Source organism: Neodiprion lecontei, chromosome 1, assembly GCF_021901455.1.
Source record: "Neodiprion lecontei isolate iyNeoLeco1 chromosome 1, iyNeoLeco1.1, whole genome shotgun sequence".
Lineage (NCBI taxonomy): Eukaryota > Metazoa > Arthropoda > Insecta > Hymenoptera > Diprionidae > Neodiprion > Neodiprion lecontei.
In genome coordinates this window covers 13,369,828-13,429,346 of record NC_060260.1, presented here as the reverse complement: position 1 = coordinate 13,429,346, position 59,519 = coordinate 13,369,828, and the positions used below count along the sequence as shown (strand labels likewise).

Below are 59,519 nucleotides of genomic sequence, written 5' to 3'. Positions count from 1 at the left end.
CTTGAACAATTATTGATATGAAAATATAATCCATGTTGAAGTATCACCAGGGTTTGCAACAAACAAAATGCGTTTCGAATTACAGATGAGAGATATGTTGATTATAAGCTATTCAAAAAATGGAAAATAAAAGATACATAGGTGATTATTAATTAATGAATAAAATTACGGAGAACATTGCATTATATTGCTTCATATATTGTATTACTGAGGTTATAAACACTAACTGACGGTTCGTAAGTTCTTCTCGTTACTCCGTTCGATGGCTACAAGGCTTTCTAACCTTCAAGTGCCACACAGTTCTCATTTTAAACCCAACACAGTTGCAGGCTTACCAACTCGAAATAAATTTTTGTCATTGAAGGACTGTGTGTAGCTGAGTACACACCTTATCCCAAACAGACTTGAACATACTGACTTTAAGACCCCCAGTTAAAGTGTATGTGTAGACCAGGCATAAGCTGCAGTGTGCTGGAAGCCTAGCAGTGACTCCTAGTTGCCAACTTGGTAGTTTTGTCGCTAAATCTGGTGAATTTGAAAGATTGTTGGAGAGAATATTTAGCTGTTTAGCGGTTGGCGTGAAATTTGTCGATTTTTAAAGTAATTTGCCTTTTTTAGTGAGAAATTCGATGGTTTTCGCCAATTTTATATTCTTAACGGGAAATTTGATGGTTTGATTTGCTGTACCATTTTTTGTTCCTCCAAAAATTTAAATGAACAAAATGGAACAATCACAAATGTAAATACACTAAACCCACAGTCAAATATTATCTCAAATAAACAAACCCAACATCCAGATATAATCACAAATGATCAAACCACAAATAGGCCACATAAAAACTCGAATGCATAGAAAATTATTTCTGAATTTCATATTCAAATTTTCCAATTTAACATCAGATACAACATTTCTTGTCATAAAACAAAAACAGATAAAATTGGTTGCTATCATGTTCGGTATTGTTTTCGTTGGGTTTTCGAAGTTTGGTGTTTTTTAGCTTGTTATAAACGTCGCTAATTCGGTGATAATTTTTTGAGAAATAATGCGACGAGTCTCGCGGTTTTTGGCGGGATATTGGCGGAATCCGAATTGGCAACACTGTAAGGAGTCAGCCATCCAGTTAGTACAGAGATCAGTGGGGGAACAGGATGGAGTTTGATTTTGGCAACAGGCCGGAGCAACGACCGAATATCATCCGAATCATTAGGTGTATGAGACATTCGTGTCATGTCGGTCGGTCGGTCGGTTGTTTCCCGTTTCCCCTTTCCCTCTCCGTCGCGCTCTCACTTCGCAGCCTCTCTACGGCTTCTTCTTCTCTCGCTCACTCGGGACCGCGGCGAGTTTTATAGCCCAGAGAGGTGAAATCTCCCGATGCTTGGAAGAGGGTCACTGTGGCTCTGAGACCGGGAGGAAGGCTTGTGTTACATTTGAGAATGGACTTTGTGGATGTACTAGGGACGTTAGTTTTCAAATCAGAAAAGATTTTACGGTTGAATTTTTGACACACGTGATTTCTTTCCATTTCAATTCCATTTCATTCGATAAACAGAAACAGCATTTACAATTAAAGTAGAAATTTTTATCTCTATTTATTCGTGAATTACGGATCTTAATAAAATATAAAACCACTTGAAAACAAAATGAGGTATTGAAAAAAATTAGTACCCACATCTACTTTTTCGTCTTGAGCACAGTGGGTGCACAAAAAAAGTACAAAAATGTTGTTTTTTTTTCTTCCAAAATCACCAAATGTTCCAAATTCTGATAATTTATCGTTTTTTCATTACGCTGGTGACCGTTTGAAAATATCCTTAAGAATAATCGATGTTTAGGAAATTTTAACCAAGTGAACATTACTGATGGACAACTTCCTATATTTTTATTATTTATTTTGATATCAACTTCACCGAGTTTGTCTCAGATAAAAGTTCATATTCGTCAGATTGGAAATTCTTTTCAAGAAATTTACAAGCGGTTGAACGATACTTTATGAGGCGGGTTTTTTTCATCTCCAGGTAAATTTATTTATCCTCGTTAATAGAATGAAAACTTTGCCTTATAAAGTACAGCTCAATCGAGAAAAATTATCTGAAATTTCTCAGCTATCAAAAACTGAACTCTTTTTTATTAAGACGAAATCAAAAAAATTCACATTCAAGTAAATAAAAATACCTGCAATAAGTGATCAGCCTATGATAATACTTTGCTTCAGATTCATCAAAATAACCAATAAATCAGAGAATATTTTTTACAAGAAAACGAAACGATTCAAAAAAATTTTAAAAAACTGTCATTTTTTGAAACAAATGAATCATTTATTCTATTTTTCCATCTCGAGTTATATTCTGAATTTGATAAACTGAAACAGAATTTTTTATTTCTTTGATAATACATAACTCGGGAAGAAATCGAGAAAAAGTTTTAAAAGAATTACGAATGCTTCGTTATCACAGGCAGAATGAAATGTAAAACAATTTTCTACGTGAAAAATCGGATCTTCTAAAAGCTCACCCAATTTCAAAAATAACGAAAAAATAACACTCGGTACGACTTGGTGAGAGATCGCTGGACTCTTCTAACCCATCCCCATGCACCCTCATCTGTACCCGAGTGGCCTGCTCGTCTATTTGTCTCGCTATTTCGACTTTCGGGTCGTCTTGGTCACCGACCGCTTCGTAACCATTCGTAACCGTAACCGCATCTACTATTACGAAGTAAAAAAACTTTTTTCAAATTCTCAGTCTTTGAAGATTCCTAAATTACTCAGAGTACTTGACAATTTTCAAAATCATTTTTTATCGTACACGAGTATTGCGCTCTTTGAAAATTTTTACATTTTCTCTTGCTGTCTTTGCAAAGCAGTTCTAAGTATTTCATAATTTTCTCTAACACTCTGGCCAAGATTTAGGCAATTGAGTATTTGAATGAAATTTTTTTTTCCATTTTTAAGGGTGCATAATGCAGTGCAAGCCAAAATAATGAGGACGTATTTTTTGTTTATCGTTAAAAATGATAATTTTTCATGTTACAGGTGATTGAATTTCACTGATTTTAATATGTATAGATGTATCTTAACATGGGTGGTGTCGCAATGTTATAGTTTTCAATCTGTTATGTTAATGGCAATTTCGATTCAATCGAAAAAATAAAAAACACGTCCAAAATATTTTTTTCCAATCTACAAGAATATGAAATATAAAAATTTCATTCAAATACTCAATTTGTGTTTCCTGCGTTATTGTTTCTCTCTTGCTTAGAACAAACTTTGATTAGTTTAGAATTGTTTTTTCTTCTATTTATTCTGTATCGAAATATTTTTGTCTCTGCAAATATTTTACCTACTTGAAAATCTTAGTTTTCCCCTGCGTTGCACTTTCCACTTGTTTTTCATCGCAAGATTCGTATTTTTAGTGGGATTTACACAATATTTGGGCAAGCCCTCACGAAGCATTGAAACTCTACTTTTGATTGATTTCAACTGATATCTGCTAGCGAGTATTATTGATAACGATGATAATTAAATGAATATTCATAAGTAGGCAAGCAAGGGGAAAGTGATTCTGTCTTCTCCTCGAAATGATTTGATTAAAAAGAGGCACGTGAATCTCTTAAGAGCATTTTATGTTACACCAAGAATCGATTTGGAAACCGACATTCAGAGCTCTGTAGGTAAAGGTAAATAAACCACTCCGTATCACGGCGTGCAGATATTTTGAATATGTAAAAATTTGATACGTTTTTGTTAGGTCACTATGAAGTAATATTAATTTTAATCAGAATTTTTTAAATCTGAGGATTTATTTATCGACTGCTACGTGGTTTTAAGTGAAAGTAAACATCCGTAAGTAGCGATAAGATAAACATTCAATACGAGCTCTTGCGAGTACATGATTTCACAGTTCTGATTGAATATTTGTTTGATCATGTAGTCGAGATCTCTACGGATGCTTAATTAGGATTTTGATTAAATATACGGCTTGAAAAGTTTTTGAGATATCGTCAAAGGACAAATGTTTGGAGAATTTTCACCCCACCTTTATTTCAAATTTTTTTCATCAAAGGAAATAATCTCGCGAATGGTGCGCGAAGAATTCCACGTACTCCTATACATGTAATGGCATCATAGGGATCAATGGTTCTCATAGTGCATTTAATCGAAGCGTTGAAATATCTACGGAATGCAAACTGACTGCGCCATGGCATTGCTTTCAGGCCTCGAGTGTTTCTGGTTGATTAAACAGCTGTGGAAGAAACGCGTGGTGGTTTTGGCTGGGTGTGGTTAAGCTTCAACGGTTCAAGAGTATTTCAATATTCCAAACAGTCGATACGAGATAATTTAACTTTGCAAATCGATTCTCAGCAGCTCGGGAGTCTTCAACAACCCTCGACGTTTTTCCCCTCGTTTAAGCTGTGTCTGTGAAAATACACCCCACACCAAGATGCCGAGAGAAGGAATTTTCAGTCTCTTTTCAGCCATCACCCTCCGAGTCCGTTGTTGTAGCCTGAGATTGATCCTCGGAGACCCTTTGCCTGCTTTCTCGAATCCCTCGATCGAGCCCTAATCTCAGCCTTTGTTTCTGGAACCCAGAAGAAACCTCCGGGTACTGTCTCAATCACCTTCTCGCCTCCTTTCCATGTAAATAGCCAAAAGTATAGTATCAAATCCAGGTAAGGAAACGGAATCTTAGGATGGCAAGTTCAAAAGCGTTCCTTCTGATTCCACCATTCTGAGGAGTCGTGTATACTTTTTGACCAGACGATGAAAACGTATCGCAAATCAGATTCTACTCTCTTCAGGCCGATAACTGGAAATGAATGTTTATAAATTTGAAGAGATTGAATAGGCAAGCGCGTGTACATAGATATATCACGTCAGTGTCTATAGACACCGTTCGTGTTTGCAGGCGAGAAAAAGTGATTTCTCGTGAACCACAAAACACGCTTTCGCGTTGGCTTTCTCCGCGGAATTTTTCACTCAAACCAACAACCTCTTCCTTTTCCTCATAAATTATCCAACCATCGGCAAACTGTTTTTTCACAAGCCTTAGGATTCTCTCTCTCGCTGTCCGTTTGTCTATTCGAAGCCTGATTTATGCGCATACGACACCGGCCCTTGTACCTGTAATTTACATTGGCGAGCACACGTACTTCGTACATGAGAGTTTCGAAATCGCCCTTAATGTACTGACATAAATCATCAGCCCCTCGGGACGATCCGTTTTACCATCCCAGATAGATTTCCTTGATCTCCTACGTGGGGTGGGAATACGCCATTTCGGAAAATGGTAGCAATACTTTTTTTTTGCTAACCACTTAGGATTGGGTGAAAGACACGTATACAAGATCAACTCCGAGATATTCTGCACGTGACGGATACTTCGTTACGGCTACAGTGGTGGAGTTTAAAGGGGAATCCACTGTTGTGGTGAAGGGGCGCGTTAATCTGTCAGGATCACTTCAATTTCGCGATCCAGAATTACTTGGTTATTATGTTAAAATATGCTTACAGGTCGTGGTCTGTAGTTTTCATACTCGACGGACACGATAAAGTAATTTTCTTTTCTCTTAAGGACAAGGTGTACAGTATCTATAACGGATATCTCATATCGCAGACTTCGTATCGTTTAATGTCAATGCGATTCAATGCTGATTTTGCAACTAATCGACGAGCCTAACGTAGGGCGACACGGATTAGGCGAGTAAGACGAAATTACCGGCGTTAATTAATTCCTGCAAACCGACGATAAGACCGAACTTACAAAACCCTGAACTTCCATCGTCCTCAGTCTCAGGAGTTCGCGAGAGGCGTTTAGTTTCCCCGAGGATGGTATTTAAAGAAAATATACCGTGCTTGCGGCAGCATCGGGTGACCCTAGAGGAAAAAGGTAACCTAGGGATGGCGAAATGCCCTGCTCCGTACCAATCTCAATTCTTGCCACGGGACAAAGAGGAGAGATGTGTGAATAATACAGCGAGTTCAGATTAGACGCTGAGTGAAGTATAGTGACGGGGTAGGTATAAAGAAGTGAAGTTGTTTGCAAGACAAAGTGCGGAATGTGAAGGGTAGGTACCGCAGGAGGAGGGGCAGACGCCTAGACGTTGAGATAAAGATGTAGCAAACGTGAGACAGGGCTAAAGTGGGTGAAGCCGTGAAAAGATACTCTGTACAGGCATTATAACCAAGGATTATAACAGATTCGCAAGATACAGTTGCGAGGGCTCGGGCTCAGATTTTCATCGAACTTTGTATTAGTGTTGGGTGGCTGAAAACGTATGATGCATATTTTTCAGGTGGTGGAACAAGCCTTTGATGACATTCAGTGGTACTCCTGGTATTTTGATAACTGCCTAACCTATCTTTATGGAATTTGGTCTCCAAGCAACTTAATTGATCACTTTTGCGAGGGCCGTGGTCAAATTTGTGGTCCCCGAAATGGCACTTTCAAAAAGTGTGATTAGTCAATGACAAGTCACAAATATAATTTTAAATTGAAACGAAAATAAAGAAATACACATTTTTATTGTCTAATTAGGACAAAATCAAATATAAATTAGATTCTTATTTATATGTATACGTAATAAGTATACACGGTGGTCTTTTGTAATCGGCCCATGCGAATATCTCGGAAACCTGTAAGCGATACGAAAAGAAGTTTTATACCAAACTTGAAGAGGGGGAAGATAATTCTGATTTGCGTTGATTTAAGGATTGCGCTACGTTCCCGATTTTTCGAGTACTTCGTGATTTTATTTAGAGAAGACATACCGTGAGGGACAAAAGTATTCGTACATATAGTGTGCACGTAGTGTACGAATATTTTTGTCCCTCACTGTATATCGACTATGACTGCCTACAAGCGGGTTTCAAGACGAACAGATAACGTTAAAAAAAATCCAAATTTTCAGGCAAATTTCCAGATCTTTCGAAATTTTTATCAATTTTCAAAGAGCGAAATACTCGACCATTTTCCCTCGAAATGAAGCATCAATCACCATGGTTTATAAAAACTACAAATCGTGTTTTCGAGATGATCAAGCGTCTTCTACGGGAGTGCCTACCTAATACTGGTAACATTTCTTACGAAGTTGGTTGTGCCTGTAAACTAGACGAAATGCAATGTCGAGCCAGTCTTTGCCAGAGAACTTCTCGGTGTATACATCATATAGAGATGTAGATTAAATTAATTTCACTTCATTAATATTAACAACAAAAATTTTAAAATGCAACATTTAACATTTGATGAATATTTGTGTTGTAAATTTAATAAATTCCTACGTGAAATTTTAGTTATTTAAATTGGACATACAGGGTGGGCTAAAAAACCGGATCAACTTTGAACGTGAATAAAATCAGAACGCTTCGACCGAATTTGAAGAACTTTTTTGTTAAAAATTAAAAGAATAATCCTTTCGTTCCGCGTTCCAAAATCTGAAAAATCTTTATTCCTTGCCAAGAAATACGCTCTCGAAAAACGGGTTTTCAAAAATTCGCTGGGAGGATGAAAAAAATTAATATTAAAGGGTGTTCAACTCAATTTCCACCTTCAATTGTCAGTCGAAGTTTGATTCTGACATTTTTTAAATTCTCCTAGATTTTTTTTACATACGATGAAGCGTTTCTTGTAATATTAGAGCCAAAACACACGCTTCGAGTTTAAAACTCTGTTCACCGGATATTTTCAAGAAAATCTACCCATTTGTAATGATTAGATAGAGGGTTTTATATGGAACTGCGTCGATTGAACTTTATTTAGTGTAAAATACCGTTGGTCTGCTTTAAAGAAAGAAGTGTTCGAATCTGAAGTTGAAAACCAACTGAGTAAATATAACAGAAAATCTAAAATTATTGGGATGTATGGGCAAGAATTGTGGAGGAAACTTTATTTACGAATTACCAATGAGGATGAATGGGCGAGGTTGGTAAAATAGAAGGACGCGGGTTGTGATTTGGAAATTAGTCAAGAAAGTGTTGTTGCATCTGTAGGAAAATAGGAGGATAATATTCATATTTATCAAGGGATTTTCTATATCAATTGATGGCAGACGTTACGGGTCTTGAAACTTGAGTTTTATAATGATAAAGACTCGGTTCTGCAAAGGATTAAGAAATGAGTTGTTTAGAAGCATAAGTTCGGGAAGGTAATGAGTCGTCAACGGACAAGGATTAGAGCCTAGATTTCGAGCGAAATATTGAAATTGCACAGGATTTCATTAAAATATATTCTTACGGTACAGGTGCAGTATATTAGCTAAGGCATGGTGTTGGGAGTGAGATGTGCTCAATAGAGGACCAATTTTCGTATAAGTTCGCGCATCCCGCCACGGCAAGTCATAGTAAGCCTACAACGCATGCGCATGCGCACGTACAAATTACAACATAACCTCAACTATAACTTCGCCAAACGTATAAACAAATATCGTGGATCGTTTCACGAATTCAATAAAATGTTCAACTGTTCGGTTAAGGGATGTAAGAATCCGCTATGCCCGAACTGAAGTATTCGGTCAACGTTTCATGTGTACCATTCTAATGTAACTTGGAATCTTTTAACAGTTTTGAATTGACCGCCTGTTGTGACGTCTACTGGCGGAACTTTTCGATTGGTTCGTCCGAAAAGCTGCGCTGTAGCACAGTTAATTCCTTACACCATGAGCTAAGGTAACCTACAAATTTTTAGGCCCGTGAAGCGATTGTGTTCGAGCGTGGAGCGCATTACACCATTTTTCAAGAGTCACTCACACCTGCGTGGGAACTGTAATGACGGGGCGTAACAACCTGCCGCTGATATACGTTCGGTGACTTTTACCGCGAACCATTGTTACAGCATCTGCCGATTGTGTCACGTGTGCGTTTCACCAACCCAGAAACGCGTACAGAGCGAACAATGAATTCTACGCCCATGTCTATGCTGGCATTGGGAATATCCGCGGCATGGATACGGACAAGAAATGTTCGCGCATAAATTTCATCCATGGCACGAAAGTAGTCCTGAACATTAATTCCGTATAAATTAGCCTGAATTAATTAGGTGTACCCCCAAAACACTGCAAGACGCTGCGCGATGATCGTCGAGCGAAATTGTCGTACCTACACCGAGTGTACAAGCACTTGGACTAATTCCATATAGCCACTTTAATTAATGACGTTTAATAATAAATTAACCACCCTGCTGTAAAGAAATGGAATCCAGACCTTCTACAAGACGCGTTAATGATGAGTTGCCATATTTCGAGAAGTAGTCTCATCGCTTCCAAATCAGGGATGTGTATATCCGTTTGCTTCCAAAATTATTTTACATGTTATCCAAATATATTCGGGTAACCGCTCCAAAGATCTCAATGTCTGGGTATTCCATTCATAGTTCTCGATGTCCAGTGGAAGGTAGTCGTTCGTTCTGTAGTTTTCAATGTCGAAATTTTTCGCTTTTCAGTTTACGAAATCTAGATCGTTCGCTTCGTAGAGTTTCCAACGTCCAGACAATTTGCTGCGTATTTCATTCACCGTTTTGTTAGACTTTGTATGTGAAAACTTGTTTCTTGAGATTCAGTGTGCCAAAGTTGGATGCTTTGAGCTGAGAATTACGTTATTGGGTGAAAATGACGTCGAGTATGGAGCAAAACGATGAGATTCCACTCACGAGCGAAGAGAATGATTTCATTTTATCACTTCGTTCATTCGGGTAACAAAGTTTTTCGGTTATTAAAAATCTTGTGTATCGGTCGTAAGTCGATATGCTTATACAGAAGAAAACTGAAATACGCGACAACATTGCAAATGTAAAAAATTACCACCGACTTCAGAATTGAATATTAAAAACTTTCCTGGACGACCAAAAAAGTACGACATATATTACTGGATAACAAAGTACAAAAAGCTCTCAAAGCTATACAAAACCCGGTATCAAAGATATGGCACTAAGCACACCACACCATATCAAAAATATGATTTAATCGTTTGTACTTTGCTTTTGTAAGTAGTGGTACCGAAGATTCATTTCAAAATAATTTCCCAAGTTTTTTACTGTCTAAACCATGGCAGGAAATTGATGCTTCCTACTGTCGAGTAATGGGCAGTGCCAACAGTTTAAATTATTCACCGAACGATCAATGAAATCCCATGTGTTTAATATAACCCATGTATCAGCTCTCGATTAGCTTGATTGAACAAAACATAACTTTGAGAGGATACGGTTTGTTTGATTCCTGATTTCAGAGTTTTTTATATTTTGTTATCCAATGATATACGTTTGTCCTTTTTTGCCATCTAGGACATAGTTTTTACAGGCGCTCAAAGTCAGCCGTATACTCTGCACTCATCGTTAGAACCTTCCACAGCGAAATGCCACGCAATTATTTCGACGTGTCCTTCTATGCACAGGCCCAATCCTGGAAAAATACACTCAAAATCTCATTGTTACCGGTACGAGCGTAAAATTCATTGAAAAATGCAAAATCTCCCGGAGCTTCTGCGTATCCTGCGAGCCTTGTTAGAGGTTGAACATTATGTGCTCAGAGAAAAGGGAGGCAGAAGTCATATTATGAGGTGAACGTCGAGAGCGAGATAAAGGAAAATTTCTTGGGCAAGGCGGTTCTGAGGATAAGATGAAAAGAGACGAGTCTCTCTCTCTCTCTCTCTCTCTCTCTCGCGCTCTCTCGAAGTACCATTTCTTGCCACAATGAATTAGCAGCATAACGAGGGAGCAGCAATAGTCGGCGCAAGGAAGGATTTTCGGCCTGCTCATGGCTTAAGCTTGGAGAAATTTCGCAGACGAATTTCTGTCCTTACGAGATATGACGGTCGACCGTAAGATATCATACCGGGCTTATCGTAGTTAGTTTTTACGCATTCCCAAGCTTCTATTCCCATTTGGGAATTAACCGAGACGATCAAGCATCTCTGAAACTTTGGATACGTATTCGCTCCACCTCTCGGATGTCCGCTTAAGAATGAGAGTCGAGTCCGAATGAAAAGTCGGGAAAAGAAAAGGAACAAGCCGGAAAAATAGTATTTTCTCATGGTATTTTTCACCGCTATAAAAACCAATTGAAGCACTGGAAATACCATCAAGAATGATGGAAAACCTTTTGTCATTAAAATTTCCTTTTTTTTCATTAAATTCTCTTTTAATTTTTCGTGAAACTCTTTGTTATTGCATTATTTTATTTGTTTCACAGTAATTTCTGTACAATTTTCTTTAAACGTCTTGTAAACTGTGTCGAAGTCCGAGTCTTTTTCCAAGGAAACCAGGACTCGGCAATTTTTCATGCTCATCATTTGGATGTGAAATTGTGTCAATTTCCAAATTTTGCATCCAGCCGTTTTCGGGATAATCGTGAAAGTTTCTCGGCACAGACAGACCGACATTTTTCTAAAAACCTTTTTTTAGGATACTAGAGTTTTGAGAGCGTGAAGGTTCACTGAAATTAGATAAAGTCATTTTTGACCGAAACCAATACTTTTCCTATTCCAACGTACGTAATGAAAAGCAAAAACCGTTTAAAAAATCTTTTCCTGTTTTATTTTCACCAATTCAATAAGTTATCAAAAATTTGAGAAAATAATTTATGGTAAAAAAGTTCAAAACGCTTAAACTCCGGAGTCTTTTATCCCACTATAAATGTTTTCGGGTTTAATTTATTCACCATAGGAACCTCCCGAAAATAATTGTAAAACTTTACAAACAGTTATCTTTGTAGTAGACAAGAATGAATGTGCATCTGTAAATACGGTATTCGTCCGAGTGCATGAAAATAGGATGAAAAACACCCGATTGTTCATCATTGTGTGCAATCCAACTATAAAATCTTTTTTCGATTATTGCTAATATTTTTGCTGTGTTGATCGAATTTTCTCAGATTCATTTCTATCGCATATCGATAGTACGGATGTATTTTATTCGTTTTCACTGTATCATTGGTACAAATAACGTTGCTGAGGATGTTTCAAACTGTACCTTCTCCCTTCCCAACTTTTTATTCAGACTGTGCCTCCCGTAAGTTTCGACACTGTGGTACATCAAGCCCCTTCTCCCACGAGAGATATACACATGGCTGTACTGCGTATAAAGTATCAACATTTATTGACTCTCCAACCTAAAGTTCGTGACCGTCGTTCCGATCCTGGATAAGATCCCTTTATTCAAGACAAGCACAAGCGAGTGAAGGAAAAGTTAATTTTTTCTTCAATCAACTGACGGAAATTTGAGAATATCGTGCAATGGCCTGCAGTTGAAACAAACTAAAATACTTTTAATGCCCGTGAAAATACTCACCGATTTTTTGCCACAAAATACCGATCGTATGCATTTTCCTGTATTAAATAAGCGTGAGCTTATTTATTAAGGTTTTACAATTTTTTAATGCCATTCAATACTTGTAATGACTTAACGAGTACATTTTATGCTCTTTTCAATAGATGGCGTAAGTTAAATTGTAGCGCAGACAGTTTCGATTTATTTACAAATTTACGCAACGCAATGACCGTTGAAATACAATTTTCGCGACGATATCATCGGTATTATACACAGTACGCGAATTAATGAGCTACAAAAATTAAGTTCAACTTATCAATGGATTCTCCAATCGCGTCGCAGTTTAAATCACTTTTCTGTTATTGGGACATATTACCGTGAATTCAGAATTGCAGAATCAAGAATTATCTCACGGACTGTGGATATGCGCTTGAAATCCGATAATTTGTACCAACTTGACAAAGAAATTTACGACCCACACGAAAAGACGAATGTTGTAGATTTTACATCTCCCGTGGTGAATGTATGAACAACACTTTTTTTTTTTTTTTTTTTTAGTCAAATTTACATCAATTATGGCAAGATTTACAATTCCGATAATAACAGTTAGAAAGTCAATGGTAAAAATTGCAATATGCTTAGGTAGATCTATCACAATTGATGTAGATTCGACTCGAAAAAAGTTCTGTCCGTACATTCACCACACAGATGTAAAATTCACATCACTTTTATTTTCCGTGCAGTGCATCAAATTGTCATTGATCCAATTTACAAGCGGCTGTTACGACGCAAGGCCCGATTCTCGGTGACATTCCAATCTTGAAGGTATGTACACTGTAATCAAAATTGAGCTGCCACTCGGCAGGTTTCATTCATTTCAGTGTAACTCGTATTGGGAGTGTCTTTGTAAGAACAGAAATATTCGCTTCTGACGAATCATCGTCTGTCTCGGAGCCTTGAGTCACAACGAGGCTAACGGATGAATTCTCTCTCCTTTTATTTGTTTCGCTTTTTCATTTCCATCGTGCCGACCCTCTCGCGTTACTTTATCCGTACGTGAACTCCGCTGCCTTTCTTTTTTCCCCCTAACACAACCCCATCGAGATTCTCGCTTCTTCGAGAGCGTTGTTAATTAATCAATCTAATGTTAGCAATTTGGGGGACGTAGATCTCGTTTGCACTGTGAGCTGACCCAACACCGGAAGCTCTCTGCACAGACGTGTATTAGAGTGTTGAGGAAAAAAATAATTTGCAATTTTCCACCATGGCACCCCCTGAAAAGTTTGTTCAGATCGAAAGAAAGAGTCTGTGGGAAGATGAGAATTCTACGTTACGTGAAGTCGCGTTCGTTCGATTTTTCATTTTTTTTTTTCACATTTTTTCGAATTTGTGAAGAAACAGGTTGTAGCATTTCAGTTATTATTTCTTTCCTCACATTCATATTCAACTCAAAGATCACGATTTATAACACAAAGATATATCAACCGGGAATCACGAATTAATATTTTTTTACAACTTTTTACACTTGCATTTTCAAGGTTTATCGATATTGCAATCACGAAACAAACTAGATTTATACATCGGTGAAAAAAACGTCGTGACTAAGTGGTGAGAATTATTTTTATCAGTTTGTATTCCTGATACATGCCTTGCGCTAATGAATTTTGGCATTTACTTAACTTTTCACATCATCTCGAGATCTTAATTGTCAAATTTTATTATAGCAGGGAATTTTGTACGAAACCAGAGTTCCGCCAAAGCACTGATGGGAGATGTTTTAATTAGTTAATTACAAAATACAAGTCTAAGTTGTAATTGGTACGACAGCAAAGTAGAAATTACGGCTTCAATTTCGAATTGAACGTGATAAACATTCAAATTATATCTGTAATTCGTGATTGAAGGTGAATAAAATTAAAATCACATTTATACTTTCGAATTGAGGTGAAATAAATTATGAATTACATTTCTATTTTGTACACGGGATAAAATAAGATACAAAAGACGTATAATATATTTAGTAGTATGTATCATTATGAAACAAAACAAGGTGCGTCATTACTCAAGACCGATTTCAGTCTGCGCGTATCCAAGATGACGTCACAGAAATCACGTAATTAGGTTACTTGAGATTACTTAATTATTTCCGTATATTCTGTTTGCTGAAAATGCGAGTTTCCGCAGTCAAAAGTTGCAAAAATAATAACATAAACACCGAAGGACAAAATATCAAGCCTATATGACGTCACCTTGGATATGTTTTCTGATTGGTTCGACTAAAGCGTGCGCGCATTGTTTCACTTTGTTTCCTTACATCATGGTACGTATGCACGTCCGAGTAACTACACGTTCTTAATATGTCTACTTATATTTATAATTGAGATTGACGAAAGTAAAGATAGCTTAAATACCTTGCAAAATTGCAATATAAATTAATTACCGATTACACATTTAAATGGTATTTTATTTTAACCTAATTACAGAATATCATGCGATTCAATGTAGGTATACACTTCATTTCATCCTAATTGCGAAACAAAAATGTAATTTGTCATTCAATTTCTTTGAATTACAAAATATAAATATAATCTTCAACTTGTCCCGCATTAATTACGAACTGCACATGTAATTTGTCATTAAAACGTTCATATTGATAATTTATATAAATAGATTAAGAATTTATATGCAAAATCCTGAACGCTAACCGTGTGAAAATGAAAGTGAACCAGTTACGTGAACATTGGGAAGTTGGATTCGATGATTTTTTCGGTACTTGGCAGTTTGAACGCGCGTTTCTGCCTCGTGAAAATTATCCCCCAAGACGAATGAATTACGGTTGTCCGACTAATTGATTAATCGCAGCCTTCTATCGACTGACTGTGGAAAGAGTAACCGACTGATCGAAATAAACAGTTTATTGAAAGTAAATCGATGAATCGAGAAAAACACACAGTCCTAGGTTAAATTCAAAGATCTTTCGATAATTTAAAAAGAATCGCAATGTTACACCGTAGTCACCAATCACCCAGGTAATATGGCATTGCGGGACAAGACACAGTGGAAATTGGAAAGGATCGATAAAGTACACAGATCGCTCCTGAAATCTCATATTTTCCCTGAAATCTCGACAAACGAGTTTAAGACAAGCAAATAGGCAATCACGTCGTAATAGACTCCCGGATTTTCGGTAGCCGGGCATGTATAGCTCGGCAGTATTTTCAGTGCTCCTCAAGACGCGTGTAGAATAATTTTATGGAAAGTGAAAACCACGTTGAGCTCGATATACCTACTATGGTTCATAAAAGCTGAACAGGAGACTCGAGGGGCTGAGAATTTGCATAATCGCGGTTTTGCTCGTTCGGAGTAGACGTGAGTCCAGCCGAGTTAGCCACGCCAGATCTCGCATTACACTTTACGAAATTCCGCAACGTCTGATCGAAGTTTCTGCTTGGATCGTGATCGCAACTACGCGACTAGAGAAAAAAATCAACAAGACAACGCGAATATCCCAATTACTGACCTGATTTAAGGGACAACACCACTGAGACGGTTTCATAAATCGATTTTTTGAAAACCATTTAAAAATATCTAAAATACTCTTAAGATTAAAATGCCGTTGGACCCAGGTCGAAAAAATAATTATTTTCGTAGATATTGAATATTTTGTGGAGCGCTGCGACGGTCTCGCCGCAAAAGTTGAAACAATTTGGGCCGATGATTATCCCCAACGTCTCCAGAACTTTCATGAGGCTTCTCAGGCCATCATTGAACACCAATACCGCGATATCAGTTGCAATATCAACGATTTTTTTGCCTCCGGAGTGGGACAAATTAACAAACCTAAAACTTTGAACGCGTTTTTCTCGAATCCACTTTTTTGGGTGCGGCCCGCAGAAAACTCGAGCAATCTTTATCCGATCGACTTTAAATTTTTACTGAATCAATGAAAATAGATTATCTAATGTACTGCATAGGATTTTTTCGATATCTCAATAATAATAAAAGTTATAGTCTATTTTCGACGAGAAATTTTGCTCAAAAATCATTCTTTAATTTCAGAAGCGTGCCTATTTTTTAAAAATCAATTTTTTTCCAAATCCCTACGCACTACACTTCAAAATATCATATTATTAATGAAAACACTGCGTATTTTTTTTTAAGTCGACGTTGAAGCGATTTTTTCTGCCCGCCGCGAATCACTGCGGAGACAACAGCACCTGACGCGTGAACTTCCCCAGCGCCACCATGCGGCGTGAAAAATGTGTAAAAAATGTTTTTTGAAGAATTAATAAACAAGGAAAAAAACGAAAAAAATTTTTTTCGAATATCTCTTTTTTTTCCCACAAAAAAAAAAATGGTTGAAAAATGTATAAAAACAGGGGGTCACAGTGGTGTTGTCCCATAATATACCTACAATATTTTTATGATTATTCAAGCTGGTACCTCAAGAATGATCATTTTTTACTCCCCTTGAATCGTGCCAGCCGACTTGTTTCATTGATATCTTTCATAATTTTTTGTCTTAAAAAACGAATGTTTCATTAATTGAGGCTTGATCAATGCGTCAGTGGTTGAGATTTGTACTTTAGGTCTTATTTCACCTAGAAGTGTTTCAGGCTTAGGAAGAAGTTTTTCCAGTTCCGAACCGGACTTTTCTAATATTAAAAATAATGCCGGATATATGAATAAAATTAACGAGGCGGGGGAAAGTGTTTTTACCAATGCTCGTGTAATTACTGAAATTTAGAAGCTCTCGGAGTGAAATTTACCTACGATTGGATCGTTGACACGTTCTCCTTTAAGTGTAGCTTCTTTTCTTCTTTCCTCTGTAGATCTGTAGATATATTACGTATCAGATGTCAAAGATCATTATTTTCCAATACCAGATTTTTAAGATGTGAATATTTACTTTGAATTATAGGTAGTGCCGCAGATTTGGATTCAGATTCTCGATCTTACTCAGCCCACTTTTAAGTAGGATCATGACGTTTTCTCCGATCCATGCTATGGTACGAAATTACCATCTGTTTCGAATTTCGTGTCAATCAATACGAGTATTTCTATCGGTTTATGAAACGGATTTCTTGAAACAAATAGTTTTTTAGAAATCTATGCAGATAACCAGCTTCGGAAGTGGTAGAAACTTGCGAGTTCTTCGGTGTTTAAGCGTCTGTTGAAATTTCGGATCGCCGTTAAAGTTTGATACGTTCAATTCTGCGCTTTGAAACAGTGCTTTCATTTAGATACTTTAGAAAAAGTGATTTTCGGCAAATAGGGAGAGAAATAACGAAGCTTTTTAAAATATTAAGTGTAATTTAGCTAACAACTCCGCCATTTTGCGACTATTTGACGATAAAAAAAAAATTAAAATACACTCCAAATTTCAAGAAGCTTCCTTACTTCTCTCCCTGTTGAAAAAAAAAAATTGCCGAAAATCACTTTTTAAGGCCTATAAATTAGGACACTGCCTAAAGGTTTTTTGAAAAATAATAGCAAGTATTTTAGTTGAAAACATATGAAGATATCCAGAAACTTCGGCGCTGCCTTCGCGCTCGCCGAGCATCCGCAAATCACTCATTGTTTACCGTTAGAAACCGAATAAGTGGAACATGCGAATAAATTGCTCACAATCGGTAGTAAATCGCCAGGCAATACAATGATGCTTATAGGTATCATGATACCTAAACTGACGTAAGTTGTATCAGTGAATAGCTTGAGTGATCGTAAAATGCTAATTATGAGACGCAATCCCTGTTGATGTTAGTGCGATAATGCAGATTTTGGTATCCCGTCTGAAGACAAAGTCTCCGTCAATTTCTATCAGTGGAATATTTTTGAACAATTATTTCAGAGTCCCATCTCTTGTTGCAAACATAATAAACCAATGAGAAAGAGGCCTTAAAGACAGAATTAAGACACAGACGGATTTGACCTTCTGGACAATTGTTATTCTGTGGTCTTGTTCTCGAGAGCTCATGCCGCTAATTTATTGCAACTGACGCCGTCGGTGAAGCTAAAATAGAAGCTATGCTAATTGTCTGAAGTTCTGTTTCTTGTTATATCGCAATAAATATATTGTAACGGTTAAAGTGTGCCACGAAATAAAGCCTGTCCCGTAATAATCTTTGAAACATCTTTCACGGGAAAATTTGGCCTCCGTGCATGCGAAGATAAGGCGGACATTATCATCCCGGAATTCTGAGCGTGTTCATAGTCGCGAAGTTCTTTTTTTCTCTTATCCGAGCGCAAATCTCGAGAAAAATTCCCACTTGGATATACGGTGGATAAGCGGATTCTTAGGGAGAAAAAAAATTCAAGAAAATACGCGACCAAGACTATATATTTTTTCGAAAGGCGAAATAGAACCGTGCGAGAGGTTCAAGGTGCTCGAAAAACAAACAGTCAGCATTTGGTTATAATCCAGTCGGCTTATGAATTCGTTGACGCGGAACGGGACACGAGAATTGTAACACAAATAATTGTTCTGCTCATAGAAGGAAGAAGACGGTTGATTTTCGTTACGCTTGTCGATTCCGTTGTGATGGAGCGAGAAATTTCAGAGCAATTTCGAGCTCCTCTTGATACTGTTTCGCTGTGGAGGAAGAGACGAGAGGATAGAAAGTCGCTCGGCTGTGAAGAGACGATTGTTAAAAATTCGAGTTACCTCTTCTCTACATTGTATATAAAATTGAAAAGTCTTTTTGTCGTATGTTTGCTCGCAACTCCGGAACTAGTGAACCGATTTTGATTCTTTTTTTTTTCTGTAGATAGTTGCAACCGCTGACCAGGTTTTAGGCTATATTTATTTACAGTCAGATCGACAGTTTTGGAGATACGATGATATTTGTAAGCCAAGATAGAGACAAGTCGTGTTCAAGAGTCTTCCAGGTCTCAATCAGCGATAGTTTTGGCGTAAGAAGCATTTGAAAATATTACAGGTACATTTTTCAACCGAATATTTTGCCTGAATTTTTTTACTCCAAGGTTTTTGGGATCGCAGATCGCAAATCTGAAGTCGGAATTAGATCATTTCTAAATCAAAGATGGGGGATCCGATACAGCGGATGTAAAATCGAAAAACTGTCAAAGTTCGACGATTCTAGCCGAAACTTGATACTCGGGGGTTTTTGGGGTTATACGAAGTAACAAAGATTACTTAAAGTTGTAAATAAACTCTGATAACGCTAGGACATGGAAATTCTGGAAGTGGGTTGCTAAACATCCCATTGTGACTGGAAGGGTTCAACCGAAGGGTAGGCATCAAGGAGACAGAAGACAGGTACTCCAAAGCCGCAGTCAGATGGAAAAATTGAATTGCCAGAGGACTCGTTCGCCCCTAGTTTGACTTTCGATATCAAGCATTTACTCGCTTGGCTGATAACGTCGAAACTTTCTCCTTGACTGAGAAAATCGTCCAGATCGCTCCGAAATCTGCGCGAATATTGAATTCGAGGTGAACTCTCGGTTTTGAAACTGACAATATGTGTGACTAGAGTCTTCTACCATCATTTTGTCAGGCAGTTTCTCGCTTCACACAAAATTTTATGCTCGTCGACATTCGTTTACACTATTTTAATTTAGATTGAATGCGCTCACATCTTCTCTAATTAATCCAGTTATATGATCGAGTCAAGTCGATGCATCGTTAAAGAAACGGAATCTTGATACGCAGGATATTATATATTTGACGTGTGGAGCAATGAATTCTACACGGATTGAGACGTGCAAGGGTTCCGTATTACTTGAGATATGCGGAGGGTGAATATTTCTTGCAGTCTGCAAATCTGAGTATACCAGGTTTTCTGATTTTTCGTTCTGGACGATGTATAAGCTTCACACTTCATCCTCCATTTGGTTTTGATAGCGAAAACATCCAAATCCGAAAATCCATGGATAAAAGTTATCGTTCCGGCCACACGAGTCTAAAGTAAAAAGCAAAGAGATCGCATGATGTGTATAAGTACTAAACGATTTATAGGCCAATTTTTTAAGTCAAATATGTATAATGCATTAACGTCATGTTTAAAACACTCCATTTGACTTCAACTTTCGGTAACGAAAGCTAAAAAGCTGAAACGAAGAGTGTCAAAATTTAAGGTCAAAATACTCCGACCAAAAAAATTCAAAATATTCTGTACACGTCAACTTAGAAACAGTTTTACATAATGATGAGAACGGGAAAGGAGAATTACTGAAATTTTGAAAATTAATATATGCTCAGTGTGAAACTCTTCCTGCTGTATTTACACATGAATTTCACTAGCCGCAAATTACGCTTCCTTTCAAAACGATCGGAAATACCCAAGAAACTAGACAGCACGGCGTCAAACGCAGTTTCGATGTTGATCCAGGCCCCCGGGGTTTCATGTTCGATTTGCACCCAGCGAACAAGGTAAATTTACCTGGTTTTTTTTTGTACTTTCACTGGACAGTGTAATCTACAGAAAAAATACGCTTCCGAAATGTAAAAAAAGTCGTCAAATTTCATTCGGTTTATTTTTATCAATCTGTATTCGTTATTCGGCCATGTGATCAAGATGGTTGATAGTTTTAAGGAAAACTTCTAGCGAGATCCAATGTTAATATAATCCTTAAAGACCTTGAACGACTTTGCGTAAATAGTGACGTTGAATATCTGTAATTAAGGAAGTGCAGGAAAGAACTCAAGTTTGTTTCTCGTATACGCCCGGAAGTCTAATAAAGAAATACAAGCATCGTAAGTAGCTATATGTTTACATTGGAAAAAAAAATCATTTGTCACAGATACTATAGAAAATTATAGTGAAATCGTTATCTTTACAATGACGATCTAGATTTTGCTGGAATTACATTAAAATGTGGAACAAGTACAGTCTGGAACACAATAACGTACGGTGCATAATTCCTAGATGCAGCACCAGGTGAGAATAGGAATTTCGACATTGCAATGTCAACCTGATGCAATGAGATGCATTTGGCTTAGAATGCAGTTGAATTTTTTCACCACAAACGATGGTCGCCAGCCTTCTGGCACGCTTCTGGATAAGGTCTAGGCATGAATCTCTGCAAAATAAGACTCTCAGGTGTTGCAGAAAGATAGGAAGATAAACGCTGCAGAGCTAACGAACACCTTGGCGCAAAACTTTGACTTGTAGTAACGTAACGTCGATCCTAAGGCTGGTGTCAACTATGATATTAACGAGAGTTTTATAAATATAATATCGTTCCGATGCAAAATGAGGATAACGATAACCGTATCGATCGGTATTAATGTTAGTGGTTGTCCTCAATAATATTATTGAGAATTTCACGTAAGTTCAGCGCGTGTGCGTCACGTGTGGTTAATTAATTAAAAAGAATGTCTACACGCGCGTTGATATGTGCAACGGGCTTTCAGGCTTGCATTATACAAAGTTGAAAAATCCGGTGCGAGCTCAAATTTTTGTATGTTGCAACGTGCTCTGTAACGGGCTGAAGCTACTGTTGATACGCCTGAGTAGAAATACATGGTTTTTTCTTCAAAGATAGCACAGTCGCTGCATCTCAATCTATTGTGTGACCAGGAGCTCCATGCGGCGTTGGAGAGTCACGTGCGCCGCGGTCTTATCGGTAGCTCGATGGTGCGAGCACTCCGGCACGAAGTCTTTTCGTATTATATGTAGAGCTTGAAGAAAATACTGAGTTAAGAAAATTCACCGTATAGGAGAAACGCTGGGAAGCTCGAACGAAGATTTCTCTGATCAACCACACTGTAAATACAGACACTATATCCATTCGCCGTGTTTAAACGATGGGATCTGGCCAATGACGCCATGACGCCTGGTGACAGAAAACCGAACTAGTCGAGTGCGCACTAGTTGTGTATCAAATGTTCGATGTTCACAAAACTAAACGACAGTTTCGATAACGGATGACGCAATCATTCGTGAATATTTCCGCTAGCGCAACGGTATAGTACGATAACGAGTCGAATGGCTCAGTTTGTGACGAACACTTGTGGAGTAACCACGTACCAGTTACTGTTCTCCTGTATCACATTCATAATGGCTGATTCACTAGACCACCCGGAGGAGATCTCGCTACGCGAATATAGTCTCCGGCAAGATGACGACCGTCGTTCAGGAGAGGAGCAGCAACGAGGCCAGCAGCATTGACGTGCTCTGGAGCAGCATCGGCAAGCTGATGAGCATTGGCGATATGCGCTTCGCCGACAAGAAAAAGAAGTGAAGAAATATGCGGCCGGATGTCGCAGACAGAAAGAAAAAGCTGCGAAACAACGCGAAGCAGCCGAGCTACGTGCCATCGAAGCTCGAAGACAAGCACAGTGGGCTCAAGCAGGGGCGGTGGTAGCTGTTGTGGCTGCAACCGCGACAGCATTCTTCAGAAAATTAGTGATGGACGTTTTCCACAATCCCAATCTACACCTGATTCATTTTTAGTTATCTCTCGAATTTTATCTTATGGTGTATAAGAGTCTCATTGTACCTCACGATGAGGCAGCATCAGGTTTCGTTAGGTGCATCTAACGTATTGGTATACTCGCCTGCTAGTGTCAGTTTTAAAGATCAATACATGTATCAATGATGATCTCTGCTTTTTATTTACCCTTTCCCTTCCGATTGTTTGTGATTTTTCAATGGGTATCGAAACCCTAGCAGGCACCTCCGGTGATCCCAATTCCTGTGGGTTTGTATTAATTGCATCCAACATATGGTAAGCTGGTTAACTCATGAAAAGTAGATAGGAGATGCAATCGACATCATCTTCGTAGGCTTTGAACACTCTGACACTTCGCCTGGAGCCTCAAGCTGCATTTCGCAAGACCCTGCGGTATGCTGAAGATGCTGGTACTCAAGTAAAATCATACCCCCTTGCGAACCCCCCCCCCGGGCCGATGAGAATCTTACACGTGAGGGAAGGCTTGCACAATCTAGCCCAAAAATGCTTGTATCGAATTCCAAAAAATTGGACAATAAGGTAACATAACTGTCAACATTTTCTGAGAATTTGCGATTTTTTAGCTGATAATTACGGCGGCGGTAAAAAACGATTCAAAATCCCGAAAAACCAATGCTTTTCTAATGGGAAAAAGTAAGGCTTCCTAGGCGTGGGTAAATATGGAGGTAAAATTTTTTAAAAATTCGGAAATTTTTTTTAAATTATTTCGAACCAATTTGAGGGGTAAGACCATTAAAATTCGATTTTGCCCTTCTTAAGGACAGGTCTAATGTATTATATCTCATTAAAATTATCTCCAAACGCCTAACATCCAACAAAAAGTTAGACGAAATTCTCCCTCGGCAGGATAAGCTTTGCATCAAATGAATATCAAGATCGCGTTCACTTTTATTTTCAACATTTCATCTTCCACTCAATTCCAGCTGCAGCCCGACTCGCGCCTCTAACTCTAGGTATAACGAACACACTAAGATTGAGAAAATCAGCTCCGCGGATTCGGGTCGAATTCAACGAGCCATGTGCCCGGAAGGACATTGGGGCAGGGATACGGAGGGCATCGAAGATCTGGGGTCTTATTTACCTACGCTAAAACGTGTTCGGGCCCGGACAGGTTGTTACCACGGTATGCAGGACAGTAGGTCGCCACCGCATCTTCATCGGGCCCAATCCTCCGCGTATAACGCACACGTCGTTGGGTCTCTCCTCGCCTCGCCGTCTCGCCTGGGCCCGTGGACCACTTCCAGCCGACTCTCGGGAGAGTCTATAGACCCCGAAGCGCGCGATTTCGGACCCACATTCGCTGCTTTGGTTCCGAGATGTCGAAATACAGTGTCGAGAGTTTGTCGCCGGCGTCGCCGCGTCTAATTCACCGGTCGCATCGCGGTACGGAACTGGAAATAAAATTGTGATTTGTGAAATGTGCGAGTGATCTATCCGGGAAGTCGTGCGATTAGTAGCATTCCATTTGCGCGAACCGAGCGTTGATTAGACAAGAGACGGGTTCTCGGTAATTACGGTACCTGATGAAAAAAGAATACGTGAATGTGGTTCTGAAACTGCGGTTGCGTGTAATTCAATATTGTTACTCTGTTATAAATGGTGTTGTGATAGTTCGTTATACCGATTGAAAGAAAAAGTATCAGCTGGTAAGATTCGCTGATTGTACACGTTATAACTGTGTACGCAAACTGGAATATATTTGCATTTACACAAATTCCAATCATCGAGACGTACCGTTAAGCGATTAAAATATTTCACAAGGTTAAATTATGTCCGAACGAATTTATTATCCGTTCCGTAGTATACGTATGTATAGGTGTATGCGTCAAAAAATAACATTCGATTTCTGTATTTGATGCAATCTTCATTGATTTCCGATAATCTGTATTCCAGTAACGAGTTCGCGCCTTGAAAATGTAAAAATTATTTACACATAATTTGATACAAGAAAAACGGGTACCTTATACAGTTCTATTTATCTTCGTTACGATAATCGATAAATAAGCTGTCTTTCTCCCCACCTCGTATTACACTCAGTGAATAACTTAAAATAATAAATAATAGTGCGTTGCACGACGTACTTTTTCACAAGTGGTTCATCTACTTCAACTTTTATACACTTGCATTATGTATTACAAGGTCTTTGGTGTGGTATGAAAATTAAACATTGCAAAAGTACATTTGCAAATTAGCCCAGCGTAGAATTTGAAGATACATATTTTCGTGCACAATTCATATAAAAAAGTAAAGAAAAAAACTCGGGCCAGTATCATTTTCTAGTCAATTATCGAAGATATTGCAGGATCCTCAAACAAAAATGCTCCCGAATAACAATTACTGGTTAAAGAAATTTTATTGCGGTCTTTAGAAACGAAATAAAATGAAAAAAGTACGATCGTCGAATGATTTTATCCTAACAAAAATCCATTTTCTCCGAATAAGCAGCATCTATTATTGCACACTCGATCGTATATTGCACGTACATTGTTACTATTTTTATACATATTTTTTCTCGCCAGTGCGTTAGTCATAAGTTAGTTGTATTTTTATTTTTATTGGTTAGGTAAATAACCTTAAGCGAGCTCTATTATTAATCTGAGAAACTTCAGTTTTATCCGTCAGGTGTAAACTTTTCTTTCTAATCGCAATTTAAAATTAAAACCAAGATTTCGAGATCGCGGTGATCAATTAGTAATTTCTTTAAAATTAGATTGAGATATGGGAGATTAATACTTGTGTACAATGTATGCAGGTGTCGGTTACTTCCGTAGGATGTATAACGTAACATTTGCATATACTGCTGGTAATAAGATTCACAAGCCGATCAGAACACAGCTGTGTGAAATGCCAAAAGATGCAACGCGTATTGTAATTCAGCGTAAAGTTACGACTGCACGCGTGAACGGACGTGATTTCAATACAGAACCGTTGCTTTGAACCATTTCCTGCCATCCGAATCGAAGTAACGGACGTTGTTTCTAAATTCATACTGACGTTTATACCAGATACACAGATTTACGCATTCATTAATCGGTATAGGTCTGCAGCAAGCCTGGACTTTGACAATCTTCGTTCCTTTGATTCTCCGTTTTTTTCTTCTTTTGATCCGGCATAAAAACGAGGAGCAAATTCCCAGATAAACTTCAGCTGTGAGTAAACCTAGTTTCAGATTCAGGGGATTCGAAAAACCGACTTAAAGAAAATTATTCGGTTTTCTATGGTTCCTTGGATCATACACCGATTGTTTTTCATCTGTAGGCCAGTCGAGTCAAAAGTTTTAAGCCGTTCGGTGAGCTGAAATTTTTGATTTTCTAAGACAAACCATTCTTGTGACACACTTGAGACAAAATCTTATACTTTATTTGTCAGTTGATCGTAAATATGATTCACTCCGAGTCGAGTCCTTATGGATGGAATTTCTTTGATATGCCGAATGTTAGACGCGAATATTGAGTTCTTGTTCCCTAATCGTCACTTTGAATTGTAATGCAATTTTATTTTTAAATGAAAGCGGTTCTCATGCGAGGCGCTTTGACTCTATCTTATATACTGCAGTAGTTTTCAATCAGTCAACGATAGCCATGAAATATTGCATTTGCAATTTCGTACACATGAGTATAGATAGAGTTGAAAACATTGAAGCTCAAACTCGCTGGAAACTAAACGTTCGAAATTCAATACGGTCATAAATATTCAAGTATCACACATAGGTATAATGTTCATTTGTCTAATTAGACCTCCAGATAACGAGAATGGAGATCCGTTTCCACGCTCCAGATGTTATTAGCTGCTATTACGATAATTAAACCAAGTTTTTTCACCGTTAAATCCCGTCGCGACTAATCAGCCCCCTCAAATATTCGAAAATGATTTTCAACACGCAGTGAAAACTTTGATAATAATTAATTTTTGAGGAGAACCAATGCCAATTCTCACTGACGCGCTGGATATAATTGAACATCTATGGTTTTCGTCCGCATTCTCTCAGCCTTGGCATATGTGATCGATTCAAGTATTTTTCAATAACGAAACCCAAGAAGTTTGAAATTAACAATTAAAATGACATAAAACAAAAAGCTCCTTCCTTGCGAAATTGAGGAATGTTAGTCAAATCGGGCAGAATTCTAAATACAAAAACGGCGTTTTTTTTATCGTTCAACGTGATGAATCCTTCGCGAGTGTTTAGCAAATTATAAGAATCGGTTTCAGCGGTGTTTCAAGTTTCAGCAAAAGAACTCATAAATTCCAAAAAATAAAATCTAATCACCTACCGATCAAATTACCAAACAATCCATGACGTGAATCGACGTATAGGTAGAAAAGTGTGTCACAATTCATGTGGTATGACCCATATACACGGATTATACTATATCTCATCATTCAATCGACTGTATATATATATATCTCTGTAGCAATCAGCAAAGCAAGTACGCTATCGTATAATACAGGTATGCACACACACATAAATGTGAGTGAAACAGCCTAGAGTCATATTTTCATAGGAAGATGTTATAATCTAGATATGAATGACAATCTCCGTAAAGCTCGGTTTATTCGATTTCTCCTCATTCGCTTGTCTACGCCCTCCAGCTCCGTTATCCGGTACAAAATTACGGATTCAAATTGGTCGGACCGTCTGAGCCAAAAGTTCAGAAAAGAGAAGAAGCCACTGAAGAAATTTGCAAATCCAAATCACACCCCTAGTCCCCACTACACGTATGATAGAGATGAATTTCGGTGAATTGTGACACTGTATAAAATATTAGAAATTTGAGGAAATGCTTTATAATCAAAACGTTGAAACGATTGAACTCTAGTATTTTTTATTTAATTATAACGTTTGTGGACTTATTTTATTCGCTACAAAGATCTCAATAATTACCCAGAAATAGCCTGAAAAAAATGTTACAAATGTTCATCTTCAGAGTGGATGAAAATGACTTTGTGGTCAGCGAGCAAAATAAGCGTGAAACTATTAGAATTGTTTAATAAATATCAGGAAGTAATCATTTTTACCTTTCTGATGATGAAACCTTTTCTGAAACTGTTACTGTCTTAGCTTATGTCGTTTGATTTTTCTCAGATTTATGTCTGCCACCTAGCACAGTGGCTTTGTTTCATTCGCATTCGCAATCATTGGCGCAAATAACATTGCTGGAGATTTTCAAACGGTTCTTCCCCTATTTCTGACTTCTGATTTAGACGGTTAGGCCGATTCCCCGTTAACCCCCAGTCGGTAAGGTGGATTTCATTAACGTCGTCGACAAGGTGGATCCTTAGGTCTATAATTTTTTTGTTTTTTTTTCTCGAGGCGATATCTGAATAAATTTACTCGCACTCTTTTCGATCCATAGGATATTTTCTAGTACTTTGTTTTGTTACTTACAATCTTATCCAAGAAAATTTTTTTATTTGAGTTGCTGTCCCTCCAAACATAGAAAAGCACCTTACCCTAGAAGACCTACCTTGCCGATGCGGGGTTGAGTATACAAGAGTATATTTTGTAACGAGGAGACAAACTTGGTCTTTTCAGGCCCCAAGCTTAAGTTTGCAATATCGATCGTAGGTGAGCCGAAGACGAATGTTGCAAATACGAGAGGCAAAAAGACCGTTACGTCCTTGTTGCACACGATTCTCTGTAAAACTAAAGTGCGTCACGCGTTTTTTCACGAAGCACGAAATTGAGGTTAGGGTCGCGTAATGTCATATTTGTTTGCAACAGCGCATGTGCGGAGTACCGAAAAGGCCACTTTTAACTCCTAGAACTTAAAAGCTGTCTTTTCAGTACTCCGCGCATGCGCATTCGCAGACTCACTCGACCTTCATAGAAACAGGTAATTTGTGCACGGAAAAATGCGTAAAAGATGCTCGCGTTATATAAAGATACGTTTACAGAATACTTTAACGAAATGTTCCCCAGGAAGAAGCGACAGTAAACAGACAGACGCGCTAACGACGAAAGGCGGAGTAGAAAGTGCGGCTCTTTGAATCGGTGATGTGATTCTGTGCCGGGCGTGATACATATTATACGCGTGTGTGAAGTGGGCCGACGCCCGTGGCATTCAGCCGGTGGACCGGATGGGAGTCCGATTGAAGTAAGTAAAGCGGCCCGCATGCGCGAGATTGAGGCATCGAAAATGAGCAAGCGGACGTTGCCGTTGGCAGGGCTAAATTCCTGCGAAAGGATACGGCCGGAAAGGCCCAGAAACCCAATCCAGCGGCTGGTCTGGTCCGGGGCCCAGTTTCAAGTGGGCCCATTCGGTTCTCTGGAAGATGAGGCGTCGAATCCGCGGATGGCACTGCGCCGGCTTCTCAAGCTCTACGAAGGCCGGCAGTATCGGGAAGCGGCCAGTTTCCTGTCCCGGATACCGGTCTACACCCTGAAGGCCGCTCTTCCTGACATACCCGTTGATCTCCTGGTCGACGCACTCCCGCACAGCCTCGCCCTCCTCGAGACCCTCTATTCCAGACTGGCCGAGCTCAGCTGCGACGAACTCAAGGTCATCAGGGTTGAACCGGCCCTGTGGAAAATAGTCTACCTTATATCCACATCCCAGGATCACTTCCACGTTAGGATTTGGACAAAGCTCCTGGCTGCGCTCTCCAAGGTAGCTCCTGGATCCAAGGCTGTTTTGGCAACGAGGAAGCGAGCCCTTGAGCGGGCTGTCGAGGGCCTGGGAAAACATGGGTTGGTACCCTCAAGCCAGCTGGGGAACGGCCTCGATTATACGAACGCTCAGAACCTCGTCTCGCTTCCGGTTGCGCTGAAAGAGGAGCTCGAGGCCCGATCCGAGGCATATAAACTCGCTTTGCACAAGATAGAAAACTTCCAGAAGCACACCGGAACCAATAAAGGTGAGGAACGAATCAACCGATTCACCCGGAAAGTAAACTAATCACGAATTCAGCGGAATCACCTCAAATGGGTTTTACCTTAACCGCCCGACTTGAGATAAACACGACTCCGAAGTCGTTCCAGTGTGGCCTATAAATTTGTTTCTTCGCCTAAAGCGATATTCGAATTGTACTCGATGGCCGGTACAATCAAGTTACAGACGCTTCGGAATTCTTTGAAATATCAAAAACTATCCCCTCTTTGAATGTCCGGTAGAATATTCAACTCTATTTCAAGATAATACTTTGAGGGTCTATTATTGACCGAATATGAAAAAAGGATTCTTACATTTGAATTTGTCACGCGTAGATTTACTTTAAAAAATATTATTATCAAATAAAACGTAAATGCTCAAGGTTTCTCCGGAACAGGAATTTAGAAAAAATGGATTATCGTATAGGTCAGTATCAGAGAAATCTTGAATTTTAAGGCCAAAAATTCAGATTGTGCTTTTTTATACGGACAGGGTGTCCCAGAATTAAGTATAAAAAATAATATGGGTAATAAAGGGAGTTGAGTCGAGTAAATTAACCCGAAGAACGTCGTCATATGTAAATTAACCGAGGACACAGCAGGAATAGATTAGGAGCAGTATTGGGCACTACTAAATACTTTGTGTAACTATATAATTACATCAAATTTCTAATTGGGTTGATAATTTAAAATTAGTTTAAAAAAAAATACGAATTAGATTCGTAATTTGTAATTTGAATTTTTCTAATTACAAATTACAATTGTGATTAGTATTTCTTTTTTTGCGAAACTTTTTTGTTCCTTGTTCGATTGTCTAGCGCATGTATTTTTTTATATTTTCTCTTCATAGCGATGCAAATTTTAAAAAACTAATATTGGGAATTTCTCTAAAGTAACTTAATTTCTGTTACAAAAAAACTGCCTTGACATGGGTTCGATGAAAATTTTGTAGTGAAATTTTGTTAGCCCCGATAATGTCAGATCGCCTGATATGAGGAAATAATTTATCATGAAATATTATTCATCTATTCTAGTAAAAAATGAAAAAATGTAGCGTGCGAGGGCTCGTTCTGATTTGAAACAAGAACGAGTGATCCTATTTCAATCAATATTGCATACTTCTGTACTGGAAATGTTTGGAACTAAGTGTCCAAAATTGAACTGGCTGTCTTATTTAATATTGTGTGAGAGTAAAATACGAACGTTAAAAAAAAAATAATGAGCTAATATTTTCCTCATAAGAAATCCGATAACGATAGCAAGCGTAACTGTTTGACATGATAAAACTGATACTTTCATCATCTATCAGCAAAGGTGTACAGCTGCATTGATGAAAAAGTTAATTATTTTGAAAACTTCCGCAAGGTTAATACAAAATAACAACGGCTCTTGACTAACAAGGAAGGTATCCCAGGTCAATCTCTCCAATTTGATTTCTTTTGTAATATGTTATAGGAGACTAAAAACTAAGCGACACGTTTTTTTTTTTTTTTTATGTGCCATTAAACACTTTAAGGGATTATAACGGTGGTTTCACCCTCTTAAATTGTTTAATGGCAGATGAAAAAAAAAAAAAATACCTGTCACTTAGTTTTAGTCTACTGTAACACATTACAAAAGAAATCAAATCGGAGAGATCGACCTGGGATACTTTCCTTATAACAAACGGTTCCAATTCCCAATTACTAGTTTCATTCATGTGGCTTCTTTTGATCATTCTCCTCGAAACTTTGACACCAGGAGGCCAAGGAGTTCAGGCAGCGTCTCACCAGAGGCAGCTGTCGCTGAAGTACAGCGAGATCCAGCAACGCCTGATAAACAATCAGGGCCTGTTAAACACACTTGAGAAGGCGACGAGCCCAGCCCTGGAAAATCTATTGCGAGAACTGAAGCACAGGGTCGAATACGACAAGGAAGCTCTGAGGCAATGGACCGCGTTGCGGAAGTCAAATTTCAGGACCAATACGAAGAATCCTCCGCTTGCGGCGCGGCTTCTTCAGTGCGCGCGAGGCTGCGGTCTTGCCCTTCAGCTGATGAGTGAGGAAATACCGAGAGAGGTGCAGGCCTCTCCTATCGTCCAGGAAAACACCCTGGACGACTACGAGGAGGAGTCCAGCAGTGCCGGGTACCACACCGACGAAAGCGGAAGTCCGACTCCGGAGCCGGGGGATCCCAGTGGAGGCGATTGCAGTTATCAAGGCCTTCCGTTCCCCGCGGACATGACAGTCAGCCAACTGGTCGAGCGCTACGGATCCCTCTATGCTCAGGCTCAGCTTCACACCCTCGATGCTCTGGACGCCCTTGAACCCCTCAAGGATGCCCCAGACTTGAAAGCAAAGATTCTGTATTCCGTTGTCGTGGTGAGTAGAAATCTTTCTCTTTGATTTTAGGAAAAAGAGAATACAAAAAAGTTATTAGCGGCAAAGATCATTGCTTTCCATTCAATCATACAGAATGATACGAAAGAGTTTCGTTTTTCATTGAAAACGCACGTTTCGTTAGTTTAACATGATTCTTTTGGTTAAATGAATATTGAAAGGATTGAGTTTTAAAAATGAAAACCAAAAATCTAAAGGCTTATTTCATTTTACAAATATAGGGATTATTTATGTTACATTATTTTGATTAAAAAAGTTTTTTTGCTGTGACCACCCTGCAAATGAAAAGTTGTGTCTGCGTATGTGATGAATTTTTTCCCGACGATGTCTCCGGGATATACGGGGTTCTTCTTCAATTATAAGTAACATAAATAACAAAATCGTACAAAAAAAATTTAATTTCATGATGTTTCACGAGGTCCGAGTTCTTAGGCTGCCCGATCAAAGTCAGATTAATCACTAATGTTTAGGATAAAGTAAGCAAATGTGAACATGTTACTTTAGCGTAGTAAACAATTGTTTTCTTTTTTTTTTTTTTATCAAATTGTGACACCTTCGATTTTCGAATTCCTATAGATTACCTGGTTCGATGACGTGAGTTTTTTATCAGATAGCAACACCAATGCCCACTAAAACCTCGCAGTTACAGATTTGATTGAACATTGTTACTCTTGCAATAAAATATATCCTGAGAATGTGTCCGAAACAAGTGTATTTTAAACGGGGAATTGGAGGTAAAAATTTGAAAATATTACAAGATTGTTTTTGAACTATTTGAAATTCATTCGCGAGACAGCCCCGAAAAAATTCGTCAGCACCTTAAGTAAGGACCACCCTGGTGTCGATATTATGCGAAATTATTAAACAAGCAAAGATGCGTTACGTTGACCCAATTTATACCAATCCACAATAGTTAAGAACGTACAAAAGGTCGAGAAAATTAAATCGTGGAACAATTTCTCGCAAAGATTCTTACCTGTTACGAAACACAAACTAACAATTCTCTCGGAATGTCAAGGCGTCAAGTTTTGCCAACGCGTATAATTCGCTCGTCACGGGAGCGTTATTCAGCAGGTCAAATTAAAGCAGTTCAAGGTAACACTGGAGAGACTGGGTGCCAAGACGCCGACACAGTGTAATAATTGTAAGAACGAAGATGTGACTCGACGTCGACATCGTTTACAGTACAGTAGTTACAACGCCACCGAGAGGTGGTTGTGCGTTGAATTCCGTGCACTTGTGGGCAGCCGGCAGGAGATAAATCATCCCTCTGGGCTGCAGTCTCCGCATTTAAAGACAAACATAACCTCAAACAAAGACGTCCACAGCAGGAAGAAAGTAAGGGCGGCTCACGTGGGAACAGTTTACCGATACCCATACATATATGCACGCCAACATGGTTGCCATCCGTGAAAGCTACATACAGGGTGTCCCGTTTTAACCCATCGCGGTACAGCGCTTCATATGTGAGACACATTTTTGGAATCGTTTATTCAAGATTGATATTCAATTTTTGAGATTTTGCTGTAATTTTTTTCTAGAATTGGGCATCTAAGATGTATGCTAATGGTGATGTTTTAAGGGGGGTTATAATAATTCCGCGAATATAGTGAGCACTCTAAATAAACAAAGTGTTGGAAATGCCTGTTTTTACAGAATAAATGTAATTGCGGGAAGGTGATGGGGAATAGAAAATTGGAACTCGGTGATTTCGGATTTTTGGGGTCGCTAAGAACGAATCCGGGGTAAAAATTTCAAAATTCAAGATGGCGGATCCAATATGTCTGATTGAAAATATAAAAGTTGATCCGATTCGCTTGAAATTTGTTACTCGGAGGTTTTTGGGGTCGCTGAAAACCAATCTGACGTCAGAATTTCAAAATTTAAGGTGGCGAATCCGATATGGTGGACCGAGAATATAAAAATTGATCATATTCGCTCATATTAGATCCAACCATCTGACACTTTTTTCAAATCAGCGACCTCGAGAACCCTTATATACCCAGTTTCAAGGAATTTGACTGCAAGGAAAAATGCATGCTTTAAAGCGTTAATTTAAATGCACAAATTTTTCGGCAAGAATACATGGGCTTTATAGAAAAATGTTTTCAATAAAAGTTTGAGAGTTCAAAGGGGGGCATAAGGTAATGCTTTTAACAACTTTCCGAATGAACGCGGTAAGAAGAGATTGAGATGACTTCAGGCTTCTTTGTAAGAAACCCAACATTTTTGTAAAACGAAATCATATCTTGCTTTTGAGAGAAATATAACGAACAAGTTTTGCGCGAATAGCTTTAAAGACTTGGATATTTAGGCACTTCTGACTTTGAAGAGGTCTTAAATATAAACCTCATTTACCGGTGGGGAGAAGGAAGAAGCGAGATGTTTGTCTCTATACCAAATAATGTGAAATCTTCAGTTTCCTGCATTAAACGCCTGTACGGTGAGAATCAAATTTCATTTATGCCATATTTCAAATTATCTGGTTCATCAAATAAGTACCTACTGCTTAGTGGCAGACTCACCTTAGCCCTTAGAAACATTGATGAAAAAGGAGAGCCACTAAACGTCAGTATACAAATTTCGGTTGATTTTAGGTTTTAAATCATAAAATTTTTCCAAAATCTTGTGTTATGGATTATAAGTTTGGTATGAATTAACAACAATGATCATATCTTTGACAACGTTTGTCCAATAAACCATACGTAAAGTGAAAACTCTACCATGAATCCTCTTTGAATTTAAAATTGCCATAACTTCTGAGTTTTTGAAGCTAATCGCATTTTTATCCCTCCGAATATATCTCAAGGTCAGCTATAAGCGTATTCAATCAAGATAACAAATGACCTGTGCACAAACCAACGATGACCTCAACTTCTCCCTACTATAATTTCTAAGAAAATTGTTCGTAGTACCTTTAAAACCCTAATACCTTCATCTGACAATGAAACATTCTTCTTCAAAAGCTACAATTTTTTGCAATAGATAAAATAGGACACCCTGTATAAGTTTACGACCATGTAAACAGACTCCTATTCTTTTCTTGCCTTCCCTGTTCTTCCGGTTCTTCCAGTCAGGCTCCCCAGTGTCTTTCGTCCATTAGAAAACTCTAGCAAAAGACGCGAAATTAAGTTACCTCAAGGTAGAGGAAGTCTCTGGGATTTCAAGAGTTTACCGCCCAGGTTATATGCGCGTGTAGACCGCATGGTATAATACCTTCCACATTCGTTGCCACAAAGCACCCTGAGAGGGAAAACTCCTGTAAACGTACATTTTCTCAAGATTTTTTTTTATAACGAAGTGGAATAATACATCGAATTAATACAAAGCATATCTCACAATATATGGCAAATGTTTTTACACTAAAATATTTTATAATGACGACGCTACAGCTCCTGGAAGTCGGTATCTAGCCAAAACCAAAATCACCAAGTCAAATTCTTATTGTTATAATACGTTAATACGCGTTGCATAACAGAGAAAAAAAAAAATATAAAAAATTTTGGGCTATTTTGAAAAAAACATCACTCATTTCTGTGTAAACTATCGATAAAAAACAATATTTGTTGTTTAGTTTTTCCATACAATCCGAACGGCAAGCATGGGTCATGGTAAGTGGAAAATATTTCTCAAAAGTTTTACCTAAATCGGTTGAAAATTCGTCGAGCTACTGTGCACAGCTAAAATCTGAGCTGCTGACTTCCAGCAGCTGTAGCGCTGCCATTTTGGAATATTTTTGTTTAAACAAATTTGTCGATATACCTCACATCGCGTACTTAGAGATATACTTTACGTTAATTCGATAAACTATTCCATATGTTTATTAAAAAAATCTTGAAAAAACGTCGCTTGTAAGAGTTTCCCCCCTTGAAGAACCAACGCCACGTTTTCATCTCGCTTTTTATCTCTCCCTCGTGCAATTATTTCCTGGAGCACACAAAAACCTCCTGATTTCCCGGTTTAGTAAGGATTAAATGAAACCGTGTCCTTCGTGACTAGCATACGTTCGCATATATATATATATCAGACAAATTTCACCTGCGTACTGAATGCGAGCGCAATTTTTCCCTGGATTTTGAGGTAGACGTGGGAATTAAATTTCTGGAATTGCCTACCTTTGAAGTGGTTTCAGAAAACTCTTGTGCCCGTAGAGTTCCGGGCGTCGGTAGACGGGGACGCATCTTGCCGAGCTTTATCCTGAATATAGATCAATTTTATCGTAGGCACTCGTGAGTTTCAAAACTTCGAAATGAGGCGTCCTGATCCAGATAACTGAGTTTAAGGCCTCGATAACCCGCGATAACGATGCAATTTAGCACCGCTTTGATTCTCCGGAATTCAAAAAGAGTTTGCCAAATTATCTAACTACGCTCGGCTTTGAACGGAATACACCAATTTTTGCAAACGTTTTCAATGTGTATTTCGAACTCAAGATAATTATTTACCAGAAGTTCGGGTTGCTTTGCCAACAACAGCCCTCCTTTCTCCAAACTTTTGATTAACCAAAGTGAATCTCACTTCCTGAACCATAATCATGTACATACATATATATATATATATTAAGGCGGTTTTTTAACGTTTTTTTACGCATTCTTCCTTAGTTCTGAACCTCAAACCAAGCCTCGTGTAACCGGAATTCGGTAGCAAATTTCTAAAGGGTGCCTGATTCTGTCTGAATTTTCAAACACTCGAACATGACAATGAAATATCTCGACAACTGTAGAAGTTAGGAAGCTGTTCTTGGTTTCATTTTGTAGATAATCAAATGTTCTTTGAAAAATATCGTGACTAGTACGTGACATTATTTGTATGAGCTTAGGACACGGGTGGTATAAAATTTTACAAGGTAATAAGATCTTCGTTTATTTATTCAATGAGCTCAACTTTAAACGTTCGTATGGAATACAAGATGAACATTTGCGTATATAGTAATGCTCGATCTTTTTTATAAAACATTCAACTGTCTACAAAATGAAACAAAAAACAGCTGTTCAATTTGTATAGTTTTCGATATATTTCGGATAGAGTGTTTGAAAAATTCAAACCGGATGAGGCACCTTTTAGAATCTTGCTACCGAGTTCCGGTTTCGCGAAGCTTCGTTTGAAGCTAGAAACTAACTTTTCAAAGGGTGCGCAAGGGAGAAAGAAAAAGTTTTAAAAAAAACCTCCCTAATATGTGAGGCGGTCTTCGCCAACTCAGGCACTTTTTTTTACCCTCTCGGATCTGTTCCATAATTTGTTATGTAGTAGTACTACTTCAAGGTACTCTGTGTGAATTTTTTCAGATTTTTTAATTTACGCGTTTCGGAAATGGTTTTTTTTTAACCCGTTATATCATGGAAGATTGATAAAAGTTTTGTTTTTACGTGAACTATTCAATGTATCAATGTGTCAATCATAGTGAATCATAATACGAAGCGTTGGAATCCGAATGTCAGTCCAATCCTATTTTTCACTTCTTGGTTTATAATTTTCAAATTCAAACACAATGTTAGGCTCCTAAAAAAGAATCTGGAGTACGTCAATTGATTATTTTCACTTATGCTGATTGAAAATACGTTGATGACCGTGACAAAGTTGACTTCAAAGACTTTATTGAAATATAAAAAATAAGATATTAATCTAGGCTACATGCGTTCAGATATACGTTGTAATTTATACCTTCAGGAAACAGCCTGTCTTAGTAAACCATGATCATTATAAATTTGATCCGCAAGTTGCACATTTCGTCGATCTCTTATGCAGCAAAATGAACATGTCGACGGAATGAAGTGATTGAGATTACTTCCAAAATCCAATCGCGTACTTTTTCAAGTATCTGAAGTAGAGAAGATTAAATTGTAAAAATATTATTGGTGTAGATATGTTTCTGTGTCTGCAGACATTTACTGCACACTCTTCGAATCTTTTGCATATTTATTAACTTTTCGCCGATGCAAATGATATTCGGAGAGGTCTGAAAAGTAAATATAGCCCACCCTGCAGCCTAATAAGTTTCTGTCGTAATATGAATACTATTCAGATTTTCAGTGTATGTATCCACTCAATATTAAGAGTCAGAAGCCTGCGCTCTCATTTTTTTTTTTTAAATCCAAAACGTGACGTTAGCTTAGATTAAAGTCTTAAAAAAATGTATCTTCAGATCAAATAAGGTACGGTTGAAGGTGAGCCATTTCAGGAGATCGAATAGTATCATTTGTTTGCGAAAGATATAGTTTTTTTTCTCTCACGATACGTGCACGAGATTTACAATTAGTGTTGGCTCGTTTTCACAGATTTTTTCTCACAATCAGCCTTCTTCTTGTAAACATTCACGCAACAAAGCTGGTCCTCTCTCCAAGACTGATTAATTAGTCAGCCAAACTAATTTCCATCTACCATTGAGCTGAGAACTCTTAGCGCAATTGTCATCATCCATACCGCGTGCTTCATATCCATACTGCACATATATATATATATAAGGTGAGGTTCGTATAAGTCAGTCAAGTGTCAGCCTTAGGGGGAAATACCCAAGTTTGCAGACAGCTGACAGCACGGAGCCATGAAAATCGATAAACTAAAATAAATAAACTCAGACGTGAACTGGATTGTTACATGCCGACAGGTTTTAATTTTAACGGTGAAACAGGTAAGAAAAGTTTCATAAATTACCTCACGCGATATGCGAATTACGCAGTCACTTTATAAAAATTTATCGCCCGCTGCATTCTCATGTACGTTTCTTTTTTTTCAATCGCAAATTTTTCCAATAATTTCCCAAGTGTCTGCGAATCCCTGGGAATAGAACAAAACTCAAGTTATACGCTGTAGTGAAATCAACATTTAACGCGAAAGAATTAGCGGAAAATAAAGCAACGAAACAGAAACAGTACGAAGAAATCGATAGCATGTTGGTGGCGAATAAATCTAACGTAACTTTGTGCGACTCGTATTCTCAAACTATCGACATGTACGATTTTATGGGTATTGGCCACTTCACGTCATTGTTCGTATCCAAATTGTCAGCTTGGAGAAAATCTTACACACACGGCAAGTGCCTTTACGTTAATTAAGATATTGGATTTCACGGAGAATAACACAGGCCTGCGTTTTTTTTTTTTTTTTATTTAAAGTTCTTTTACTGGATTGTTAATATTCGTGAAAGTAGTCTTAAATGTAATATAAAACGACACTCGTATGATATACACCAACGTCACATTCAGCAGATTTAGATGAAACCGTGTTTAAATGGTAAATAGGTGCAAACTACTGGTTGAATGAAATAAAACTACCTATAAAGTTTTCATTGCACTAATCAACAGTGGTTTTGTTGTCCTTCATATTTGAATAATCTTAGTAAGATTTGATGTCATCGACCCTAGAAGTAAGCGTGGTGTTTCGAAATTGGCTCTACTTATTTATTTTATCGACATTTTTATACGTGACTTGAAAAAGCAATATATAGATGAAAAATTTCACTTTTTTCAACATTTAAAGTTGATCAAAGAAGTACTATACAGCTCAACCGAAAAAAAAATTCTTTTTTCGTTGCAATCATTTTTTCCGTCAATTTTAGTCTTTGAGAACGTAGAATTTAGGAATAAAATCATGATTATATTAGAAACCATCCCCCCCCCCCCCTTATAATTCTACAATAACACAAAAATTAGCGCCTTCTAATACAGAGTGAACTTTCAGACTCATATCACACCCTGAGTTTTCATAGCTGTTTAACATTTTTTAGCACAATATTTTTATGTATATATGCATGTATCAAGCATTTTTTTCTTAGCATGTCATGACATTCTGAAAGTCTGCATCTTCGTACCAACGAAGTGAATATAAATTTACTAGATTACTCCTTTGAAACTGGTAAAAAAATTTTATTTTAATATAGTTATTCTGAGAAAAGTATCTCTCCATGTATATGTGAGTAGCAAAAAATCGTGACGTACGTGATACGCAAAAACGTAGTTGATATTCTGAATCAGCACAACAAAGTCTATAGGTATCATGTAGAAGTAATCAGAAAACTTTTTCATCGCAGACCTGTGTAATCTTTTCTTATCGAATTAACACCTGCTCGCGATAGTTTATGATCCTCAATTAATGCGCAGCTCACAAGGAAAGTTTGCGATATACGATGATTACAAAAGCACGGTCTGTAAAACTTCGTATGAAGGTATAACTAAAAGCGCAAGACTTACATAGGAAATTGGAGCTTGTCGAAAAGTTACGGTATACGTGGATTCTTTGATAAATTTAAGTGTTAAGAAATGCACATGCGATGTAATTCTATCAACCTTGTGGAATTTTAAAACCTCGTATTTCAAGTACAGACATCGATAAGAATTGAAGTAGTAAAATTTTCCTCGGAGTTGAATGCTGTGGAAATAAAAATACAGATATTCCAAAAGTCAAAAGTCATTTCTGTATAGATGTGCAAAAAATTTATATTTTGCAATCCTTTATTGCACCTGCTTATCCAATTGTCTTATACAATCAAAAGCGAGTCCAAAGAAACCTTGAGGGATAGAATTTTAGTGACGAGTAGTTTTTACATAATTGTATCTGAGTGAAAAGTAAGGTGGGGAAAGAAAACCTTTTAAAAAATCTGCAAAAATGTTATTTGCCCCAATTATAGTAAACACGAATGAGTAAAATCTCTACTGTGTTAGAGAAATAAAGTTGAGCGATTTTTGATAACACAAGTGTAGTATCAGGCATAGTTTTAAACTATCTGTACGAGTAGATGTGTAAGGGAAAGCTTTTAGGCCATAAAGACCTATAGATTTGTGATACAGAGCAGACCCTTCAGAGAAACCCAAGAACGCGTGAGAGGGTTTAGAGTGTGCATTTCCGAGCGTGAGAGAGAAAGGATTAGCATCACAGAGGTTTGCATGATAAAGACAGAAGACGTACTTGACGCAGACACGACGAATGCAAGGGTGACCTCTACTACGAAGACGGTTATTCAAAGTCGCAAGACCAAGTTGAAGACGAACAACTAAAAAATTGATAAATTATTGTTGCCTTCAGAATGGATAACAACAGACATGGTCATCGAAAATTTCATTGGCATGTTGTAATATGATGTACAATTTCTGGGATAATTTTCTGATAATAGATGGGGATCTGGTTTGCGGGCGAGACAAGCCCAAGTATACTAATATCGGATAAAAAATAACAGAGTTTATTCTTTTTCTATTTATATAACTTTGCCCAAATCGTTGATACCTCGTAAGCTTGTGTCACTCGAATTTGCTCAGAACCATTTCTATTACAGAGTAGGGACGTTGTTTCATTCGTATATTCGATATACCTACTTATATCATTGACTGGAATAACATTGCTGAATAACATTTTCTCATCCTTTTTCTGCTATCGAGAAAGAGCACTTCGAAAATATTAGGATTTCTTTAACATCGAGGAGTATTCCATTGAAATTGTAGAATTTGTGTTCTTGAAAGTTTTATTTGTCCCGTACGAGCGCAATTTCTTCGCAGTAATTTGTGAAGGAGGTACCGAGAACCGAATATTTTTAAATTCCCTTCATAACTAGGAAACCTGAAGTACCGACGGTCCAAAAATTTATTTGTGACAGATTTTTGACATAAGTATTAAAATACCGTAAATACGCAATGAAAAGTTAAAATGAAACGCAATGTCTTACATGAATTTGTGGCTCGGAATCCATTTATAAGCATCTGTTAAAGCTGGTGAAGCCGAGCGCGGCCTATTCATCCTAATAAATCAAGTCAAAGTCAACGACCGCATGAAAATTGCGTGAAAGTGTGCAATGACAAGAAACCAAAGTCTAATGTGAAAGAGCGCAGTGATTTTTTAGTTATCATGCTTCAATTACGTTAATCAGATCCGATTCCGACGTTGCACTTTCTTACATTGTACGACTCTAAAGTAATCTCGCGTTACGCTTCGCCGCATCGATCATGCCGCTAAGTAATTGATACTTGCCTTTAATTCTAAAACAAACATTTATCTTTCTCCGATTTTCAGCTCTCGTGGCGTCTGGCGGGAATGATACAAACGGCACGACGTTTTGAGGCGATACACGTTTTGAACGGAACTCAATCCCAGCAAACCGGAAGCTCGGCTCCGTCTTCGGAATTCGAAGATTGCATCAGGAGGCAACTTGCAACGTTCGGAGCCCGAACTGGGCTATCTGAAGTGTCCGATCAGGTTTTAAGCCAACTGGAAAGAACCCTCTACGATTTTCCCTGTCTTCGGAGCTGCCCGGAGATCAGGGATTACGCAAATTCTTGCGCCAGTTTGGCCTGGGCCTGCCTCGCCAGGTCCACTCCTCTTGTACTCGACGTTGCCCAGGGTGTCGATTTTCAGCGAGAACTACACGCCAGACATCACGGATCGCCGGATCCGAACGGAGTCAAGATCAGAAGTGTTTTATGGCCAGGATTGAGAGAGGGTTGTCAGGGACGCTGTTTGCACAGAGCAGTGGTGCTGACAAATTAATACGTTCGAAAAAAGCTGCCTTGTTTTCACTTTTACTCGCATTTCGTTTACCTTTAGATTATAGAAATGGCGAATCGGTCGTGCTTCTTTCAGACCCGGAACAACGCACTTCTGTACCGAAAAGCAAAAAAAAAAAAAAAAAAACAAGTCTTGCGCAAATATGTAATACCTTGGAATCTATTCGTATCGTTCGTAAAATCTTCTAAAATCACTTAAAATCCATGACTTGAAATCAAATGAATTTTTCAAAGATACGGTATTTAAGAAATCATTATACGTTAAACAAAACTCTATTTATCCAATCAATGAAATATTTTGCCAAATTTTATGCTTTTTGTGATATATAGAACTGGATATAATGGATAATTTTTTTTTTTTTTTTTTATAGACCGAAATTTTGTCGCTACAACGGGAAATTTTTCTTTATGGATTATCTCGATGCCCACATTGGACTGAAATGATTTTGTAATTATTCACCAACTATCACTTAACGTCATAATATATTTCTGTATAATACAAATACAGTATTGCTAGATAGAAGTAGCTAATGCGGTAGAGAGACAGGAAATTGTCTTGTAACCGGCATAATATAATATTTGGGAAGCTAAAGTACAAGTTACGGGTAAAGAAGAACTTCCAACACTGCATCTGTTTTATTTCTGTAATACATAGTTGCATTTGAATGACTTATAATTTAACTCTGTTATGTACATGTATGTTCCATTCCTGTACGATTTGGAGCGAATGCTACCGTTTCATATTGCTCCTTGGTAGGGAAGTCCCAGTCTGCACGTTATAAGTTATATTTATTGTTATTATTTGTAGTGAAATAATTATTGAAATGGCATCGTTAAATATGCAACTTGACATATATTATACTATATACGCAATCTTATTTCTATTTCTCAGTTCTATTAATTATGTTAACTAGAGTGTATTATTTTAATATTTATACGTTTATCATACAGAATGGTATGACGAACCTGCTCAATTTCAGCATTCGTATGATGTTATGTAACCAGGTGCCACTTTTACGTATTATATATAAAAAAAAATGCTTGCCTTCGAAACCAGTTTCATTTTCATCAAAATTAAAACCCTTACACGAGTTCTGGGGTAAACTGTATCAGCTTTATGGAGGGACAGATTCTCGTTCGATTAAATACGCGTATTGCTCGATTCCAGCTATCTCTTAGTTTTTCTCATTGGAAAAATAACCGCCGAAAACAAACAAGCTTGAGTCCGCTTTCAGTAAGTATAAACCGATTACGGTGAAAAATATTATATCGTTCTTATATTCTAAGAAGATATTTTTTCGGGCTTTTCTCTACGATAAAATGCGGTTTATGATACAGACTTATGTATCATGCGTCCATATAATAGATGTGATGCACGAGTGGAAGTATTATTTATTAATAATTTTGTCGTACGTGCAGTGCAGGGGACACTTTCTTGCTGCGGAATAAAATGCGTGACCGATTTAACTCTACCTTCTAAAATTGGGCGGTATTAAAATTGGCTAAAACGAGCGGTATGAACTACCGGCGAACAATTTTCATGATCAATTCAGAACTTCAACGTCAGAGAATGATAAATTAGCAACAGGAAGTATTAGATTGACATGAAATAGCGTTAGACTAAGACCGAAAAATATTGTATAGAAGTCAACACCGCATTTTTCTTACGTTGTTCGCATTTATGGGTCACGTAACATTAACTACATGATGTAAGCTGATTACCCAATACTTTTACGGGACAAGCGTAAGAAACCAAAAAAATGTTGGAAGAAAATACGGTATCATGAAAATTCGATTGATTTTTACCGTCGTATCCAGAGAGGAACTACTCTTTGTATGGTGCTTACTTCATTGCTACGAAAAGACGATAAATCTATGCAGGTGAAACCAAGCAAAGTTACATCATGCCTTTAACTTTTTATGATAGCGTGCTGAAAATGAAAGCAAATGATAGTGATCATGAATTTGACTAGGATCAATAATTAATTAGGATTCGACGGAATGAATTTCAAACTTGGCGAATCCTATGAACGCAATGACTGCAGACGTTACATTAAAATTATCGAGAGGGCGCTAGTTCCCGAGACATTTTATCGTGAATCTAACAAGTGTCGGTATTGCAGAATTCTTGACGCGTTAATGGGTAAGCAAATAGTTTTCGTTAGTCAAATTTTTCCCAGATGGCACTGCAGGCAGGAGTGACATGTAACGCCAATGCTAACTCATCGGAACTAGAAGAGCAAAGTTGTATTCTGCTAGCTCGAAATTTATGTAGCACCGTTTTTGTTTTTGTCAGTGTAACACAACCTCAAACGTTGAAAATCTCTAGGATATAGAGAGGTGGTGTGAAGAGTTCCGTACTTGTGCCGGTTCTTAAAATCTTATAATCATCGGGGCTTATGAATTTTTCCGGTAAATCTGCTGAGAAATTTCCGGATATCTGTCACCTGGTAACGAGTGAATTAATTTTTTGAGTCATTCGCCGTACATAATTTACATGATGAATTCTGAGGAACATTTGCTGGACTTGGTGCGACAGGAAATTGTCAATAACAATCTACAAGTGAAAGCTATTATTCAGGTAACTCCATCAGCGTTGAAAAAATTTTACTTGAATTATATGCGAAAATGGTGGAATACGAATTTTGAAGAGCTGGTGGCCGTACTGGTACTTTAAAAAACGGAGAATTTGACGGGTAGGGTAGCACATGTCACAGAACAAGTTTGACTCGTAGACTTGATCGGTACAGAAGTTTCCTATCATTACCGATTTGATCAGCATTGTAATTTCCATTGATAATTCCATGGACGAGTCGGTTATTTTCCACCAAAAACGATAATTGCGAAAGTTATGCGCAATTTAGTTCCATTTCTTTGATACATGTCTACCGATATTGTGTACTTGAGTAAGGATGATTTCTCACCGTACCCTTTTCCAACTTGTTGAAATTGCTTTAACTTTTCTTCAAATGGACAACAAAAATAAGCTGTCGAATTATTTTCCCTCGACTACTAAAATATAAAATGTAAAAAATTTATGCAACTTCTGCATTATGACCAATGCAGATGCAAATTGTTAAAGAGTTGAATAACCGATCAAAATCAATTTTATGTTTTCAAGGAAGGGCTATAACGTATGATATTACATTAATTTGAAGTATTCAAACTAAGATTGGCAAATTTCGACGCCCATTACTTCTCATAGATACATTTGCAGGATGGGCGACCCTCCCCCCCCCCCCCCCCCCCTTAAATTTTTTATTAATATACCGGCCCGTACATCTTACCATACATACATACATACACGTTAACCCGCGTTATCAGGACTGTGCGATTCATCAATTAATTGTAAACTTCGATTATTATCATTTTCTCCATTAATCACTTAATATGCTCTTTCAATTAATTGCTTTATTGATTAATCGTTTCCAGCTTAATCGAATTCTATCCTTATTAAATTATCTATCTAATTAATAATATATTTTGCATGAAACTAATTCAACGTAGTTGATTTAACTATTCATATGTATCCAATCGCAACTACCTGATTTCAGGATATTCAAAATTGCACCGAATCGACAGAGTTATTGAACGAGCTAAATGCAAAAGGCAGAGCAAAAATAGCGGCCCTGCGATCAAGTATTGAGCGTTTGGAGAGCTTAGCGTTCCAAGAACGCAGCGATAAACGGAAATTGGAGATTTATTCAGAAATAGAGAGTCATAAAAGTCAGTTGACTATTACCTTAGCCGCCTTTCGAAACGCTAATGTTGTCAGTGCCTGTGTTATCGACAGAATGGCTAAGGATGAATTATTGGGGATGCCCGACGGACATCAGAGTGCATTACGAAAACGGCGAGATAAACAAGCACTGATAAATATGTCAGGCGGCGTTACCGACAAGTTGTTAGGCATCTCTAGGCATCTGGCGGAAACCACTCAAAAAAGCGCTTACACCTTAGACACCCTAAGTACGTACTTTATACCTTATATTTCACCCCTTATTCTCTGATATACGTTAGTTTTATCACAGGATTCAGTCAGCTTGACAAAAATTTGTAATTAAAAACTTATAACCAACATTTTTTTACCAATATTTTGGATGAGACTCGCAAGGTAAACTAGGTATTCTATACATATATATATATACAATATGTGTATATATATATACACACACGTTAAAATTACTCTGTAATCAGCGCAACATTATTATTTTATTACTGGCATCATTATTTCTTTATAACAATTTCGTAATTGCGTTCGTTGTTCATCAAAAAGATGTTCTGCAATTAAATAATATTTTCAAAAAGCCAATATGTGATCTGAAATTCAAATACAAGAAGCCAATCTAGAAATGGTTTATTGTTGCATTCATTTTCCGTAAGAAATAATTCAGTGCGTATTTTTATTGCATAATCTGATATACATATACAGAGTATTTCCAAGTAAACGGCGGAGTATGTTGAGTTGCTTGTCGCTGAGGGGAACAAATATCGGTACGAGTCATCGGTAGGTAGCACGTTTAAAGTCCTCGCGAGTGAGCTGGAACTGCCCATATTGCCAAGTTGTGTGGATTTGGCCAAGCAGTTGTTCCGTGGTTTGTAACCTATGCCGAAGCGGTCAGTGATCGCCTTCCGAAGCCACGTTAAAGTGATTATATGACTTGATTTGACTAAAGTGATAGCGAGTCGGCAGGTCTGTTTTACCGATATTCGTTCCCCTCGGTAGTAGGCAACCCAACATACTGCACCGTTTACTTGAAAACACCCTGTATATCTGAATAAAATAAGTATTTACTAGATTACCAGACGATGAATAACTTCAACAATGTAATAAATACAATGTATTGAGGAAATCTAAAGTTTCAGCCGACGCTTCAAGCTTTACCGTATCGTCGATCGATACAAAGACCGTTGTATTCAATTTTCCACTTTTGGACTATTATTTGCTCCGTTCCCATCTTTAGAGAACCTTTACGATAGAAAATAGATTGAATTTGCGGTGTAGGAGGTTGACAATTTATTTATTTTCGCAACGGAAACAGTATTCATCAGAAAAATCAACGCAAATAATTTTTGCGTAACGTTAACGTAACGAAATAGTGAAATATGAAAAATTATATTTTGCTTGTTAAAAATTATCTTGTCCCTGTAAGAGGTCGTAGTTGTAAACTGATACGTTTATCTTTAAATTTATGTTATTTATAGTATTGGCCGTATTTTTAATCATTGTAAACTTGCGAAATAAGGATTTTTCGAAAATATTTTTTTGTACTAACGTTACGAACTCGAACCTGTAAAATCACATTTATGTAGGTAAAACGTATAGTGTGGAAATTACTGGTATTTACACATTAGCGTATTAATTACACATTGTCATGTATTTCCTTGCAGTTACGTCGTCGGAGAAAGTGACCGGGACGAAAGATGAGCTTGAACATCAGCAGCAGGTAATTGTGCAGTCTGGAAAGCTCCTGGGAAAATACGGTCGGCGCGAACTTACCGATAAAGCGTTGCTAGTTCTAGCATTTGCATTTTTCTTAGCCTGCGTATTTTACATTCTTCAGAAACGATTGCTCTGATTACACAGCAGAGAAATGCAATAAAGCTCATTGGTTTTTACTTGTAACTGAAACTATATACACCCGGCCTTCTGTAATCCGTGCTCAGAGAACTGAAAAAACTGTATCATTCGAAGCGCTGAATAGTTTTGTGTACAGCTTGTACATTTTCGGGCAAATGTTTTTATCACCGAAACTGACGTAAGTTCGCGATGAGTGCTGTGGTTGTAGGAAAATTGCATATTACGAGTTTGGCGTTGAAGTACTTTAATCAACCAGTTTTACAATCATACTTCAATATTAAAAATAATATTGAAAACGTTTCATAGAATAAAAATTCTGTCACTGAACATTCCAATGCAATTTGCACGTTAACGGAGAAACGTATAATGTACGTGACAGTGCACTGTGGTTAATGTTACAGCATCAATTCTAGTATATTATGTATCTAATATTTATACGTGCAGTATCCAGGTTGTAAACCCGGTGTTAAGTGAATAAATATATTTTATAGCAATCTGCAAACGAGAATCGAGTACATTATTGCATATTAAACAAACGTCTCATCGATGATGTTACCAAAGATCGTCGAAGACCGTCAGCTGCGTGCATATACTTTGGTCCTGAAACGATTATACACGTGAGATAATTGAGTTCGATATAAATGTCGGTGATCCATGGATAGATAATAATACGAGTTTGTTTTTGATTTTGATGGAAAGTTACTGCAACTCTGCTTGTAATAACGTACATTCATACATGACGTCATAAACTCCTCCCGAGATATCACGCCATCCTTGTTCAGATCCATTTTCTCAAAAAGTCTATCAACGTGTCTGTTCACCGCGCGTTGTATAGTTTGACTTGTTCGCACCATCTCGTAAATCGCCGATACTATGAACAACATTTCGTGCCTCGTTATGTGACCATCGCCGTTCATGTCGTACAATCTGTAACGTAAAAAAAATGAACCAACATCGGATCGCAATACCAGTCGTTAAAGAGTCACGCTTAAGCACCCAGCACGTGGTACTCAAAATAAGATTAGTTGAATAGAATATGCGGTGAACGAACCCGAAAATCCAGGACAACTTCTCCTCGGCGGTTCCTTTCACGATCAGAGACAGGCCAGTCAAAAAGTCGCCGAAGCTCACGAGACCGTCTTTGTTCGTATCGAAGGTGTTGAATACTACTTGAGCGTACTTAGTGGAATCTCCAAGTGGAAAAAGCTTCGCGTAAGCCGGCCTTAGGTCGTTTGGGGTCGCAGCACCGCCCGGACAATGCTGCTTGAAAGCCCTGTAAATCTTGCAGATCTCATTCCTTGAAAAACCAGTGCGGATCGACAGGGCTGCCAATCGTTCCGGTACCACATGGATTGGCTTGGTTTCCTCCTCGCCATCGTCCACTGCAAGCCACTACGATTAAGTTGGCATTTTCTCACCGTTTCGGTGAATTGGAAAGGTTTACATGTTTCTCAAGACGATAGAGTAATGGTGGTTCTGATTTGACCCGATAACGGTATTATACTTTTGTGCAATTTAACCCTTTGAGTCACGCATCGTTATGCTAAGTCAACTTTTATAACAAGATAGTATTCCATGATGTTTGAGGTTGCTGATGACGAATCTGAAATGGAATTTAAGAAATTCAAGATGGTGAATCCGACATGAAGGAGGAAAATTTTTAATTCAATCGAATCCAACCAAATACTCTACGCAAGGGTTTTCGGGGTCACTGATTGCAAATCTGAAATCAGATTTTGAAAATTCCAGATAGTGAATCCAATAAGTTGCACGAAAATTTCAAATTTGATCGATTACGGTCAAAAAACTTTATACGGGGGTTTTCGGCGTCGCTGATTGAATTCGTCTGAATTTTCAAAATCTGATATCAGGTTCTTAATCACCGACTCCAGAAACTCCTGGACAGAAGTTTTTCTCCGGATTTGATCGAATTTGAAATTTTCGACCGCCATATTGGATCCGCCATTTTGATTTTTTTCTAACTCCAATTTCAAATTCATAATCAGCGACTCCAGAAACCTATACTTATGTAAAACATGTGTACGTATAAAAGGGTCACATTCTCCGAAACGAATTATTTCTTAAATTGTCACAATTTTTTCAATCAATTTGTTTGTAACAATAATAATTTACACTATATCGCAATAATTCCTCTCGAATACTGAAAACCTATTAGTATACTATCAAAAATAGCAAAAAACCGTAAAGAAATATGTTGAAAAATTCTCTAAATATTGAAAAGATGGATATAAAATAGGTGGTACGAATACTTACCACAATGACTCAAAGGCTTAAGGATGAATCGACTGAATCGTCTAAATCATAAGTTTGGAAAAGAGAAGAGAACGGTTTAAAAGATCTCGAGCAATATAATCTCCACCAATTACAGAGCACGTGGATGATACGACGTCGCTGCTTTGTAACCGACATGAATTTGACATAAAGATTATTTGACGGAAAAAATTAAACTTTGGTCTTTCTGATCCGTTTTTGATGTTATTGGACCGATCATTTCGTTCATCATAAAGATCTTCAGAGATTGGACAAGAACAAGTTTACAAATACTTGTCTGCGAAGTGAATAAAAATTGATTTTCGTAACTACGATACGACGAATGGTCGTCACCAATTACATTTGCACGTTATAACGATATACTACAAAGTGAGATGTCTTGAATGTTTGTCAAAAAATTTATGGGGATTTGGTCAGTACGCAAAACCAGTTCAACAACGTTAGAACCGGATAAAAACACCAGAGTTTTATTATTTCGAACATTCAATGATGAAACCTTTTATCAAAAAGGTGGTGTTGGACCTTGATCAAATAGGGCAAATCGTAGTTTATAACTCTGTTTTTGCCTAAGAATGAAATTTCCACAAACTTTGGGAAATTAAAAAAAATTGCGAGTGAAGGCACTTAAAAAACCAGTATTCCTTGAAAGTTTTATAATTGTACTTGGAGAGAAATACGTGAAACGGCCATTTTCAACTTTTTTTCTTTAGTAAAAATCGAGTTGTGCTCCGAAATATTTTAAAAACGGTTTGTTTGATCATTTTTGTCGACAAGTATTAAAAGAAAAGAAAAAAAAAAAACAGCATAAGACTATACAAATATCCCAGTTAAAAAAGTAAAAACTGAAAATAAAAATTTTACGATTACTCGGGAAATAATTAGGCTAGAGAAGTGAAATTTTCAGAAAATTCCTTTTCATTCAGTGGGAATACAAGAGGGTTGAATGTTGCTTAAATAGTTGCTGGGAGCAGTTACAGTATTCTTATCTCGCTATGCACTTTGATTGCGTACATTTTTGTTAGCTTTTCAAATATTGCTTGATAGTTTTTGCGTAATATCTGATGTAATAATTTTTCGGAAAGATAGTAGATGCAAACCAAAACCTCGCGAGTAATATTGTGCAAGGGATCACGTGGTCTTTTTTTTTTTTGTAATCCGAAGTATCGTTGCCGATTTTATTCATGCACAAAATCTACCGTACTATCACTGCGAGATGCGCATGCGACAGTTCATCGAGCTATTATTGTAGAAAATATAACGTGAAATCGATTACAGTCGAGTAAACTCGATTCTCAAATGCCACATAAGATCGTTGAATGACGCGCGTATATACTGGCATGAAAGTTGCACATTGTCGAGGAAAATTTATGGTGTGGTAACCGTAAAAGCGATTACAATACACGTGTATAATGTTGCTAACTTTTACGTTTACCACAACCATAAATTTTTCACAATCATGTTATACTTCCGAGGTTGCAAAGTATAAAGACGTGCGATAAACAAACTGGCAAGGCATCGCCCTATCGATTTCACTATTTCTTGTTTATCACGTAACTGTGCGTAATTATTTCCCGGAATTGAAACGATAAACCTGTTGTTGCACAGACTGATTTATGCTATTACCGCATATCTGTATACATTTTTTCACAGGGTGCAAGCAGCCTCGCCGAAAATAAATCAGAAGTTGAATGAAACTTGCTAAGATGACAAGCCGTAACTATATATCATGACACTGTAGTAAATGTCTCCAACTAAAGCTGAACGTTTCTCAGTAAACAAAACTCATTCAATCAAAATAGAATAACAACAAATCGCAATTACTGGAAAATGCTGATTAAAATCTATTCAACAAATTGCATCAAGTAAAATGAGTGCTGTAAAATCAACTTCAGTTAAATCAATAGGAATTTAAAAAAAAAAAAGAAGAGAGAGAAAAAAAGAAAAACTGTGTGCGCCCTTTGTACGAGGGTCAATTTCATCAACCACGACATAAATTTCTAATTCAATTTATTTGTGAACGAGCTTCGAGTTGAGGTTTTAAAAATTGTACGTATTAAAATTTTCTTCTTGAAATTATCATGCTCATCAGAGAGGCTGACAATGAGTCTTATATTAACGTGATGGAAAAATGCTCTCTATAAAATACTGCATTATAAGCTCCAAAACGTGATAGCGTGAAATCTTTTTAAGCTTCGCTCGATGCGATTGTTTGCATCCGAACTTTAATACTAACCACATACATATAATGCCTGTATTTGACGTGCATCCGTACGTATATGATGGAAAGATCGTGTGGCTCGAAGATGGGTGTGTAATAAATTTTTTCCTAGACACGTGATGTAAATTTTGCTGCCGAGAAAACTAGCGCCGCGTAGGTATACACAAGCCGACGTATAAAAATACGTTTTTTCCCGACAGTTTACACGTAATTCCAACGTTACGAAGATCGCTATTGCACGCGGATATATAGTATGTATAATATATGCGTGTGTAACATTCCTTGTCCAGAAAACTGATGTGATGATTTACAGTGTAATCATATTTGAAACGTGTATTCAAACATTCTCCCACGGTCGTTGAGGATGATCGATGTATTAGCCAGAAAAAACGTAATCAGTTTAAGCGAGGAATTAGAGTTTGCGAAACTGCGCTGAACCACTCAGGCTATCGATCAGCATATTTCGCCCTCATCATACGTCGAGATTGACTCTTAATTCTTCTAAGGTTAGGCTTATCGCGGTTTGTAAATTCAGTTGCATTATTTTTAGATGAAAACATTTCGCGTCTTTCGATACCCGATCGAGTGCTAAATTTAGTCTCAGAAACGAGAAGCTCGATTGCGATGCACACGCTCTCCCGCGAAATATACGAATCTATTTGAATCGGAATCGAACCAGCCGAACGGCAGCTAATAGCATCGTCGCTTCTCAGCTGCCCGTTATTGGGTGGAAATTGCAAAATTTTTCGTCTCGCTGCATTTGTAAGTTACAATTTAGTATATTTTGTAACGTGGAGGCAAATTCGGTCTTTAGTACCGAGCTTAAGCTTGCAGTATGAGTCGCAGCCCTGGTGAAAATCATTTCTATGAGAAACTAAGAAAAAGGGCGAATAAAAATTCATCAAGAATCGTACTTTTTTTCATATGAAACTAAGACTCTCCATGAATCACTGTGCAAATTAACAACGTCTAACGTAAGTTCACGAAAATATGCAACTTCCGTAAAGCGTAATAGTTTCGCGTAGATTTTGGTAGAAAAGTATGAATATCCATGAAGATCTACAATTGAAATTATGAGAAATAGTTGCGCTTACATTTCGAGAAAATAAAACAGAAAATCTGTGAAAAAGTACCACCGCAGTTGAACGGAACAGTTTCTTTCGATTGAGCAGACTAAAACTACGACGATCTGAGAAAATCTGAGCCTCAAATTCGCACTGAATCTAGAAATATGAAAGTCTGTGCAAAAACTAAAATCGTAATTACATGAAATACTTTATCACGATTGAGCAGAACAAATCTATGACGATATATCTACGCTTGTAATTCGAAATGTCGAAAAGTACAACTTTTCGTAAACTCCGTGAATTCTCATAAAACAGTACAAATTTTTACGAAAAATTGTGATAATCGACAATTTTAGAAGTCAATTTAAATCGATAAGTTTACGAATACGTATGACAAAGTATGAAATTCTATTTTTGAACTACCGCTAGATGTCGCATCTCACTCACGAATAAAACTTATTACAGAGCAGAGAAATTCCTAGCGAAATTCAGGCTTACGTCCTAAGACTGACCTTGTCATTTTCTCTCAATAAGAGAGTCTCTTGAAAAAACTAACATTTGTTATCTTACTAAACCAGGAACCCAGGTGAAAATAATTTTATGATTTTTATGAAATTTGAGCACGCATACGAGCCGAAGTTGAATGCTGCAAATACGCGAGACAAAAAGACCGTTGCCCTCCATGTTACACACGATTCTTTATATAACACAAGAGTACGTTACCCGTTTTGTCACGAAGCACGAAATTGAGGTTAGGGTTGCGTAACGTCAAACTTGTTCGCAACAGCGCACGCGCCTAGGACTTAAAACGTGGTCTTTTCAGCACTTCACGCATGCGCGTTCGCAAACTCCCTCGATCGTCAAAGAGACGGGTAGTTTGCGTACGTAAAACATTCTCGCGTTATACGAAGTATTATTCGCAAAGAGATCGAGCTGTATACTGAAATTCTTATTTCGGGGTGAAAAACGCAGCGATCAATTGTATCACGGAAGTTTAACGATTCCCACGCATACATCAGATCTACGAAACTATACGTAAAAAAACAATTCGAATTGCCCACCTGTCATTTTTTGGATGCTTTTCTTGACCTTCCTGATGCTCCTCCGCATTTTTCTCGAGAGACTCGGACGGTGCAATCGTTGTTGGCTCCCATCACTTCCTGCATCCTCGCTGTCCGACATATTGTTTATATCGGAGTCGAAGTTTGAAGAGTAATAGTTTTAAATAGCCTCACACAAACATTAGTTCGTACAATACGTGCGTCGTTACATACAGTCAATAATGATCGTAAACTGGTAATAGGTGTAAGCCGTTGTCAAACACGTCGAAGACACCGTGTACAATAGATTTCTTACTGATCATTACTTTGTTCCTACTCTCTCTCTCTCTCTCTCTCTCTCTCTCTCTCTTTACTTTTCTTTCTCTTTTTTTTTCGTTCTACTCTTCCGTTAGTACATTTTTCTACCGATTTTACAGATCATTCATTCCGCGCGCGAATCATTGCATAATATTAATTGCGCTAATTGAAATCGAAGAACCGTTCGCTCTTGCTATCGCGGTGATTCTGACGGTGTGAAATACTAGAACGCATCCAACGTTCAGTCATCTCACGTTCATTTCCTTACCGTTTGGCAAAGAGCCAACACCTTCCGGCGTTTGGACGTTGGAATCAAAGGAAGAGAAGAAAAAAAGAATGTAAAAAAAAGTTTTGAAATATCTAAGCGTGCAGCCACCGCACTGGTTTTAGTCCGCAGTCAGATAGTTCCGCACGAAGCTGTCCCAAACACGTTTATGGAGCAACTGAAACTCGGCGGCTATATCAGGGGACGATGAAACTGGGAGAACTGTCGGTCGTTCGCAGGGCGAAGCTGCGTACGAGTTAAATATTTATACCATTTATCAACTATCTTAATGCGGTAACAAAATTTCGTTTCATCCAACTTGAAAATTCCGGTAGCCTTGCAAGATTGTGTACGTCTGAGAATTTTTGTACTCTCGAAGATTGTCAAGTAAGACACACATGTATGTATGTATAATATCACTTGGTTTATGCACTAACTGGACGTACCTATACAGCACATTTCCTGCCAATGACTTGAGTAAATCTAGAGAGATTACAACAAAAATCTTATGCATTTGCTGTGCAAGTTTGACAAAATTGAGAATACAGTTGCTGACTGTTGACATACATTTCGGGAAGCCAATTGCTCATGCGCCAAAATAATAAATTCAAGATTTCAAATGCGAAACTATTTAACACATGGTTCTTTGAAATGATTTTTTTTTCAGAGAATGTGCAACTGGTGATTCATTTGATGTAAATGCTATTTCGAATAATTTCAGGAAGATTGTGTTGTTATTTCGTTCTTTCAGTGCCAACGTTTTATATATATTGTTCATCGAATATTGTGATGGATCAGAGCTCATGTTGAGCGCGAATGGATTCTTTACAAATGGCTCAGAATGAGTTTTTAATAACATTAACATGTTTTTTTACAAAGCTTGAATTTGTTCATCATAACCTAAGGTGATTTTGTGTATGACTAAATGATTTCTTGATCAATTGAAGACACAGAAGAATGTTTTTCTAGGATGGTTGGTAAGAAATTCGAACAAAATGAATTACAAATATTCATCAACGCTGTATATATAATTTTGTCATCTTAAAAATCATGAAATTGTGCCGTTGCTCAAAAACTATGAGTAACAGTGGTTTTTAAACTGAAATTCGCAGGTTGTCAATTTTTTTTTTTTTTTCTTTGACAATGAAATTCGAGTTGTATTACACGAGTCATAGCGTTTAACAACTTATTTCATCGTTTTAGACAAAGTTAAGTGAGTTGTAAAAAATTCTCATCATCTTAACCGAAAAATGAGCATTTCGGTGGTTGAGCATGAGCAGAGTAACATCGGATCTGAGAATTTGATTCAACGACACAGTGCTTCAAAATTTGATTGAAAAAGGTCATCTCTCTGAATTTTGATAAACAACATCGTATCTAAATAAAGATTCCGTCTCCTAAATTCTTATAAGTTGCGTCACTGCGTGATGAAAATTTATTGCGTGATATCGGTATTGATTAACTTGGAAAGTGCGATTAAAATTTAACATTCTTTGCCGTGTCATAACTCAATTCTGGGGCACAACTATAACTGCAATTGTAACCTAACATATTCAATTGTTTTCATGAATTATTCATCATCAGTGGTAAATAATAAGTCACTATTTTCAACTGAACGTCACGAATACCGAAGCTCAAAGATTATTGGAATCGTCTTTAGATGCGTTATATTTGACATCGCATCAACGAAACTTCGTCACAATATTTAAGGCAACTAGCACCAATCTCATCTAACAATCATATCTTAATTACCATCGGTAGCACATCCTCAGATAATGTTGTAAACAAAAATCGTAAAAAAAAAAAAAAAAAATGGCGAAGTTACCCGGTTGTTGAACAAAATTCTGAGACAAGATATTCTTGAATCAAATTTAGTAACGATGTTGTTCTGCCCTCGATTATTTTCATTTCAATTCTAAGGATAAAATATGTTCCTATTCGCTGAACTTTTCGAACTTTCCACATGAATACTTATTTGCAGTTTGAGTTTCCCTGGGCAGCGAGTGGTTATAATCGCTCGCGTTACTTTTGCGAAGATTGAGATTATTTGTGAACTACAAAGCACGAAACTGACACAAATTTCGATTTTGGACTTTTTTCGATAATCGTTATTTTTTTTTTTTTTTATATACTCCGAATCTGCTTCCCCGGGCAACCTTCTGCCACATTGCCCGAAATCTGTAAAAATGTTGAAGAATTGGTAAAATAGAACGATCACAAAACTGAATTTTCCAATACGCGAAAATTTTTCTCAGAAAATAAAAGAATGTTGAAAATTTACTAATATTTTCACAAAATTAGCGTTTGAAAATATTCGCGTGTTGAGCTGCCAGTATACATTCAGATATTTTTTGCCAATAGTATACGTCCGATTATTCCTTTGTTCCTTCGGTCTCGAACAAGATCCTGAAAACTTTGGTTAACATCTGTTTCATATGGATTGTAGTTGGGTGCTTACCCATTTATCTGAGTGAGCGGCGTGCGGAACGCATGACAATTTATTATCGACATCATTCGGGGGAAACCTGATGGCAGTGTACCGAGCGTGATATATAAAATAGTCAACTCACGTGCTGCTCATTTATTTTCTTATTTTTTTTTTTTATCCTTTTCCTGCACGTACCGCCACAATATCATGTACTCACACTCTTTCCGATCTTTGTATATATTTATTATTCTATTCGTTTCCACGCTGATATTACAACTCTGTTTCCGATCATCGCAGACACGATAAACAGCATCGTCGAATTCGTTCGATATTCACTTTTTATCGCGATTGTCAGAGAACTCGCGCCACTTTCTCTTGGCTATTGTTGAATACTTGTCGTGAGCAACAATCACTTCGTTTAACGTGTTCCGGACGATGGTTGGAGATTTGAATTTATCGATTTTAATGAGTCAATTTTTTCTTTCGTCCTGTTTTTGGGAAATTTTTTTCGCTCGGTCACCTTGGAATAATCGACGAAATAAACCTGCGAAAATCACCTCACGTATTGCAATTCTATCTTTATCCCGCAGCGATTTATTCGCCATATGTACGTGATGGTCACGTGGAGAACAAAATCAACGTTTCGAATATAATACGTGTTAGCTCCGGCAGTAATCAGAGTAACGTATTGGAGCTTAGCTATACATTTATGTTGATCCACCAATAAAATCTCCACGACTATACAGGCATTTCCGGTAGAAATTGATTAAAACGAACGTATATTAGATGGATCTTTAGGTGTTTCGATTCGGAAGTAAGAATTTCTTTTCGTTCCAGCCTGAAAAACCTGATGTACTTATAAAAACAAAAATCCTCTTTGAAGAATATCTCTAAAATCCAAATTCAAAAGGTCGCACTCAGAATTCCAATTTTGCCTATTAACTACGACAAGTAACGCAAGGAAAGATATCATTTTTCCATTTGTTATCACGCAGTTCAATCACACGAACTTTAATCTGGAAGTATATTCCAGAGATTCGAAAGTGCTGTTTGAATTTTTGTTGTAAAGTGAATAGTTCAGCCCTTAAAAGACATTTAACGACGAATTTTCACATAAAATTGACTTTCAATTGACGGACACTTTAGAAGAGAATCTAAGCCCCCACAAATTCAGCGTGAACAATTTGCAAAACTAATGAGATCTTTCCACGTTATTCGAATAGACAAACTTGGAATTCTGGGCGCGAATTATGAAAATTAGATGTATCAGATATTCTTCGGCGTGGAGTTTAAATAAAAAAATTTTCTTTGCTTTACATATATCAAGATTTTCAAATGAGCTTCCAAACGAATTAACACCTCAATGCGCACGGATAAATTTTTTCACTTACAATCTATCATGTATGTATAATTATATACATAATTTTCCCAACTTTCTTCCTATGTTAACATATAGCGATGCAGTTGACAATATAATGATTAATCGCTTTCTCAGCGCTTCGGAGCCTTGACCAACTTCTCGTATCTCAAACGTTACATATGTACGTTTCTTATCCAAGATGCCGTATATTGTACACATGCAAGTGTGATTTCCTCGATTATTTGGAACAAGGTCGTTAAAGATATTAGTTTTCGAGTTAAAAGATAACAAAGTGCTCGTTTTTCTTTACATTTTATTCGGATCATTTTAAACCGACAATTACCGATGCCTTATTGATTTTGCACAATGCAACATTACATTTGCTGAATGAAAGCACGAATGGAGGGTGTAAATCCTGAATAAATTAATAATCATTTCACACACACACAGATCGGTCACGCTGCCGTGTAAATCAAATGATTTCATCGAGTCGCCGTCAACCAGTAATAGAAGCAATTATAAGTAATA

The 59,519-nt window shown here is 37.6% G+C and overlaps 3 protein-coding genes across 7 annotated transcripts; 2 read left to right on the top strand and 1 right to left on the bottom strand.

Annotated features, from left to right (window-relative positions):
- The first annotated feature begins 23,898 nt into the window (after positions 1-23,898).
- On the top strand, positions 23,899-42,567 carry LOC107217741. 4 transcript variants are annotated; one of them, XM_015655382.2, is made up of 4 exons: positions 23,899-24,335; positions 28,614-29,544; positions 31,298-31,917; positions 41,932-42,567. In XM_015655382.2, the coding sequence occupies exons 2-4, from the start codon at positions 28,803-28,805 to the stop codon at positions 42,403-42,405; spliced, it is 1,836 nt and encodes a 611-aa protein (XP_015510868.2). In that variant the 5' UTR covers positions 23,899-24,335; positions 28,614-28,802; the 3' UTR covers positions 42,406-42,567. The 4 variants fall into 4 exon arrangements, with proteins under 4 accessions (XP_015510868.2, XP_046596674.1, XP_046596678.1 ...); XM_046740718.1 differs by having other exon boundaries at positions 28,610-29,544; XM_046740722.1 differs by having other exon boundaries at positions 28,585-29,544.
- A 2,089-nt stretch (positions 42,568-44,656) lies between these two features.
- LOC107217739 (vesicle transport protein SEC20) lies at positions 44,657-48,505 on the top strand. The gene is made up of 3 exons (XM_015655380.2): positions 44,657-45,003; positions 45,977-46,391; positions 47,814-48,505. Exons 1-3 carry the CDS (start codon positions 44,920-44,922, stop codon positions 47,999-48,001), a joined length of 687 nt encoding a protein of 228 aa, XP_015510866.1. The 5' UTR covers positions 44,657-44,919; the 3' UTR covers positions 48,002-48,505.
- Positions 48,464-55,426, bottom strand: LOC107217740 (Kv channel-interacting protein 4). 2 transcript variants are annotated; one of them, XR_006902986.1, is made up of 4 exons: positions 54,642-55,426; positions 49,055-49,395; positions 48,732-48,930; positions 48,464-48,603 (listed from the first exon to the last, which is right to left on the bottom strand). XR_006902986.1 is itself a non-coding variant. In XM_015655381.2 (4 exons), the coding sequence occupies exons 1-4, from the start codon at positions 54,760-54,762 to the stop codon at positions 48,556-48,558; spliced, it is 699 nt and encodes a 232-aa protein (XP_015510867.1). In that variant the 5' UTR covers positions 54,763-55,426; the 3' UTR covers positions 48,464-48,555. The 2 variants fall into 2 exon arrangements, 1 of the variants encoding a protein (XP_015510867.1); XM_015655381.2 differs by having other exon boundaries at positions 49,055-49,385.
- Between the last annotated feature and the right edge of the window lie 4,093 nt (positions 55,427-59,519).

Bases quoted from the DNA above. Each gene is read 5' to 3' on its own strand.
- LOC107217741 (XM_015655382.2), top strand. From the start codon at position 28,803: ATGCGCGAGATTGAGGCATCGAAAATGAGCAAGCGGACGTTGCCGTTG. The intron at 29,545-31,297 runs GTGAGGAACGAA...CTTTGACACCAG, and splicing joins GCACACCGGAACCAATAAAG to GAGGCCAAGGAGTTCAGGCA. The intron at 31,918-41,931 runs GTGAGTAGAAAT...TCCGATTTTCAG, and splicing joins TTCTGTATTCCGTTGTCGTG to CTCTCGTGGCGTCTGGCGGG.
- LOC107217739 (XM_015655380.2), top strand. From the start codon at position 44,920: ATGATGAATTCTGAGGAACATTTGCTGGACTTGGTGCGACAGGAAATT. The intron at 45,004-45,976 runs GTAACTCCATCA...ACCTGATTTCAG, and splicing joins AAGTGAAAGCTATTATTCAG to GATATTCAAAATTGCACCGA. The intron at 46,392-47,813 runs GTACGTACTTTA...ATTTCCTTGCAG, and splicing joins TTACACCTTAGACACCCTAA to TTACGTCGTCGGAGAAAGTG.
- LOC107217740 (XM_015655381.2), bottom strand. From the start codon at position 54,762: ATGTCGGACAGCGAGGATGCAGGAAGTGATGGGAGCCAACAACGATTG. The intron at 49,386-54,641 runs GTGGGCAATTCG...AGTGGCTTGCAG, and splicing joins AAGCATCCAAAAAATGACAG to TGGACGATGGCGAGGAGGAA. The intron at 48,604-48,731 runs GTACGTTATTAC...TAATCGTTTCAG, and splicing joins TTATGACGTCATGTATGAAT to GACCAAAGTATATGCACGCA.